This window comes from Solanum lycopersicum, chromosome 4, assembly GCF_036512215.1.
Source record: "Solanum lycopersicum chromosome 4, SLM_r2.1".
Lineage (NCBI taxonomy): Eukaryota > Viridiplantae > Streptophyta > Magnoliopsida > Solanales > Solanaceae > Solanum > Solanum lycopersicum.
The window spans coordinates 66632768-66704856 of record NC_090803.1 but is presented as its reverse complement, the minus strand read 5'-3'; the positions used below and the strand labels follow the sequence as shown (position 1 = coordinate 66704856).

General features: G+C 28.6%; 8 protein-coding genes across 14 annotated transcripts; 6 read left to right on the top strand and 2 right to left on the bottom strand.

Annotated features, from left to right (window-relative positions):
- The first annotated feature begins 3683 nt into the window (after positions 1-3683).
- On the top strand, positions 3684-6469 carry LOC101244866 (alcohol acyltransferase 9). Its single transcript, XM_004238246.5, has 2 exons — positions 3684-4171; positions 5388-6469. The coding sequence occupies exons 1-2, from the start codon at positions 3743-3745 to the stop codon at positions 6336-6338; spliced, it is 1380 nt and encodes a 459-aa protein (XP_004238294.2). The 5' UTR covers positions 3684-3742; the 3' UTR covers positions 6339-6469.
- Positions 6470-19144: 12675 nt separating this feature from the next.
- Positions 19145-25226, top strand: LOC101267521 (transcription factor bHLH110). Its single transcript, XM_004238237.5, has 7 exons — positions 19145-21026; positions 21330-21915; positions 22586-22714; positions 22986-23051; positions 24023-24088; positions 24262-24321; positions 24809-25226. Exons 1-7 carry the CDS (start codon positions 20851-20853, stop codon positions 24950-24952), a joined length of 1227 nt encoding a protein of 408 aa, XP_004238285.2. The 5' UTR covers positions 19145-20850; the 3' UTR covers positions 24953-25226.
- A 3240-nt stretch (positions 25227-28466) lies between these two features.
- On the top strand, positions 28467-32490 carry LOC101263903 (bifunctional nuclease 2). 2 transcript variants are annotated; one of them, XM_010322098.4, is made up of 11 exons: positions 28467-28907; positions 29515-29823; positions 30244-30414; positions 30526-30575; positions 30679-30735; positions 30812-30877; positions 30997-31071; positions 31410-31528; positions 31803-31894; positions 32080-32135; positions 32244-32490. In XM_010322098.4, the coding sequence occupies exons 2-10, from the start codon at positions 29532-29534 to the stop codon at positions 32130-32132; spliced, it is 975 nt and encodes a 324-aa protein (XP_010320400.2). In that variant the 5' UTR covers positions 28467-28907; positions 29515-29531; the 3' UTR covers positions 32133-32135; positions 32244-32490. The 2 variants fall into 2 exon arrangements, with proteins under 2 accessions (XP_010320400.2, XP_069153557.1); XM_069297456.1 differs by lacking the exon at positions 28467-28907 and adding an exon at positions 29298-29352.
- Positions 32491-32776: 286 nt separating this feature from the next.
- On the top strand, positions 32777-35839 carry LOC101245161 (phosphatidylinositol/phosphatidylcholine transfer protein SFH3-like). Its single transcript, XM_069296868.1, has 10 exons — positions 32777-33321; positions 33715-33907; positions 34238-34337; positions 34528-34794; positions 34871-34948; positions 35037-35138; positions 35308-35357; positions 35447-35549; positions 35658-35727; positions 35805-35839. Exons 1-10 carry the CDS (start codon positions 33315-33317, stop codon positions 35837-35839), a joined length of 1005 nt encoding a protein of 334 aa, XP_069152969.1. The 5' UTR covers positions 32777-33314.
- Positions 35840-36027: 188 nt separating this feature from the next.
- On the bottom strand, positions 36028-38210 carry LOC101265127 (AAA-ATPase At3g50940-like). 2 transcript variants are annotated; one of them, XM_004238228.5, is made up of 3 exons: positions 37716-38210; positions 36810-37443; positions 36028-36529 (listed from the first exon to the last, which is right to left on the bottom strand). In XM_004238228.5, the coding sequence occupies exons 1-3, from the start codon at positions 38090-38092 to the stop codon at positions 36161-36163; spliced, it is 1380 nt and encodes a 459-aa protein (XP_004238276.3). In that variant the 5' UTR covers positions 38093-38210; the 3' UTR covers positions 36028-36160. The 2 variants fall into 2 exon arrangements, with proteins under 2 accessions (XP_004238276.3, XP_010320399.2); XM_010322097.4 differs by having other exon boundaries at positions 36810-37459; positions 37716-37851.
- LOC101263310 (inositol-pentakisphosphate 2-kinase) lies at positions 36028-48534 on the bottom strand. 5 transcript variants are annotated; one of them, XR_011220924.1, is made up of 11 exons: positions 48381-48534; positions 48185-48295; positions 46926-47129; positions 46325-46472; positions 45833-45873; positions 45581-45691; positions 44765-45367; positions 44423-44592; positions 37716-37870; positions 36810-37443; positions 36028-36529 (listed from the first exon to the last, which is right to left on the bottom strand). XR_011220924.1 is itself a non-coding variant. In XM_026030877.2 (9 exons), the coding sequence occupies exons 2-8, from the start codon at positions 48284-48286 to the stop codon at positions 44464-44466; spliced, it is 1338 nt and encodes a 445-aa protein (XP_025886662.2). In that variant the 5' UTR covers positions 48287-48295; positions 48381-48534; the 3' UTR covers positions 37713-37870; positions 44423-44463. The 5 variants fall into 5 exon arrangements, 2 of the variants coding, with proteins under 2 accessions (XP_025886662.2, XP_004238270.3); XR_011220925.1 differs by lacking the exon at positions 48381-48534 and having other exon boundaries at positions 48185-48364; XR_011220926.1 differs by lacking the exon at positions 36028-36529 and having other exon boundaries at positions 37264-37459.
- A 12143-nt stretch (positions 48535-60677) lies between these two features.
- LOC101264819 (probable jasmonic acid carboxyl methyltransferase 2) lies at positions 60678-64996 on the top strand. The gene is made up of 4 exons (XM_004238227.5): positions 60678-60807; positions 61755-62162; positions 63552-63830; positions 64418-64996. Exons 1-4 carry the CDS (start codon positions 60733-60735, stop codon positions 64778-64780), a joined length of 1125 nt encoding a protein of 374 aa, XP_004238275.2. The 5' UTR covers positions 60678-60732; the 3' UTR covers positions 64781-64996.
- Positions 64997-66980: 1984 nt separating this feature from the next.
- On the top strand, positions 66981-71748 carry LOC101267805 (abscisic acid 8'-hydroxylase 2). The gene is made up of 10 exons (XM_004238238.5): positions 66981-67278; positions 68208-68529; positions 69300-69449; positions 69558-69723; positions 69827-69906; positions 70333-70419; positions 70812-70890; positions 70970-71076; positions 71247-71365; positions 71461-71748. The coding sequence occupies exons 1-10, from the start codon at positions 67073-67075 to the stop codon at positions 71588-71590; spliced, it is 1446 nt and encodes a 481-aa protein (XP_004238286.2). The 5' UTR covers positions 66981-67072; the 3' UTR covers positions 71591-71748.
- The last annotated feature ends 341 nt before the right edge of the window (positions 71749-72089 follow it).

Genomic DNA, 72089 nt, shown 5'->3' with positions numbered 1-72089 from the left:
TGAGTTCTAGTTGAGCCCTCACCCAAAGCCCAATTATATGGGCCTTAAACCTTGGATTAATGGGTTATATAGCTTGGACTTTGGTACCAGATAGCACTTAGCACTAGGACTAGGAATTAGCATAAAATATTTTGTATATTGTTGATATATCATAAAGGGATATTAATTGATTTGGTGCTATATACTTTTTTAAGCTATAGTATGAATTTTAATATAGTTGAAGAGACATAATGATCCTCTCTTTATAGTTCAGAATATTTTGGAGAAAGATGAGTGAACCAATTCAGAATATATCAAATTCTTAATGGAAGTTTAGTCAAAATCATATCTTATTCCAATATTCCCAAGCTTTGAACTTAGAAAAAAGAGGTTATTCTTTTTGTTATTATTATTATTTTTTACCTCTAAAGTAAAAATTAAAATAAAAAGGGTTATTTTCTTTTCAAAAAAGTAGTAGCAAGTTGGAAAATTGGACCATTTCTTTTGAGCTCATATACTGGCATATTCAACAGTAGTACCTTATTTTTGTCATCATTTTCTGTTTTTCGTGGGCCTTGTGGCTGCTATTATCTTACGTCCGTTTTCTGTTTCAATTTACGTAACATATTTTTTATTTTAGTTTACTTCAAAAAAAAATATATTATGTTCTTTATATTAAAAAGAATTTGACTTTAGAATTTATCTTTTATTGTTAATGAATCGATTCATTGCCGCACAAATGTCTAAGATTAGTAATTTAGTATGAGTATATATTTCTAAAAGTTGTTTTTGTTTTGAGTTAAATTGTTGCCACATAAATTAAAACAAAAGAAGTCACTAGTGATGTCTTTGTTCAAGCTAGTTACATTGATACTTTGATTGAAGTAGTGAGAAATGAAAAAATAATTCTAATATTTTCGTAAGAAAAAAAATTAGAAAATTTCTCACTATTTCAAGGACAATTTGTTTTTCACTATGCGTTTTCAATTGATTCAATAAAAAATGAGTGAAAAAAACATTTATCATAACATAGAAAAACTTTATATTTAATAGTGAATAACTGTATATTAATTAATTTGGACATTGGTTATAGGGAGCTCTTGATTATATAGTAATTATATACTGAATATACATGGGTAACATATTAGTTAAATTTTGTATAAGAATAAAATAAAAAATAAACGTAGATATTTTCTGTTGTGAGATATATTGAATTGAGTATGACCTGAAAATTTATCTTTTATTAAATATTTTTTAATATATAAGGCTCAAACTTCAAGATCTCTAGCTAAAAAAATTTAATTCTATTCGATGCACCATATTTTTTCGTGATATTAATCATTGTGGTCAAGAACAATATGTTATAACTAAGGAGTATTTCTTTTTTTTTTCTTTCATGAATGCACTACTTTGGTATTATCTAATGTAGTCAAACATATTGAAATTATATAATGTCTTTTCATATAGTTTCTAGTTCCTTCTTGCATCTTATACCACCAAAAAAAAAGGATTTTTTTTTCTGAATAAAACAGAAATTAAATATAAAATCAGGTGAGGTCAATATCATTAAAGATTTGCGCCTATGTTTTCCCTCAAGATTTTCTTCTTTGTTCTTATTTGGAATTAACTTGTCACGTATCTATTTTTCAAAGTGGACATTAATATAACAATGATATCCTAGACACCATGACTAAAAATTGTATGTGTTATTTTAAAAAATTCTAAACTAATAAATTTTAAATTTTAAATATATCTATACGATAATAAATCATAAAAAAATGTAGTGGGAAAACTTTTTGGATAGAGAGAGATTAAATAAATTTGTGTAAGCTTAGCCAACAGATAATATTGACTATTGAACTAGGATAAAATTCCTTTTGCCACTTCATGTAATTAAAAATAAAAAGATAACTTTATTTTAAATTTGACAAAAATAAGGAAGAAAAAAGGACCGAAAGGGGCAGACCTAATAAATAATCAATCGAACACAACATGAACTCATCATGAAAATGTGTTCGTCGTACTAATCAGGCTGAAGTTCAACTAATTTGAATTTTTATCGATTTAGAAATAAAAATAATTTCATATTCAGAATTGAAACTTCAAATCTTTGATTAAAAAGAAAGAAATATTTATTATGCTACAATTTTTTTCGATAGTAATTGTGACTAATAGCATGCTACAATACAATATTTTTTAATTAAAGTATAACATATATGTATAACTTGTGGTTTACACATTAGATTTGCACTCCATCAGCAAAGTCACTAGCTAGCCATCATATATGTAGAAACCTAGATTGCTTACTCATTACATAATTCAATTATGGATAAATATATATGACTCATTAATCATATACATAACAATTAGGACATATATAGCCACAAATTTTTATATATAATTATTATGTGCAATATTCTAAGTTGGTATAATTTGAATTTACAAGTACCTACTTCTTAGTGGATTATGTTGAGTTTAAATATACTCTATATTTGACATGGCTCACTAAGCAAATCTCTATTTTTAGGTCACCATTTAGATGATTTTTTTTTTCAAAAAAAAAAAAAAGTGTAAAGATAGCCCTTGCGATCACCCTTTGTGATAATGTCAAATTTGAATCTAATATTTATTCGTATATTACTCAACTTTACAAATAAAATATAAAAGTAATATCTTTTTGAAGTAATATCTTCTTGTAATGAACGTTTACGAATAACTTATAAACTTTTAAATTATTATCTAACGCCTTCTCATTTAGATCTTCAATTTACTCAAAAAAAATATATATATATTTAAACTAAAATCTAAAAAGGTCTATAAGTTAAAACAGAAATAGGAACTTTACGAAACATATCTCAAAAAAGGGACAAACCATGAAAAATATTGTATATAATTTTATTTTATTTTTAACCTTATGTGATGAAGATAGAAAAGGTGTGGTGGGGGTGGGGGGGATATGGGAAGCACATGTAAATTCCATAAAAGTATGCAAACAATAGTAAAAAATTTCAAAAGGGTTAACCCACATAGCAAGACTAATGAGAGCTTCATTTTTTCTTTTCTTTATGTTGTAGTCTTACTCTTGGGGAATCTCTTATATATACTTCCCTCTCTTTTGCAACAAAAATTTTATTAGTGGCATTTATTTTTAATTGTTGCTAAATATCTATTTTTTGTGATAATTGTCGCTTTTTATATGTCTCTAAAGTCTTTAGCAGTATTTATTTTAATGACACTTAACTAATGTCGGTAAAGACTTTAACACTATTTATTAGTGTCAATATTTAATGCCGCTAAAAGTTATTTTTGTTGTAGTGTCTTTATCATCTAGTGTCACATATAATATCTTTTTTTCCTCGCAAACCACACTGCAACAAAAACAACTTTTAGCGGCAATATATATATATATATATATATATATATATTAAGAAAGAGCAATAAAACTCTTACTAGCATTAATTAAATATTATTGGATTCAGTGTCGCTATAGGCTTTAGAGACATTTATAAAGAACATTAAGAACACTAAAATATATTTTTAGTGAAAATTAAGCTATTACTGTTAATTGATTGCCGCTAAAAATCATTTTTTAGCGTAGTGCCACCCTCTAAACCACCCCAAACCCCAACAACCATATCCAACCATAGATCTTTAACTGTAGTTCCATTTTATAAAGCTCTATATATCCTTTACTTCTTCTCCAAAAACCTTAGTCATTCCAATTAGAACTATCTCTCCATATTACTTAAAAAAAAAAAAAAACATGTTAGGCTCAATAGATCTACCAGATTGTGTTTATTCAAAAGAGCCTACTTTCATAAGTCCAATTAGTCCAACACCAAATCACACCCTTTATTTATCAAATCTTGATGATCAAATGTTCCTTAGATTTTCAATTAAGTATCTTTATATTTTTACTAAGTCCATAAATTTGGAGAAACTTAAATATTCACTATCAAGAGTTTTAGTGGATTATTATCCTTTAGCAGGGAGACTATTAAAATGTCCACAAAATAATCATAAACTTCAAGTGGATTGTAATGGAAAAGGTGCTATTTTTGCTGAAGCATTTTTGGATTTAAGTGCTGATGAACTTCTTGTGGTTTCTAATAAACCTGATAAATCTTGGAGAAAATTATTATATAAAGATGAAGCTCAAAGTTTCTTGGATATTCCTCCTCTAGTTGTGCAGGTAAGTTTCTGAGTTTAAGTTCTGTACGTTGATTATCATATTATCTAACAAAAAAAGTGAAACATAATGTTTATATATTAAAAACATATAGAGTACAAATATTATTAATATCGCTCTTCTTTCTTTCCATACGAACATGAAGTACACTATCAACTTACTTGCGTGATTCTACTCTATATTTTTGCACTTTGTCTATGTTTATAAGTTAGTAGATTTTTTTTTAATTTAATTTTTGAAATATCTTGATACGGTTACATGGTTCGACTTAGCTAGTTAGAGTTTTCACATTTTTAATTAGAACAAGTGAACATTACTTAAAGATGTAACATTAAGAATATGTGCTATTGATTGATATTATGGCTAAAGGTTAAATTTGTATTTCAATATGACTTTCTTGTGTGTGATGTTCCCAAGACAACATGTATGGTTCCCTTTTCACCATCATCTCACATTTTCTTCTAATCTTACCCATTAACACTAATATAAAGGTTTACATGCTTTAATTTGATTTGATAATCAACTTTGGTCAAGTTCTTTGTATATTCAAATAGTATTAACTAGGGAAAATAGTGAAACATATACCCCATTATGCACTTAATTACTAAAATATTTTTATGCTCACTTTATCAAGTGTACCTAAATTAATATTTCGAACAGATAGTATCGAATGACAAACATAACATGTGAAGACACATCAAAAAGTGAAAGTAAGCTTTTAAATTTATATGTTCTGAATTCTAAAAAGATTTAAATAAACTAAATTTTCAACACATATAAAATTTGACTAAAAACTACTATATTTTATCGAATTCATACTAAAACCTTACATATCAAAGATGATTAACTATATATATAACGTTTAACAATTGATTCGTGTTAGGGTTCATATGTGAAGTAACGATATAACTACCTTTGTATTTTGAGTAGCATTGCTAGTAGAAGCAAAGAGGGAACACACGAATCTTTATTATCGAAAAATTATATTGTATTATAAATCTAAACTATGTTTGAAAAATTATATTTTAATGAACAATTCTTTGAATGCACAATGGAAAATGACTTAAAGTCATGACCCTACTCCCTCATTCAATGGCTTTCTCCCTTTTGTTTCTTTTACTTTATTTTATTTGTTCTTTTTAATTTTATTTTAGCTTAATATTTTTATATTAAAATGACAAAAATACCCCTTCGTAACCACATTTGTTTCCCGTTACAGGTAACAAATCTCCGTTGTGGGGGCATGATCCTCTGCACCGCAATCAACCATTGTCTATGTGACGGCATCGGGACCGCTCAATTTTTACATGCATGGGCCCATTATACCGTGGACCCCACAGTCAATTTATCAATCAAACCGTTCCACTCTCGCCACGTGTTAAAACCCCATGATCCGACACAAATAACCTCTATACATCCTGCATTTACGAAAATACCCCTTGATGATCAAAATCCCCAATTTGACCTCAACCTTCACCAATATTTACAATCACAACCTGTTACCCCTACTTCTATTACCTTTTCACAGTCCCAAATTCTACACTTGAAAAGACAATGTTCTCCCTCGGTAAAATCCACGAGCTTCGAAGTCCTAGCATCTCACACGTGGCGGTGTTGGGTAAAATCATTGGATTTACCGTCTTCTGTTAACGTTAAATTATTATTTTCCGTTAACATTAGGAAGACGGTAAAACCAGAATTACCACAAGGGTATTATGGGAATGGATTTGTGCTAGGGTGCGCCGAGGCACCAGTTAAGCAAGTGGTGAATGGTAACTTACAAGACACGGTAAAATTAGTGCAACATGCTAAGTCTGAATTAACGAGCGATACGGTAAAATCAATCGTCGATTTATTAGAGGATAAAACCGTAAAAACGGATTTATCGACTAGTTTGGTAATTTCACAATGGTCAAGATTGAGCTTAGAAGAGGTAAATTTTGGAGAAGGTAAACCAATTCAAATGGGTCCATTAACAAGTGATATTTACTGCTTGTTTTTACCGTCATTGGGTGAAATTGATGGAATTAGAGTATTGGTTTCTGTGCCAGAAAATGTTGTGAAGAAATTTGAATATTATATGAAGGAACTTTGGGAGGTAAATGATGTTAATGGAGATATTATCAAAGGACATCTTCAATATGAAAATCAAAAAATGATTTCTGCTTGAATTTAATTATTTAGGAAAAGAAGTATATTTTAGTTTCTAATTTTGATTTTCCTTTTTCTTTTTTTTTTATGTGTTTTCATGTAATGTGTATTACAAGAAATTGTGAATGCAATAATATTTGAAATTTTTTTATGGTAATTATAAATTACAGACCTTTACAAACTTGTAAATGCTATAACCTATAACTATAAACTAAACTAAAATAAATAGTCTAAAAAGACTAAAACTAAAACTAAAACTATAATCAAATAACTACATTGTGAACCCCTTACTTTAATATTCAGATTTTGCGTATACAGTAAAAACTAGTAAAACGGCCTAGTGTGAAGTTGGTAGAGTACTAATAATTTGATATAGTTATAGTGTCTATTATACATTAAGTTATTAATATTTAATAATTATGAAGGGTAAAATAATAAATTATTACTGTCTTATTGAGTTATCGATTTACCCAATAATAAAAATCGATATCGAACCAATCACCCAATAATTTTTTTTATAAATCCATTAAAAGTTCCAATTACTCAATAACATTTTTCTCGTTCAATTTATTGGTCAATTTGATTTTTGCTCACCCTATTATCATCCCCTTCTCATCCACCCCTAATAATATTTTGCTAAATTAATTATACATTTTTTTGGATAGTATTTTTTTTAATTTACTTACTCTTACCAAAAACTTAGCGTGAAATATGTGAGGCATAGATGAGGGTCATTTGTGACCTATTAAACTTTCGATGATGCTATTTCTTTTCTTGGTTATTTTATATATAGTACTAACATATATTTCCTTGTGGAATGGAACAAGGTATATAAGATCGTTTAGGAAACAAGGTATATTTTGTGACTTTATAAATAAGTTATCCAAGAAAATGCTACTTGAAAAGATCGAAATATATCTAAATTATTAATTACATAAATAAATTATAAGTTTGGTTATACGAATTTTCTATTTGAACTAGAAAAGTGATCAACTGACAATTAAAATGTGTTTTAATAAATATTTTATAATACTTCACGTAGAAAATCATACACCTGATAAATCAATAATAAAGTTTTAAAAATCGAGATATTTTAGATATATTTTTTATGGAAAAAGACTCAAATATGTTATCGAACTTTCAAAAAAGGCTCATTTATGCTATCAGTTAAAAGTTTGACTCTTTTATGCCATTACCATTAAAGAAAAAGCTCATTCATGCATTATTTTTTAACAGTGATTTTATATAGCCATTTTGACACGTGGCCAATTATAATTCGGCCAACTCAACAATTTTTTCAATAAAAAAAATTCATAATTCTAAAAAAAAATTGAATTGATTTTTTTATTTAGAAAATGGGAAAATGCACAAGTACCCCTCAAGCTATGTCCGAAATCTCAGAGATATACTTATACTTTACTAAAGTCCTATTACCCCCTGAACTTATTTTATAAGTAATTTTTTATCCCTTTTGGGCCTACGTGGCACTAACTTGAAAAAATAAGTCAACCAACGTTGACCCACAAGATGGTGCCATGTAGGCCGAAAAGGGGTAGAAAATTATTAATAAAATAAGTTCAGGGGGGTAATAAGACCTTAATATAAAATAAGTGTGTCTCTGAAATTTCGGATATAGATTGAGAGGGTACTTATGCATTATCCCTTAAAAAATTAATGACGTGGTCAATTATAGTTCGGCCATGTCATAATTTTTGAAATAAAAAAATCAGAATCATGAATAAAAATTGAATTAGTTTTTTTTTAGAACGATAGTTTTTTTATTAAAAAGATTGATAATTGACTGAATTATAATTGATCACGTGTCAAAAATAGTTTTGCAAACTGTTAAAAAATAATGATATGAATTAGTATTTTCTTTAACAATAAGAATATAAATGAATCAAACTTTTAGCTGATAGCATAAATAAAGTCTTAAAATTCAATGACATATTTGAGCATCTTCGTATTTTTATCTAAAGGGGAAACCTTAGAGACACAAAGAGAGAGAAGATCCGCCAGACATGGCGTATATTTTTCCAGTTAGTGTGTAACAAGATTCTTGTTTTACGCATAAAAGGTGAAAACAATTTGTCCTACTTAGTCAATTATTTTGGAAATGATATTTTTTTTCCCCTACTTTTTGCTCTATTATTTTAGTACTACTACAATTTAATGTAAATTTTTTGCTCTATTATTTTAGTACTACAATTTTATGTACATTTTGCTCCATTATTTTATTACTATTTTTTGCATAAAAGTGGTTCTTATATGGACATGGCCTATCAATTTACAAACACGAAACAAAAGATGTGTCCTTATTGATAAAACATTTGAAGTAATGTGTGCAGTGTTTGGACAATATTATTAAAATTTTAAAAGTAAAATAATTATATATTTTAATTTAATGTCAGAGCAAAAAAGAAGTTCTGAATTTGAATGTTACCTTCACTCGTATTCATAAAATATGATTAACTTAAATTCACGTAAAGAATAGAAAGAGCATATTGAAAATATAATTAAATAAATAAGAATACATTTTTTAACAACTTGAATTTTTATAAAGAATGTGTTAAGAATATAATTATTAAGAGTACTTTTGATTATTTTTTTTTTCGATTTAAATTCTTAATTTATTATAGAACATTTAGTACTATGACTTATCACTAACGTGTGAATACTCGAAGATATATTAATATAATAGTCCTATTCATTATCATTATCATTAATTTTAAAGTAGCTCGTAAATATAATGCATCTCTGCCATTTTAAAAAAATTGGAGGGAATTAATTGGAAAATAATTAAGATGCACCACTTATACAAGTTGCCTTTCTTTTATTATAATTAATGTTTCAAATTTATCTTTTCAAATCTTAACTATGTCAATGGCATGAATGGAAAGAATTGAGTGGCAAGCTGAATCATTATATTTGGTCAATGATCAATTGTTCATAAAAAGATTATTGAGTTTTAATTAATTATATATAGTTCCAATTATACTCTTATATAACAATAATTAAATAAAGCATGATTATTTTGTTGCTGAGTGCTATTATATCATATTCAACAATTACATAAATGATAAGTATAAATATTATGAATAAAAAAATTAAGCTTCCAAAATTGACAACTATGCACCTTGAAAGATATAAATTCCTATATTTCTTTTAATTTTAAAATTTTAACAATAATTTAATTATGTAATATTAAGTATACCTAATCTCCATATAAATGAAGTATATACTAAAAGAAAAAGGATACAATAACTTCCCAACAAAATTATCGATCATCAACACCAAATTTAATGTAATTTCATGAGTGAAGTCTGAAAAACATTGTTCATACCATGAAATAAAATAAAAATATTATATTTTAAAGATCCTCGACTCAAAAAAAAAAATGCAGGACTCAATGAATAATGAAAAAAAAAATTGCAGCAGCAAGCACATATGATCATACATAATTTTATTGTATACATTTATTATATATTTGATTGTACAACCAACTACATAACTATATTTACAAACTATAGTGGATTCTTTTTTAGTCAATTGATTAGAAATATCATGATCCCTTGACCCTTACTAATGAATGATTTGGAAAATTAGACACTTGTAATGTCATTGATTGGTTAAAAGAAAATTAGCCAAAATCTTAACCCATTGAATATGCCAATCAACTTAATCATAGTTTTAATCCTCAAAAAATTTCAAGATGTTTGACCTAAATTATGCAAAACGAACAAATTATCTTGTCCAAAAAGATGTGCTTTTATGTTCAAGATGTCAAAAGAATCAATGCTCTTTTATAATTGGCTAATCAAAGATAAAATTCCTTCTAATCTTTTTGCTTAGTTTAATTAAGGGGAAACCAATTAGATTTGAGTTAAAAGTCAATGGCATGATGAGAAAAAGTAGAAAACAATGATGCATGGGAGTCTAGTGTTTCAATAGTGGGTGGGAAATTATTTTAAAAGGAATATTTTGCTAGTACAATTGTGATATATATAAGAAAAATGTCACAATGAATTATACTATATAGTTTTATAATGAGCATGATGTATATTATACTATATAATATAATAGAATATAATATCATATCTACTAGGCCACGAGTCCACAACTAGACTTACTTTTTAGATCCACATGAAAGATACTCATAAATTATAAATTTGTCAAAATCTTAGGATTCCAAAACGTATGGCTTATTGTGCTGACATTCACGCATGCTCTCATTTTTTTTTAGTGTGATTTGACATTCCTTACATTTCAATTTTATCGGCAGAAGATAGCAGATACTCGATAAAATAATTAGAATATACTATATAAATTTCTCAAATTACGTGAGTAAATTTATCGCTGAGTTTATAATTTATATTATAGTAATCATTTTTACCTTTTACTTGAGATTGGGAAAACTAAACTCTTGATTCTAACCTTTCTATCTTTGGTACTCATACATATTTGATTGGTAGATAAAGTATCGCTATAAAATTCAAACTTCCAAGCACATGAATGAGAATTGTTTTCTTCGATATCGTTGTTTCAATTATCTTATATGTATTTCGATGAAATTATAATTTTAACATTCAATGAGTGAACGTGAAAGGGTTATATTAAAAAAAAAGGTTATATTAAAGAAAAGAGAAAATGTAGAAGTTGCTTGAGAACCTAATTAAGATCTAAGAAGAATTAATTCAGATTTTTTTTATTTTTTTTTTGGCAAATCTTGTAAAACAAATGAATACTCTATCATTTTGTCTTTGAAGTAACCCTAAAGAGGGCTTGATTGGGCCTTGAGATTTGTTACTAGGCCCGTTTTCTGTGGACTTCGTAGGAGTCTAAAGAAAGACCATTTGTGGGCTGTTGTATTCCTCGGCCCATGGGATTTTAGATCATAGCATAAAATGGGCTTTATAAAACAAAGCCCATAATAGTTCAGTTCGCAGATATTACCAAGGAAAAATTACATAAGTTGGTACATTTTAATTAATGATTACTGATTTTAATAATATTTTTTTATTTATTATCATTTATAGCAATATTATGTTAAATCTGCAATGTGAATTATGTATGCAATATATATGAATTACAATTATTTTTTAAAAATATATTATGTTTGTTTGGTAAAAATTTGACACACTGTATTATAAATGTATTAAAATGTGTGATAAATGTATCCTATATCATTAAAACTTATATTATATGTGAATAATAAATTGTTCTTTGTAATATGTATTAAACTTGTATTATAAATGAATTAATACTGATTAAGTGAAAAAAAAACATTGTTACTATAAATGGAAAATATTTTGTTATGTAAGTTTCCTATTAACATTACCTTTATTTTTAGGTTTATTCAAGTCCATTCGTCATTGGACCCGAAAAGGAGGACGACGAATATATGGCTAAATTTTAAATATATTTTTACAAGTGGTTAAATTCTAAATAGGATCTTATGACTGTGATGTCCACTGTATGCTAAATCCAACAATTTCTATTATTTTTTTTTGCATTATTATCCGGGTTATAATCAATTTAAAGTAAATTTAACTATTCCAAATTAGCCAACTTAAAAATTTTAACCAGGTGGAAGAACAAATTTAGCATATTAATCCATTGTAATTTTTGCTTTTTATGTACCAATGTTTTGCAAGGTCATTTAAAAAAAAATCAAATTGTAAAGGATTATATCGAATCTTCCCTTGTTAAAATTAAGAAAGGAAAAATTACATGATTTAATACGTTTTTGAAAATAATTACGGATTTTAGCGATACTTTTTTATGTATTATCATTTATAGCAATATTATGATAAATCTTTAATATGTATTTAAAAGTGAATTATGTATGAAACATATTTGAATTATAATTGTTTTTGAAATATATTATGTTTTGTTTGGTAAAAAACTGTCACATTGTATTATAAGTATATTAAAATGTGCAATAAATATATTATTCATCATTAAAATTTGTATTATATTTGAATAATAAATTTATGTTTGTAATACGTATTAAACTTGTATTATAAATAAATTAAAAAGGGTCAAGTGAAAAAAAAATTATTACTATAAATGATAAATATTTTTTTATTATAATATATTTATGTAAATTTCTATTAATATATTAAGAAAGGCCCATTTCATAAATCATAGCCAACAGAGAAACTTTTCATTGTTCAATCATGCATAACCAAACATGGAAATAGTCGAGTATACCAACGGGGTTGTGGTGAAGTGAATAATAATGCATAAATATTCTCTCATTTTTAACCAGAAGTTCCTCTAAGTATAGAATCGTCTTTGTTAAAAATCAACACTTTCCTTCAATATAAAATTTCTCGATACATATTCAAATTTTATCAGATTTTAACCACTTATTCAACATCTACGAGTGCAACTTCATGACATTCCGATACAATGACTTCAGTTATAAAGTTTTTTATATTTGATAAATCTGTTCATCAAAATATAATTTTTCGAACATGGTAGTACCTTAGTGCGTGCAATATGTTAATGTGTAGCTACAACAGGAAAATAATCCACAGTATATTTCCGCAGGATTTCAGGCTTTTGAGACCACTATACAATTTACTCGACATGTTTTTTCCTTCTTAATTTGCAACAATCTCATCTTCAAAAATATGTCAAATCTCTTTTATATATTTAACTCTTCTTATATACTATAGTTTTGAAATCATTTTGCGTGAATTTCTCGTTATATATTTAATCGAACTTAAATTAACTTATAAAATATTATTAAAATTTTGTACGCGATCATATTGCTTTCTTTATTTATAGTTAGTTAGTGGTGGAAAAATTATTATATGAAAATGACCAACCCAAATTTGGGTGAGGTTACTAATCCTACATTTTGAACCGTTCAAATTATTAATCATATATAAAAGTTAGGTTAACTTGGTCTAAATATGTAGTGCAAATGAATAACCTTGTCAAAATATTAGAAAATAACTATATATATTATTTTTTTTAAAAAATTATTTTGTTTGGAAATAAGCAAATATAGAAAAATAAACAAAGATTTTAGAACTTCGTAAGAATTGGAGGGATTGGGTTGTTGCACAATGATGTTACTATTATCTGCCCCATTTTGACGTAATTTATTTCAGTTTAGGTATTATCCGTTTAAATTTGATCTGTTCATTTATTAATTCATTCAATTTTAATTAGCTTAAATTCATTTGTGTTTGTACTAGAAGATTTATCTGAAATTATATTCCTAGACTAAAAGACTAATGACTATCAATAATATGCACTAATGACTATATACAAATTAAAAGTTTTATTTGAATAAGATTTCCTCTTTAACTCAAGCCCTAAAAATTTCCTAAACACTACACATGCATTTCATTAGTAGAAAATTATGTTTGTCAAGGACATCGACATGACATTTGGGTCTAATCTTGACTGAATTATTGCTATATCATATATTTGCCTTTGTTATATATAGAGCCTTGTGAAACCAAAAATTTGTAATCCTTGATTTAATTAATTAACGAAACAAAATTACTTTTTTAGTCCTCCAGATACATAATCATTTTTGTTAGCGAGTATTTTACATTTCAATGTGAGACTTTCTAATGCTAATTCAAATTTAAATATCGAATAGAAAATTCTAAAAAAAAGTATAGATTTGATCTGAATCAATCATGATAAAAATGATATAATGTGACCATTGGGTTGTGGTGCTCCACCCTTAACTAGTGATCTCGGGTTCGAGCCCTGGATACGTAAAAATTCTGTTGGGAGCGCCACCCCTGAATTGAACTTCGGATTTAGCCGGAGCTCCTATGTGGACTGTAGATTCCGGGTGAGAAATAAAAAAAAGAAGACAATGATATAATGTGAACTTAATAAATAAGACCGAAAACGATTATTGTTAATTCCTATCGTGATACGATCATATATTTGTTGTTTTTTTTTTTTTTTTTGACAAGGTCATACTTCAACTATTGCATTTTATTGAAATTAAGATAATATCATAATAGAGAAATATCGTGCAGTAAATATAATATAGGTCTTAAATTTTTTTAAAGAAATAAATAAAATTTTGATATTTAATATTTGATATTTGATACAGAAAGCAAGAAGAGACAAGACCCTACTGTTGGATTTCATTAAAAAATTTGTGAAAGGCAAATATTCTCCAGACTTGAATGCTTTGTCTTCTTGTCAAGACACTCCCTTTAAATCCTACAACTTTAGACCTCCTTTTAAGGGCTCTTTTTCCAAATCTGTGTAACTTTGAGTTCCATAATTTAATCCTTTCATAAAAGTTGTCTTCATATATTATACACATTTGTAATGTAAATATATATATTTATGTCACCTAACCCTAAAGTAATATGTTGGTCTTTGGGTCAAAGTCTTAATTTTTTTTCACCTAGATACACCACACCAATATATATAATCTTTTCTTTCCAACAATCCAAAAAAGTGAAAAAAGAAAGTATGTGATTTTATTTGTTATTTTGTATTTTATGGATCATTAGTAAGCTAGAAAAAATTATTTGAAGATATCATATAGGCAAACCTTGAAGGTTAAGGTGGGTAAGAGTAGGTCTCAGAGGAGATAATCAGCGTGAAATGTCGTTTATAAAATTTTATTTTTTCCGTACTCTAACGGAAAAATCATTTTCTTTGTTGTTTATAAGAAAAAGTATTTTCATTTCAGAAACGTTAGACCAACTAAAAATGAAAAAAAAATGAAAACCAAACATGTCCCTATAGTACCTACCATGAAGTTAGGAGTAAGAAGTAAATATAATTTAATCTTTTGTGACCATATTGTAAATCTTGGAATCTATTCATAGCAGCATATCAAAATTAGGAGTAAGTATTGTTTATGTAGATCATCAATTAGCAAATTAAAGATAACATTATGATATGATAATGATAGTGCTAATTAATTAGTAGTACTATATGTAGTACCAAAAAAATGTTTTGACCTCGAAAGTTGACTGATTATTATTACTTGCAAATAATTAAAGAAGATAGTTTTGATTATGTGATGGTGATATGGAACCCTAAAGTCATCAATGATGACAAATTGCTTTTAATAAGATAATATTATGTATATACTCACATATTCTCAAGAAGTTTTAATATATTTTCGAAAACAAAAGCACAATTAATAAAAAATAATAATTAATTATTGATTACTTAACTAAAAATAGGGTATATTTGTGTTTTGAGTGTGTGACATTGAATATACAGTACTCAGAGAGGAATATTCGATTTCTTTATCTTATTTAATTTCTATTATTCAAACATTTTAAATGATTTATCTTATATTAAATTGGGGATCAATGTCATATAACTTTTTAATCAATCAAACAATTAAATATTGTTTTAGAAAAATGCACTTACTTTGAATGAAAGGCCATACATTTTATTTATTTTTTTTAAAAAAAAAAACTCAATAATTAGGCACTCGTGGGGACCAAAGAGTATGTGTGGAGTTGAATTTTCTAATGTTTACTTTTTCATGTCTAAAGGAATATAAGTACAAAAACTAATCTTCTTTGGGATGTATATTGTACTCTTTTTTGAAAGTTAGTTGTTTCAACTTTTCAAATTATAGAGTTAAACTTTTTTAATACAAAAATAAGGTGTTTAATTAATAAACATATTTTTGGTAGAGTACATATCTTAATATTAAGTTATAAAGGTTGTGATGGACGGAATGATATATACCCATTCATTTTTAATCAGAGTCACTTTTGTTAGAAAATATTTCTTTTTAATACGACCCCAAACTTAATTGAACTCTAATATGAATATCTGACACTGAATAAGAAACAGAAAAAATAGAATTCTAAGTTAAAAGTTTTGTAATTATACTTCTTTGACTAATTTATTTTCATCTAGGAAGTGAGGTATATATAAGACCAAGTTTGATACGATAAAGTTGGTTATACATATTTTACTTTGTTTCATTGAAGGTATAATTTATAACACCATGAATAACATTTTGAATTCTGAATATTAATTCCGTCTTATTTTATGAATCAAATGACCCTTAAAACAAGGTAAACATTTAAAATAATGATAATTTCGATTAATTAGTATTCGATTGTAAAAACTAAGAATATATCTGAGCTAAACTATTAACGATTCGAAGGAATGGAAAGTGACAAGGCAAAGAGTGGATCTTAAAATTATCATTGAAAAGCTAAGGTTTTAATCAAACGTTTGGTAGTAAAACATAAAATAGTGGAGATGAAATCTGAAGCAGAGAAAACAGCTTTTTTTTTTTAATTTATTGAATCAATCTTTATTTTGGAAGATAGTGATTAGTGAGATTAAAGATTATAAAAAGGTGACAATTGCCAGTAAAAAAAAAAAAGTAAAAGAAAAAGTAATAATTAAATTAAGCAGAAATCTACTTATAACTATACCATCAAAATGTTCTTTTGTTATCTCTTTTTTTCAAATAGTAATACCAAAATGTTATCTATTTTAATGATCTGATACATTTGAATGAAAATCACGACGACTAACGTAAAATAAATAGTAGCACATGTTACAAAAGATAATAGCCAGTTTAGTCCAACATAATTATTAATATATAATATTCACGTTGTATTTTGGTCTAGTCTATAAAATACTATTATATTATTTCATGTTGATTGAAGAATTACGATATTACTCTTTTTTATATTCTTACATTATCTTTATACTACATGAGCTAAATTTTAAAACTGCATATTTGCGATATATCGATAATATTTTTTAATTCAAGACCAAGAAAGTTTGATTATTTTGGTAGAAGATAAGAGTTGTCTTTCCATAATATTAAGGACATAATAATAAGAATAATAATAATAATAATAATAATAAATTGAATTTTATATATATATATATATATATATATATATATATATATATATATATATGGGGAATACTGTTGAAAGGGTAAAAGCAAAAAGGGGAATTGGGATAAAAGCAAATATGAGTTTGCCCATACTCTGATGATCTCACATTCTCCCATCTTAAACTTTTTCCTCCAATTTAAACTTTTGTGGGACCTTTTCTTCTTAGTTATTATTTTTCGTTTTAATTTGTTTATTTAGTTTTTATTTAATAATTTTTTTTAATTTTAAATTTAAAGATACATAAAATATATCATATAATTTTAGCTATACTGTGTTAAAAATGTTATGTAAAAATTAAGATAAATAAATTGAAACAGAAAAATTAATTTGTTGCGATTTAATTCTTTGATAGAATATTGACAGCTTAAGCATACTTTATTTAATTATGTGTGTAACTAATAATTTATAAATTATGCCTACTTTATATCATCTTACTCGAGAAAAAACATATCTCAGTTTGATCAGTAGACACAATGAGACAAAATCCTTAGTTTAAGAGAATAAAAAGATGTACCTCCTCCCCAATTTCCTATGGAGTAATTAATTAATTAGTATTACTTATAACACTATAGTATATTTCTACATGGATCCTTCTTGAAGTTTCAGAGAAGAAACATAAAATAAGGAATATATGCTGGAAAGTGGATCTTAATATATACGATAGGCTCTAATATGACATATTGTAACCCTTAGAATTGTTTTTTGCCGTTCAAAAATTAAAATATACATATCCTTTATATTAACAGACATACATATATCACAATTTTACCTATCGATTCGATGTCGGATCGATGAATAAAATTATGCCACACATTCTTATTTAGTCTTCCGTTAGAGTGAAGTGCATATATGTTCTAGTTTTTGAATGACAGGGGCACCAATATATCAAAAGTATGACGAAGATCATCTGCATACTATTTACGATACTTATCAGTGAATATGTTTTTCCTTTTTCCCTTGATTATATATCTCTATAGAAAATAATTTTAGATCATATAACAAAAATAAATATTAGAATGTTGATGTCATGGAAAGGTCAAATTGACATCATTATAAATTGGTAGTTACATTGCGTGGTATGTCCCATAGGGGGCTACTTAACCTGAGAAAAAAAAGTAGTACATTTTTTAGCAAATGGAAGTATGCAAAGTATATGATGACATTTCTCCAATATTTTAAAAATATATATTGGTCCCCTCCATTTGCTCATTATATTTTGTTTCATTAGTCTTCTCTATATAATTTTGTTCATTCTTCTTGGGTTTATACAAATGTATTCATTCTTCTTCATCAATCTACTTTTATTACGTACACGTTGTTTTCATACACTTGAGACCTAGATGTGGTTCTCATTTAGTTCTACTCTGGAACGTAATCAAAAACGTTTTAGCATTTTGTCCTTGTACTATTTTGAAACTATGCATCTTTTCATCCAATAAGGATCTTGTTATAATCGCGTGTGAATGTGAAATATATTAAATAAGTGGATGAGATCTCTCTGTTCTTAACTATATCTATGGTTCGAGAAAAATTACAATTTACTTTTTTATATTTTGATTATTCGTACTAATAATTTTGATTCTCTTTAAATGGATCCTATGTGGTGTGTGAATTTGGATTAATCGGGCGAGTAATTCAATCAAATGAATAAAATAAACCAAGAAAAGAAAAGTATATACGCAATCAAAAGGTTAGTGTCACGATCCAAAGTCATGACACATACGTAATGTTATCTCATTACTAGAAACCTGATTTCTTTAACAATATTGATCGCCATAAAAAGTGGAATTTCTTATAGTGGCTTAGACCTAATAGCTGTCACGGATTAGTAATATACAGGGTAAGGGTCTATGCCAACCCTCCCCCTACCCCCACCACCACTTAGGGAGCTCGTATATATCCTTGGTGGTTGGAGTCGGAAAAAAAAGATGTCACGGATGTTCTTTTAGTTATGTCATTATTATCAACTTCAAAAGCTTGCATATCATGTGAACTTATACATGCATGACACATAATATTAGTTTTAGCTTAACAAATGTCATGGATTTGTCCCTCCGGCTATGCCATATTAACCCCAAAAGCACACATGGCATGTGGACTTGTGCAATACCTTGTAAAACTTTATGATTTTCCACTTTCGTTCATATATAAGACTCGCCTAAAATATCATGTGCAAGTCTTCTCCAAAACCTAGCCAACCTAGAAGCTATTCTGTTAATCCTTCTCTTAACTCGCCCTTATCTATTCACCATCTTGAGAGTGCGGATTGTGTCTCAGTCCTAGTGTGACTAATCATTCGAAAAGATCAGCTAAGCATCATTGGCTTGTCTTTGGCCGGGTCACAACAGGATAGCTCATTACATGCCTACATTGTACCTATTTCCAATAGATCATCAACAATTATATGTATATCAAGACATTGGACCATTAAACTCGAACTTAAAAGAGTTACTCAATAGCCTATATTGCATGTTCTTCCTTAGCTTTTTATCACAATACAACTTTTAATTACAAGGAAAACTAACAAATGTATATAGCTAGTATCATGGACCACATGAATAATGGAAAGATAAGCATATCCAAATTGGCCTTTATGTTTTAATTTTAATATATACCAACAAGAAGAGGAGTATATATAGTACAATTACAAAGACTTGTCAAGAAAACATGTGGGTATCAAAGAAAGAGAAATAACAATCAAAAGAATTATATGGCCCTTTTGTTATCATTTCTCTTCACAAAATACACTTTTTTTTTTCATTCAAAGCCTTGGGATTGAAGGCAGCAGCGCCAGACATTTTTAATCATAACCTTAGGGAATTATAATCATCTCCCTGTAATTGCAGTCACCCCCCTAAATACCCACCCTACCCCTCCACCAAAAATACAATTAAAAGTATTATATTATATAGTATGATGCCCTTGGAGACAAGAGTGGGAGACATGAAATTCGTTTTTTTATATTGTGAATGTGCAAAAAAATAAAGTTTGGCAGAAAAAGGAAAAAAAAATAGAATACATTATAATATACCTTATATACTCATTTTTGTTTTATTTTAATGCACCGCCATTTCCTTTTTAGTCTGTTACGAGAAGAACGTAACGTTATTTTCTTATGTTTCTATTAAGACATGTTTAAAATAACAAGATTTAAAAATACTTTTTTTTAAAAAAAATTTATGTCTAGATAAATACTGTCATATAAAATGAAACGGAGAGTATATATATACTTATTATATTATGAGAGCTATAGCTAGGGGTTTTATCTCTTCTTGTTTGCTTGCTTGTTTTCTTTCTTTTCAAGGTTGCTTTTAAACCCCTTTGAGACATTGAATGAGTAAGAACAAGACTTATATGATGAAAAAGTTTGCTAAAAAAGTGAAGATGTCAAATTTATGTAGGTTTAATTTCTTTTGAGTTTATATAGTATAGTATATAGTAGTAGAGTGGAGCTAGCTATAGCTTAAGTTTTTTTTTTTTTTTTTTTTTTTGAAGAGAGAAGAAGATAAGAAGGAGGAGGAGGAGAAGAAGCATGAGTAGTATATAGTACTTTTGCTTTTTAATTATTCTTCATCTTGGGATTTTCAAGTGCCTTAAAAAAAAATCTCATATTATTATTATTATTATTTTTGTTTAATTATGGAGCCTGCAAATCTCCATCAACAATATCAATTTCATCAACTCCAATTCCAAGATCAATTTCCTCTTATTGGTATTTCTCCAAATTCTTCTTCATCTTCTAATAATTCTTGCTATGGAGGAGTTTCAACAACAAACACTTGGACCCCATGTACTACTACTAATACTACTATCTTGTAAGTGATCCACTTTATTATTTAGTCATATAGTGTTTTCATATGAATGATTATATTTTGGCTACTTCCATTATATTATCATGATAAGTTTTTGGAATATTAGAATCTCTCTTCTCTTTCTCCTAATATTTTTTTTTTCTCATTAGACATTCTTTTCTTGATTTGATGTGTAACAAATAGAAATTCAAATAAAGTAATTCCCTTTGATTCATTTTCCTTAGACCAATATTTACAATCTTGAAACTTTGATTAATTATTAGATTTAATTATCTAATATCTTTTTCTTTTTTTTTGATTATTTAGGAACAGTCATGGAAGTGGTCTTATTAATTCATATTCTAGTGGAGACATCATCAATACTACAAAATATTCATCATCAAGTGATCATCCATTAAACCTAGTTAATTCTATGAGTAGTACTACTCATCAAGATATGGGATTTCATCAATGGGCTAATAATAACATTAAGCAAGAAAATTCATTGGATAATTCATATCAAAGATTTACTCAAATGTTGAAAAGTCCAGAAGAAGGAGGAGAATTGAGTGATATGAATGCTAAGCTTTTGCTTGGTACACTTTCTAATACTGGCCTTCAACTTTATCATGGAGATAATAATAATAATAATAATCTTCTGTATTCTTCAAATTCTAGTAGTATTAGTACTATTAATAGAGGGAGATTTAGTCAAATATATCCCACAATAAATGTATCCAATTTGAATATAAATCATCAAGCAAATTCTTGTAGCTCTTTGGATATGAATTTACAGCCATTGGATCTCATCAATTCTACAAGATATGGAGGGAGTTTTAGCCAAACTTATGGCTTAACAACAAATCATTTTCAGCATTCATCAAGTGAAAGTCCAGTAAATAGCTCCACAAGTGTAAGTATTTCTATATATATATATATATATATACATTTTTTGTGTATTTTCTAGACCAGTGAAATTAAGTGATACTTCACTTAATTACAAATTAAAACTTCAACGTTTTTCAAGTGAAATTTATATCAGGCCTCTAAATTAAAACTTTATTTTTTTTCAAGCTTCAAACCAAATATTGTCAAATGTCTCTTCTTCTTCTCATATATTAATGTTTTTTTTCTTCTAAATACTTAATTTTGCATGCATTTAATTTGTGCATTTGTTCATACTATGTTACTAGCAAGTAGGGATAAGCAATTTTAACCTAAGTTTAATAATATGGTTACTAATTATATATACTTGCATGTTTCTATTTAGGGAATTAATTACAAGATATTAATCCAACGAATATAATGTCCATTTTCCTTTAAATATTGTTTGTGATTCTCTTAATTACAAGAGAATTGGGAAAGTTTTTTTTTTTTTTTTAACTTTTATAATTATATGCAAGAAAAGAGAAAGGCATTCTTTTTTCATATTAAAGTTTACTTCAGCTTTATACGTTTATATATGGCTCTTTATCTCTTTTTATTTTTTCACTTTCTTCAGAAATGAGTCCTTCTTTTTGATTGATATGATTAAATGTGTAAAATTAACTTTATTATTATTATTATTATTTTGAATTTTGAAGATATCAGCCTTTAGTAATGGAATGCCTGAAGCTAAAAGGACCAGCAATACTTTGGAGACTAATAAAGGTCCTCAAAATGCACCAAAAAAATCAAGAGTTGATTCACGCGCATCATGTCCACCCTTTAAGGTAATTTATTATGTTATGTATATCGATCGTGCAAAAATAATATTTATGATACGATACACATATGTACAGGTTATCTGTTATAACAAGTTAATGTATGTATGTATGTTATCATATCACATTTGATATAGAGAGTTATTTTATGTTATTGAAGGTAAGGTGAAAAAAATTATTTATACAGTCGATGCATAAAAACAATAAACTAACATATATAGGATTATTAAAGGAAGTAAACTAAGCTTTTGATTGATATTTAAAGTGGAATATAATGCAGGTGAGAAAGGAGAAATTAGGAGATAGAATAGCAGCTCTTCAACAATTGGTAGCACCTTTTGGCAAGGTATATATACCGTCTTTTTTTTTTTTTTAGTCCGTTTATAATATCATGTTATTAATAACGAAATTAAATTTGGGTCATTTGATTATAATTGCCTTAAAGAGATTACTCAGATAGTGACCTTTCACTATCTTAATGTTAGGACCTAGATAATATAATTAAAATTGAGTGATGGGTAAATTATTTATTTGAGAACGAAACTTGAACCGACAACAATGACATTGTTGAAAGGAATAATAGTAGTAAGCAAATAAATTAAAAGTGTCACGTTAAATTTTTTACGTAAGACCTATGATCATATAAAATAAAAATTTTGAGTCTGAATCTTATCGTTACATGAGATGACTGTACATTTTCAACCAAACACAAAAGATATTAGCAAAATGATTTAGAGTAACTTATACACTAATATTAGTATAGTAATAAGAAACTTTCCTCACTTTTTTTTAATATATAGAAATTATAATGAAATTCTCAGAATAAAAAGCTAGGTTGAATTAGATGGTCGTTTTGGCGTAAAAATATTCAAACATATACAGCACGAATTTCATGGAATTGTACAGTGAACAAAGTGCATGCTTAGGGTATTTATAACCCCAAGAAAAACATTGTTCACAAATCACTATATTTCTAAAAAAAAAAAAATTCATCCGATATTTAATATCCGCACATCCATAATCACTATATTTCTAAAAAAAATAAAATTCATCCGATATTTAATATCCGCACATCCATAATCAAAATATTTCATGCTGAATTGGGTGAAAACTTCAATTATATATGTACCACGTACTTAGAATCCGATTAAATTCAGACTCATGCGTTGTAGAATTCATTTCAGAAGACGATACTTAACATGATTTTTAATATTTCATAAGTTTAAATTCGAAATCTCTTATTAAAATAAATAGATCTCAATAATTATATACGCGTGACAAGTAAACTAAAATGTTTTGCATGTGAAAATATTGCAGACGGACACAGCATCTGTACTAATGGAAGCTATTGGTTATATCAAATTTCTTCAAAACCAAGTTGAGGTACTTACCTATACCGTTATTATCACCTTCCATGATATATAGCTTGAACTTGCTTCGTATTTTGTTGTCATATTATTGTTATATTGCTTCAAGATATATAATTTTCTTTTACCAGCTAGGGTTTGAGAGATTTCTTTTTTTGTTATTGATCATGTTTCACATACTTTTTGTAGACACTAAGTGTGCCATACATGAAATCATCACGAAGCAAAGCCAGCAGATCATTGCATGGAGTAAGATATATAACTTCATTCTTCTACACACCGTCTCAATTTATATCAAACTCATTCTTTTCTAGTCCGTTTAAAAAGAAAAATATTTTTCTATATAATAATTTAACTTTACCTTTTCAACTTTATCCTTAATGACAAAAAATGATTTCTCATGTATCACTCAACTAATAGTTATTACTTATCACAGTAAAATCACCTTCCTTGTTAAATCCAATTTTCTTCGTCAAAGATATTGATTTTAGTAGAGAAAATAATTATTAGTTGAGTAAGCAAACTAAAATATTTATCTACTTTTGTTTTAGACCTCAAAATTCGACTTCTAAAAATATTTCTTTTTTTCTTACAAATTTTGTGCTCAGTCAAATAGTTTGACTATGTTAGGTCCCATCTTTGTTATACCATGGTTTCATCGTTCCAAAAGATATTAAAGATCGACAATCTTTCTCAATATATATACACTGTATTGATATCATTACGATGGGTGCAGGGTGGTGGAGAGATGAATAATGAAGAAATGAAAAGAGATCTTAGAAGCAGAGGTTTGTGTTTAGTGCCCTTAACATGTTTAACTTATGTTACTGAAGGTGGAGGAGGTGTTTGGCCGCCCCCTAATTTTACTGGAGGCACTTAAATTTAGGAGTTTAATTTGGCCAACTCATTTTCTTTATGTAATTTTTATCATTTTTGCTTTATTAATGGAGCAAACTTGGTCATTCTGAAAAAAAAAAAAAAAAAAAAAAAACAAACATAACTGTTATGTTATTGTAGAATAGACCAAGTTTGATCCATTAATGGTTTGTTAGTTCTTAACATTACCTTTTTCATATTGTTAATTATTATGACTTTGTGCAAGTTATTTGAATTCAAAGTAACTAATGCTCCCATTTTAGCATAGTACTTGCAAACTTTTCTTTGTATATATTACTTACTTTCGTTTTAAATAAAATTAAAAAAAATAAAAAGAATTTTTTTAATATTATAGTCGTACTGTGTATAGTCTTTTAAATCGTGTGATTTTAATCTTTCATGGTATATTTGTTCAAACTTTTGGTACCTTCGAGGCGATTCCGGTCCCTAACTTTAGACCCGAAGGTATCATGAGATTTCCGTTTTGAAAGTTTTTCCTTTAAACTTCAGAGAGTCTAGAGTTAAATTTGACATAATATATAAACAAGATTTTTAACTTTACATCAACTGTTAAATATACCTTTTAACTTTGAGTGTGCATAATAGACACTTAAACTTGTATAAAACTGAACAACTGGACACGTTCGTCCTACATGACATCCTACGTGTATTATGCTATGTAAGACACATGTATTTACTTATTCAATTTTATACAAGTTTAAGTGTCGACTTGTACACGCTCAAAATTAAAGGTCATATGATATCAAATTAATGATCATGTTTATGTATTATGCCGTTTAGATTTTGCGATTGATCCGAACATTAGGAGTCTTAAACTCAAAAATAATTAAGGAAGAGAGGCGAGTTGAATATTGACTAAACTTTAAATGTAATTTTTACGAACTGACTAAAACTTAAAGAGTGTACCTAAAAACAGCTACATGAAACCGGCCCAATAATGGGCTTGAAGTACAGGCCACATGGGCTGGGTTTATGCAGTGATTCCGCAATTGAAATGAAAGGGCCGAAATATAATATATGTATATTGTATATATATAGTATATATTATAACCTATAAACATATTATAAACTAGTTGATCATGTGTTTAGGATCGTAATTATCTCTTAAAAGTATTGATTCATCACTTAAGTTCTAGAGACAATTTTCCTAGTTATTGGATACTTACTAGTTAGAGGCGGGGCCATAATTTCATTAAAGGGTATCTCAAAAACCATAAGTATGTCGCTAGCCAGGATCAAATACACGGCTTTGAGAAAGTTTTGTCATACCTTAACCATTGAGCTTAACTTTTATCTTGTTTCAAGAGGTGTTAAGACTGATATATATACTTATAAATATAAAATTAAAATTTAACTTATATAAACAATATAATTTTTTATTAAAGACGTGTCATGCTAGGATAACTCCATGCTATTATATTCCTATTATTGTTATACCTATTCAAATCCTCAAAATTCTAATGAAAACACTAATTATACACTAAACAAATACATTTATACTTTAAATGATTCTATATTCATTTCTTGCTAGATCGATATAATATTCAATTGATTCTCTTGTTAGTTGTTACCTTTGCTTACAACATACTCTTTCTTGGTTTATTTTAATTTTAAAGTATGGGTAAAGAATTTTTGGAATGTATACAACTTCGTCGATATTCAATTAAATAAAAAATCCAAGTAAAATTCAAAGGCATATATCAAAGTTATAATAAAATTATAAAGGATAAATAAAAGAAAAAAATCCAACACATTGCTTGGCTAATAATTAAAGCCGCCATAGTTGAACTAGTCTATTATTGGCTCATTGCCAAAATCATTAAATGAATATTAATTTTTTATTATTATGTCCTTTGCCAGCTATTTTGCTTCTTCCATTTATTACAATTTACACCTACCAAGAATATAACTTATGAAAATTATAGTTTCTATCAAAAAAATAAAAATAAAAAAGTTGTACCAAAATAAAATGTTATATCTTGCATAATTATAGTGGAAGTTATGACTTCCCCAAATATTATATTTGTACAATTACAAAAAATAATTAAACAAAGTTATATCTTAGATTATTCTACTACAAATTATGAATTCTATCATTCTAAACTCTTGTTATTATTATCTTTTCTTAAGATAAAATTGAATAAAATGTTAATTTTTTTAATCTTTTAGGTGTATCATTTTTTCAGAATCGTGTGTTTAAAAAGAAATGGATGAAATAATAGTTGACTTTCAAATAATAAGATAAGATAAATAAAGTACAAGAAAGATATTTTCTTTTTCATATTAAAGAAATTATTAGGCAAGGGTTCGAACAATAATATCTAAGGAAATATAAATAAATAAAAGGAAAAAAATACTAAAATATGGTAATTGCCATTTTTGAGGAAAAATTCATTCATATCATTTGTCAAAAATTTAATTTGCCTATATTATTTTAATTTGAGAAAAGACATATATATATATATATTATTATTTATTAATTAAAATGATATAGAAGTGTCAAATTTTTGATGAAACTTTTTATCAAGACATATTTAAGCCTTTTTCTTGTTAAATTTTTTTAATTAATAACATGATTAAATCATAAATAATCACATTAAAAAATAACTTTACAAAATCTAGAATATTTTTAATTTACAATAAAGACATAGACATTTTTTTCAAATAAAAGTAATATAAATAAACCTAACTTTAAATTAATTACGTAAATAAACTTTTTTTCCCCCCAAAATTTATGATATATTTGAACCTTTTAATGTTCTATATGCATAGCGATCCAGATTCTAGTATCTTACGATAGGGTCCCTCAAAATAATTTACAAAAAAGGGCCTGAATTGTGCTAAATTGACAACAGAAGGACCCTTATCCAGTGTAAATACACGTGGCAGTCACATAGCAGTTTTAATTTCGTCGGCCGGCATTGAGGTGAAGTGTCTATCAGTTAGCTTGATAATGACGTCCCCTCTATGCAATGCAAAACAAACCTCTATTCTTATGAATTACCATAATTACCCTTTCCATGCTATGATATTTTGCAACAAATCTAAAATTAAATAGGTTAAAGTTAGGCACAAAATTTTACATAGACACCTAATCTGAACATGTTCATTTGAAATGCCTTACGTAGGATTTCATTGTTTTATTTTGACACTTTTTACTGGCATGTCAAAATGAATGTGATATACTCAATAATAGAGCGTAAAAAATTTATTTAGCTATTTTTATTTTATTTTCCTCCTTTGTTTCTTCATTTTCCAATTCAACCCACCTTGCACCATTTTCTAAATCTTAAACTCCTTCAATGAAAATTGATTTTTTTATTCGAAGTCATTCTCCTTTTTTATTGGCTTAATAAAATTTACTGTAACTTTAAGAGGCCACCAACCATCAATAACAAAAAAATATATAATACATAAATACCTTAAGAGGCCACCAACCATCAATAACAAAAAAATATATAATACATAAATACCTAACACACTCTCTCTCAAAATAAAATATAAAAAATAAACACAAAATTAGAATATTGACATGAACCCCTACACTTTGAAACATATAATTTTTTTGAAAAAAAGAAATTAGGAATTTATACTATATTTGGTTTTCCTTGGGCATGAGGTAAGAGGACAAAATTGTCCATTAAAGAAAAATGAGAAAGTGTTTTTCCTTGTCCAATGGAATTAAAATATCTACAACTCCCTACTTAACTATTCTTCTCCATTTCTCTTTTCATTCTTTCAATACACTAAAAAAATAAATAAAGTGTTTTATCTCTTTTCTCACACTATTTCTCTTCTCCTTTATCCATACCTCTTTGTCGCCTCTAAATTTCTCTTTCTCCAACTAAAAAAGAATATCTATTTTGCAATTCTCTTATTTCTTCTCTGATAATAATAATTTATCAGTAAAGTTGAAGGGCTTACGATCGGTGATCCAGGTACTATCTAACGCTATTATTGTTGTTCAATTGGATCGATCAGAGGATTAAACTATTAATTAATCAGTGAAAACAGTTGAATTATTATTTTGTTTTAATCGTTGATCACCGTGAAGCTTGATGGTTAAGTTGAAGTTTTAAGCAGAACTAGTGTAAAAATTGAATCTATTTTGGAATATTATGGCGGTTTAGACTCGAGTAGTGATTACGATGGTGTTGTTGACTTTTGATTGGTAAATTGGAGCAAATATGTTGCTTTAGTACTTTGAAATCCTCTGTTTTTTTAATTGGATTTACTTAAATAGTTTATGGAATTATTTGTTATAGTTAATCAATCATGGAATGGATAGGTGAGAACCCCTAACTGTTTTTAAATTCAAATTATTATAGAATTGAAGGAACATAGATAGTGGCGGAGTTGGGATTTTACTCGAAATATAAAGAGGTAAACCAAGGGATTTAACATCTACATATATATATATAGTGTAATTTTTCGACTTGATGTAGAGAATTCATACAAGTGGTATTTATAAGTAATTTGTGATTGAGCTGTAGTTGGAACAGAGGAAGTTGATTTTTGTTTACGATGTAATTGTTGTCTATGTAGATTCCTGAGTAGGCAGAATGAGCTCTCTGCAAGGGCCTGTTATTTGTCCTGTTGTTCGTGGAAAGCAAACAAGTCAGTTTGCTGTTCCTGTCAATTCTTCTGTAGTGAAGGCGAAGATTTTGAAGAGTAGGTTCTGGGGGATTAATGGGATCTCTAGCTTCCGGGTTAATGTGACTCGTCAACCACGATCACGAGTAAGCAAGGTGATACAATGCACTTTTAGTTCATCATCAGATGGAAATGGTAGCACGGCAGAGAATTCCAATGAAAGTAACGCAGATTATGTGAATTCTAGCGTGGTTGAAGCTGGTATGCTAACTTTGTTCTCAAGTGCTATATTCCTAGTTTTCATACTCTTGATTCTTTATTGAGAAAAAACAATTGATAATGCTGGGATTCATTGTGCCAAATAATAGTTTCAATATTGTCGTGCTTGGATTCATTGTGCGAATTATAAATGACTGAAGTATAACGTTCTAATTTAGTATTGAGATGATTCTTCCACCTTGTGATTACATTCTATATATATTCCAACTTTTCTGTGTATTTCACGTCAGTTTTGGAGTCAGGTTGTGGACCTCACTGTTGGCGGTCTTTTGCTTTCTCATAAGTCAAAACACAATCTCATCTTTAAAAGATTGATGTCAACCAACTTGTCCCTAAATAAGTAAAAATAAGAAGGTAGTAACTTACTTATGTGGGGTTAAATTTCCTATTCTTCTTGTGTAGTTGAAGTGCGAAGTGGGCCAGATGGTTTCATGATCAAAATGAGAGATGGAAGGCATTTGAAATGTGTGCATAATAATCCACAAGGAGGTCATCTACCGGATTATGCTCCACATCCAGCGATTGTATTAAGAATGGAAGACGGGACAGGGCTTCTTCTCCCTATTATTGTTTGTATGTAGATATTTCGTTCATTTGTTTACATGAATAAACTGTCTCTTAGGTGCATAATAAATCAAGTAAAGGCCATCTCATTTCTGTGTGTGTGTGTGTTTTATATGACAGTGGAGATGCCAAGTGCATTGCTCATGGCAGCTGTGCGTAATGTCCAAATTGTAAGTTTTCCTATCTAGGTGCTCGTAAAGCCATCCAGCCAAATTTCTTGCAGCATTTTTCTATTTCCGTTACTGAAAAAGACAAATGTTGGCTTTGTTTCAGGCCCGACCAACAATGTATCAAGTTGTGAATGACATGGTTGAGAAGATGGGTTACACGGTAAGCTTGTTATTTGTGCTCATACCAGTATTTGTATTATCTTTTATGCTTGATCTCACAGTTCCCCTGTTTGAAGGTTAAACTTGTTCGAGTTACAAAGAGGGTGCATGAGGCTTATTATGCTCAGTTATATTTAACAAAGGTGTGTAAAATGCTGTTACTGTGCTGACTGACCACGTCCTCACGTTTCAGTACATTTTTAGGATAGGGGTATGCAACATAACCACCTCTAATATTGTTGTAATATGGTTGCCATTACAGTCCGACAATGATGCTGAGAGTATTAGCTTTGATCTTCGTCCGTCTGATGCAATCAATATTGCTGTGAGAAGCAAGGTAAGATATTAGTCTCCTCAGCTTCTGTTTTGTACATAAGCTATAACTGATACCTTATTATTGTGGAGTTAACTACATATGCAATGTATATCTTGCTTTATATCCATCCTAAACCAAGTTATACAAGTTACAAGTACTATGATCCTTCCATGATTGAGCCCATGATCCCTCTATCTGTGGATGGAGCACAATATACAAATTGTGTACAATGCCATCCACTTTTCTGTCAATAGTCCCCATCGCTGTATTCCTATTTCCTCACTTTAATTCAACTTTATGGTGCTCTTGCACCAAACGAGTGCTAACATAATGAACCTTCTAATGTTTTATTATTCCAGGTGCCAATACAAGTCAACAAGTACTTGGCTTATAGTGATGGTATGAGAATTGTTGAATCTCCGAAGTCAATAGTGCACACTACTGGTTCAGACGGTCTCTTGTTCACCGAGCTTGACAGGTGAACCTCCGTTAGGAACTCCTTGTTGAACTTCGTCACATCTTTTTTTTTTTTGTGTCGGGAGAAATAGTTCAATAAATTGCTCAATTTTCTTACACGGTACTCCATATATTTTGATAGAAAAAATAACAATAGCATTGTTTTCTTTTTGGGGGAACAAAAATTGTTAGTAGTTATAAATTATAGCTGAAACATTTCATGTGTCGCAAATGATGTCTGACAATGCCTTAATTGTGTTGTGACTAATAAAAATCCAACTTGTATTGTGGGTCAGGCCTAATGGCAAGCCATGCATTGAAACAAAGGAGTTTATTCTTGTGCGAAATATGCTGATTGCAGCGGTTGAAGAACGATACAGAGATGCAGGTGCACTTGTTAACATGTCCAGATTTTGTGTGGAATGGCGTTTCTGCTATTCATTAACTGTGTCTAAGTAAAAACTAGAAAATCAAATTGAAACGTACAGATCTTTTTCTTCATAATTTTGTCAGTTTACAACCCTGGCTAACTATTTCTATTTTAGTTCTCACTTCTGATATTGGTTATTACAGCTCTGTGGAGGGACAAGCTTACTCAATTGCGATCCAAGAGAAACTGGATATAGAAGGTATACATTTTTCCTCAATGCTACGAACTTTCATCAAACTAATGGTAGTATTATCATATGAGACATGTTTCCAACTCGAATGACTATGCGTGAAAACTGATTTCGTAGGTGTGGTTAGTTGTTTGAGCAAAGAGACTACTTATGTATATAGAAGCCATTCATCGGAGCCAATGTGGTCAACATCCTCAAAGATCGATTGCAGTTCTCCCCTTAATATGTAATGTAAAAAAATAAGTTGTGAATATCTGTATATACGGAACTGTAATTCTAATGTAAGACGGACCGGTAAACTTATGGTTTTCGGACAAGTGTTTTTTCAGTTTCCATGTTAATCTTACATAGAGTGTGCCGTCTATATTGTTTCGTTTGCTTATTAAGTAGTAAGTTGAAGAACTCAACATTGAAAAAGCGGTACGTCGGTGCTATTTCCGAATATACTATTACTGCCCTTCCATTAATTTGTAGACACCTAAGGTTCATTAGAAGAAATTTTTCTATTCTCAAGATTTGAACTGGAGATGCTAAACTACCAGCATTATGGGTCTTATGTTGTATTGACCATGATATTTCCGAATACTGAATAGAATATGCTAAGCATAACAAAGAATCATTGTAATAATAGACAAAATAAAATGTCATCTCAATTGCAGTCTCTTTTTGGGTATATACTACTCCAACTACTACTTGTGTTTTCATCAAGATAAAGTCTAACAGAGGAATTGGACGTTATCAGTTCTAGAAAAACATAGTGATGTTTGATATGAAGAAAAATGTTTCCCTTAGAAATAAAAGGTCAGGAGGCGAAAAAGTACAAAAAAAAACAAAACCAATTAGAACATGAGTGGTCTTAAATCTCAAGTCATGGAATTGGAGTTACTTTGGACACCCATAAAAACGGAGTGCGATAATAATATATTCAGTATAATTTTATAAATAAATTAGATAGAGAAAGGACAATGGCATATTCCCGCCAGTGAAAGAACAAAACCAACCGCTATCAAAAAGCTTAACTGCTTCATGAAACCCCAATCCTTTTCATATCCAAACTCCAAATATGGTTTAGGGTAAAGTAATCAAACACTCAATGTTTTTGTTGCAGGTCAAAAAAAAAAAGATCTCTCATTTTATCTGTCAAGCAGACATTACTATAAACTTCAGTTTTCAATCAGTCATACGAAAATGTCAGGTAATTTTGTATCATTTATGATATTTTTCTCTCTACTATATTCTTCAAATCAAATCAATATATTCACTATTACATGTGAATTGTAACTTAAAAAACAACGATTCCATGTGAAAAATTTAGCATTGATCAATAATTTATGATTGAGGCTTTGAAATCAACAATATAACCAGTGTAATTCTACGAGTGGAGTCTGAGAAGGGTGTGTTTGTACGCAGTTTTACTAGCCGAACTCATCAAGATTTTACTTATGGGTACTCAGATTTTGCCTTTGATGGTCATGAAGTTATGTTTTTGCTTTACAAAGACATCTAAATTTTATCCCAGGATTATTTATTCTTATCCCTCAAACCAAACGAGCTCTGAATACTTGTATGAATTTGCAAATTTCTACAGGTGGTGAAGGATCTTTATTTGAGCATGGAAACTGTGAAGATCAATTAAATTCTAAGATGATCAGGTCACAAGATGATATCGGATTCTCTTTTACCACAAAGGAGGAGTTGGAGTTTGTAAATGATTTTCGACAAATCCTGATCCTGGAGAATCTGCTTCCTCCTATGCATGATGATAATCTCAAACTATTAAGGTGACCTCTGTCTAATTTTTAACCAAAATCATCCTATTAGGTACTTCTAATTTACATCTGCTTGGATGTAGGATGCAGAAAGTTAGATTTCTTAACTGGACGCTTCTTTTGTGTCAATGTACGATTTTAAACAGGTCATTCATCATTTTGTCTCCAATATATAACCTTTACCTTTCATCAACTGTCATGTGATACAAGGCAGTTACGAAAAATTGCTCTTCTAACTCCATAGTTGTTTCCTAAGAACCAGGCGTTCATTTTCTAGACTTTATCTCAACTCATGTGATCACAGAAGACGATGATCTTAAACTTTGAGCTGTACAATTTCAGATTTCTTAAAGCTAGAAAGTCTGATAGAGAGAAGGCTAAGCTCATGTGGACAAATATGCTTCAATGGAGGAGAGAATTTGGAACTGACAGTATTATCAAGGTAGACTTACTTTTTTCGAACACTAGTACTCCTATTTTTTCGGTGTAATACCATATTTCTGAAGGTCGACTAAGGCTTATTAGACATGCTTTATCTTCCTAAGCACATATGGAAGTTCTCTTCTGAATAATCCGGCCACATTTTAGTTTACATTTCACAGTTTCTTGATCATACACAATATTTTGCTCAGGATTTCAATTTCCATGAAAGGGATGATGTTCTACAAAACTACCCTCAGGGTTATCATGGCACAGATAAGGAAGGAAGACCAGTTCATATTGAAAGATTGGGACTAATGAACGTTGACAAACTTTTGGAAGTAACTACTCTGGATCGTTATGTTAAATATCATGTCCAAGAATTCGAGAAGTCTATAGCCTTTCGGTTTCCTGCTTGCTCTGTAGCTGCAAAAAGACATATTAATAGAGGTGTTACCATCCTGGATGTTGAAGGAGTGGTATAGTAGTCTTTTCTGGTGGATTATTAACCTCTTATTGTTCAGTTTTCATAATGCTCGTTTTTCTGTATTATAGAGTTTGAGGAACTTCACGAAACCTGTTCGAGAAGTCATTTTGCAGCTGCAGAAGATTGATAATGACTATTATCCTGAAGTAATTTGATATACCTCCTATTAGCTGAGCTATAACACATGACTTTTACTGATATGTAGCATCTAACATTGGCAAAACAATTTTGCAGACACTTGGTGAAATGTTTGTTATAAACGCTGGACCAGGATTTAGGCTGCTCTGGCATATACTCAAGCCTTTTCTTGACCCTGAAACGACGTCTAAGATTCATGTATGGCATCATGTTTTCTTCCTATGGTCAAGTTTTTCTCATGTTTCTTTTATATTATGTTATGAAGAAAGGGGTTCATTTATATCCCATATGAGGATTGATGAACGTGAGTCCAATCGAACAATTTTTATGTTGCTCATCAAGAGCTATTGATTTTTGAAATTTCTAGGTACTTGGCAACAATTATCAAGGCAAACTGCTTGAAATCATTGATGAATGGTAATGGCCTCTAACTTTTTTTTTTCAATCCTAGATGTTATACAAGTTCTTAACGACTTAACATGTCGTGAAAACTTTGTGATTTTCAGGGAGTTGCCAGATTTTCTAGGTGGTAGGTGTACATGTGAAAATGATGGTGGTTGTTTAAGGTCAGATAAAGGGCCATGGAGAACTCTCAAGGAGATATCAATGGTGAATATGGATTGTTCCTTACGTTTCTAGTAGTACGCTAACAACCATTGCTAGCAGTGGTTGCTCATCTACACCATCTTATAGTATCTCAACTGATTCTGATCTTAGGAAGCAGAGTGTTTAGAGAAGACAATGGCAACACCAAACATTACAAGGCAACTAAAACCAGCTACAGATTGTATGTATATTCCATTTTCTTTTTCTTATAATGAAAACTTACACTCTGTCTATTTTTGAAAATTTTATGTCACATAGCTCATACTTTGAAATCTATCTATGAATTGGCATAGACTATCCTTATCTAGATAGATGTCCCCATGAGCGACTACGTCTGTATATGTTTTGGTAACGACCTTCCCGCTACTCTATATAGTCCTATTATGGATACCACTGTGTTCTTGTAAGAGAATAAAAGATCTTGATGCTTTGGGAACTTTTTGAAACATCATAGGAAGCTTATGAATAATAGATCAGCCAATGATGAAAAGAACTAATGGAATAGAGGTAATTATGTTCTAAAAGCATCAGAAAAAGCTAATAGTATTGTTGTTCATTAACATATGAAAGAATATCAGTGGTAACGACTTATCTGTTTTAGTCAGCAATGTTGCTTAGCTTCTCGTCACACCCTCACATTCCTTCTTTTGAAGGAATTTGACGAGGTTTTCTAGTGCAACGTCGGAGTTGTTGCTCTTCATCAGTTCTCCTGCTACTTCAGCTGGTGTTACCTTAACTCTCTGGAACAGATCTTCCATTTTCTTAAACAGTCTATGCTCCTCTGTCTTTAGGTAATTAGATGCTAGTACTCTGAAACCACTGAAAGTGCAGTGTGACATCTCAATGTGCACATCCATACGTCCAGGTCTCAACAATGCTGGATCAAGTCTGTCCTTGTGATTCGTTGTGAACACTATGATTCGCTCATCTCCACAACTCGACCACAAGCCATCAATAAAGTTCAACAGCCCAGAAAGTGTAATCTGCATTTGTAGAATATTTAGCAAAACACAAGTCAAAAGTATAATCCTAGCAGTTGATATTCATGCAAGTGCTTGAAGATCCATTATATATGTTTCACAAGTCATCAATGTAGTTACATCCTTCAAATCGTCGAACACATAAAAGATAGTTTTTTCTTCTTCTTAGTTTTTTCTTCTTCTTTGTTGAATAACAGGAACGAATCCATCTTTTCTTAGGAGAAGTGTGAAGTTCTTTTATGTTGTACACTGGAAAACGTGTCAACTAAATGCATTACTATACCTTGTCATCTTCAGTTGTGTCATTGCCATTTTCCCTATTCTGCAACCCCACATTGCAATCAATATCTTCTATCACAAGTATAGAGCGGTTTGATGAACCGATCAACAACCTTCTCAAATCCGAATTGCATTGCACCTCTCTTAAGTCCAAGTCATAAACATCAAAGTTGAGGTAATTAGCCATAGCTGCAACTAAGCTCGATTTTCCTGTACCAGGCGGTCCATATAACAAGTAACCCCGTTTCCAAGCTTTTCCAACTCTCCTATAGTAATCTTTCCTACTTACAAAGATGTCAAGATCCTCAATCAGCTCCTTCTTCATTTCTGGTTCCATAGCCATTGTATCAAATGTTGCAGGATGGTTTAACACGACAGAACTCCAATAATCAATCCCATTATAATCCACCGTGTGTAGCCTTACTACCCTTTTCTCCTCCTTAATCTCTTTGGCTCTCTTCAAAATATACGGTAAATAAGATTTTAAGGCCATCTCCTTTTGCTTCTTGTGAAAACTTAGCTCAAAATATCGAAGCTCTGTCTTCGGGTTAGTGCTCTTTTCACTCTGTTTGATTCCCCTAGACTTCATAATCCAGGTGAATTTGACATTTTCATAATTGTCAGTTACTTCTTGGTACCTATTCACATAAACAGCTTCAGCAAATTTAAGATAGCTTTTAGAAATTGGACATACACATTATTTTTTCAAATTGTGAAATTTTTACCTGCAAATAAATGTATATTCTACAAATTTTGTCCATTATACCAAACTTCATAGAGAATTTGAAATTGAAGAGCTAGATTATTGCATTATATCACAACGATGAAAAATCACATTATACCAAAATTCAGAGGCACAAAATTTAATTCATATTTCAAACACAATTTCTCAGCAATCAACTACACTTACCTATCAACAGTGACGGCGAGTTCTTCGTCTTCATCAGGCTTGTTAACTTTGATCCTCCGAGTCCAATCATTAACCTTTGTACCCAAATAAACATTGACGGCGCCGAACATTTGGTTCGAAGTGAGACCTTCAGATTCTTCAATCACCACAGTCAGCTGCGAGGAAAGGCGGTTCGATAATTTTTGAAATCGTGAAGAAAAAAAGAGCTGGAGTTGTTCCGGTACAAGGTCGCTAGCTATTGATCGGAAAAGAATCACTGAAGCGGTGAGAGAAGTCGCCGCCGTTAAAATTGTCTTAGAGGACGGCATCGTTTCGAAAAACTCCATTTTTGTTTGGGAAATTGCACAAGTTTGCATATGATTTTGATCATTGATCATTCTTGGCGGGCAAGAAATCTCTAGAAAAAATGGGTTCGCTCGCACATGTCTACAAAACTCTCAGGCTATGATGTGAAATTTTAGGCCCAAATAATTATACAAAATTACATAAATTTCATTTAAAAAAATTCAAATCAATATATATATATAAATGAGGACCATAGACAAGGTGATGTGGCACCTCTCTATGGCCTCCATTTATTTTTCTCTTTTTTTTTTGCTTTTTTTTAAATAAATTAATTATTATATCATAAAAAGAATTACTAAAATTTATTACAAATAAATTTTTTATTAATGGAGGATCATTTATAACAAAACCTCTTCATCTTTTTTATTTATTTATCTCACTTATAATAAAAGGAGAAATACAATTTATTTATTTTTAACTTTTTAAATTTAAATTAATTATTTTATCATAAAAATATATGACTTTATTTATACAAATACATATTTTATTAATATAGAAACATTTATAATTCTCTATATTTTTCTCTATTTGTTTATCTCCCTTCTAATCATGAAATCATAATAATTTTTTTTTTACATTTTAAGTATTTTTATTTTTTAATTTATTCACTAGGAGTTACTAATCATGACTTGCCCCTCTTTAATTTTTTCTTTTAATAATATTCATAGCTCTCATAAGTTTATGATGTCTTATGGTATTCCTTTAGTTTGCCTATAAATTCATATTAGTTTATAAAGATTCACATTCACAAGTATCCTTTCTCTTTTCATCATATAGGTTTGGTTTGTAACAAAAAAAGAAGTATATGAAGGTAAGAAATATTTCATTGCAAATTTTTATTTTTTATTTTCTCTATTTTTGTCTATATAAAATTAGTATTTGGTTTGTGAATGAAACTAACATGTAACAAAAAAATTACATGATGTTAATAAATATATCATTCTCAAGTCCTTATTTTTTTATTTCCTTTATTTTGTCTACATAAATTCATATTTATTTTCATGAAAATCCACATATAAAGTTATAATTTCTCTTCTTCATCATACTTTTTTGTAAATTAACTAACATGTAACAAAAAAAAGTATATGAAGGTAGGATATATTTCATTCTAAAGTCTTTCTTTTTATTTTATGTACTAAGACATGTTTTCTTAATGTATATTTTTTATGTTTGTATTATAACTTATCAAGTAAGTATAATTAAAAAAATCTCTGTAATTCTTAACAATGTGTTGTCTGTATGCAATTACTCTTTCTAATAGTTAGTTTCCAGATATAATATAGTTTGATATAATATTTGTTAGATTTCTAAAATAATTATTATTTAGTATTGTTAGTACTATTGAAAAGATAATATACAAATACATTAAATATAGTTTTATTTCGTTCTTTCTTTTGACATAATTATTTTTTATTGGTATATGATTCAGTTGGTTGCATATAATAAGAGTTTGACATATGGATCAAAACATGATGTCGGATCTCTTTGCAAAAGAAGATGGTAGAAGGAAAAAAAATGAAGCATAATTAGAGATTTTTTTTTCACTTTGAATTGTATTAGCAATTTAGTTGCTTTTGTTAGAGTTTTTTAAATTTTGATTTATATAAATAATTTAACTAAATTTATTATATTGTCAATGTTAATCATTTGATTCTTTAGTATTCTACTTTCTTTTTGTTATGAAAAAAATTAAAATAATTTTTTCATTTTAACAACAACAAAAAAATTTATGATGATAATTTTCATTTTTATTTTAATTAGAAAAAGTAATTAAAAAATAAAATATTATTTTCATGATGTCATTTTTTGTGTATGTAACAATCTGCCACCGTTCTTTTTGCTTCGAAATGCATTTATAATTTTTAAGTAATCACCAATTATTATATTTTCTCTGTTCATTTTTTGTATTTTCACCTCTTATTTTTATTTATTTATTTTACAAACAAAATCAATATATAATTAGTAATACATTTATTGTCTAATAAAATTATACATTTGAATTATTTATAACTCATGTCTCTTCATCTTGCTTGTAACATTTGATATTAAATATTATTCATAACTTTTATATGTTTTATTTTTTCGTAAGTCTTATAAATATTTAATTAATGTTTAAAAAATTATAATAACCAAATATAATAAAATTATTTAAAAAAATCAATTTTGTTTTGACGAAATCAGAGTTTGAACAGAACATTAGTACTGCTACAAAAGATAGAACATAAGTACTCTTACAAAAGATATAGAAAATTAAAACATATAAAATATTTTCAATCGAATACAATATACTGTTATTTCAACATATTATCTCTTATTCCATTTATTTCACCACGATGAATATTTTGTTCTAATATATATATATATATATATATATATATATATATATATAAAATAAATATATTTTATATGTTTTAAAAAAGTCTATGATATCGCAGACGAGTAGAAATATTAATATTATTTATACATTCGATACTAACCTAAATATTACATATTTCATACTATTATCTTATAAATATTTTTTATAATTGCGCGAAGCGCGAATAATTTCACTAGTATATATATATATGAGGACCATAGATGAGGTGATGTGGCACCTCTATATGGCTTTCATTTGCATTTAGCTTTTTTCATTTTTTTTTTTAAAAAATAATTATTATATATCATAAAAAATTACTTAAATTTATTATAAATAAATATTTTATTAATGGCGGGTCATTTATAACAAAAACTCTTCATATTTTTTATTTATTTATCTCACTTATAATTAAAAGAGAAACATAATTTATTTATTTTTGACTTTTTTTAATTTAAATTAATTATTTTATTGTAAAAATATATTACTTCATTTATACAAATATACAAATAAATACTTGTATGAACATTTATAATAATAAAAAAATTCTATACTTTTTTTTATTTGTTTATCTCACTTCTAATCATGAAATCATATTATTATATTTTTACATTTTAAGTATTTTTATTTTTATTTTTGAATTTATTCACTAGGAGTTACTACCCATGACTTGCCCTTCTTTAATTTTTACTTTTAATAATATTCATGACTCTCATAATTTTTATATTCATAACCTCCAATTTAAATTTATAAGTTTATGTGTCTTATGAAATTCCTTTATTTTGCCTATAAATTTATATTAGTTTAATGAAGATTCACTTTCACAATATTCTTTCTTTTTTCATCATATAAGTTTGATCTGTAAAAAAAAAAAAAGTACATGAAGGTAAGAAATTCCTCTATTTTTGTCTATAAATTTGTATTTGATTTGTGAAGGAAACTAACATGTAACCAAAAAAAAAGTACATGAAGTTAATCAATATATCATTCTCAAGTCCTTATTTTTTTCATTTCCTTTATTTTGTTTACATAGATTCATATTTATTTTCATGAAGATTCACATACAAAGTTATAATTTCTCTTCTCCATAATACTTGTTTGTGAATTAGCTAACATGTAACAAAAAAAAGTATATGAAGGTAAAATATATTTCATTCTTAAGTCTTTCTTTTTATTTTTATGGACTTAGACATGCTTTCTTAATATATATTTTTATGTTTGTATTATAATTTATCAAGTAAGTATGATTAAAAAAATCTCTTTAATTCTTAACAATGTTTTGTCCGTATGCAATTACTTTTTTTAATAGTTAGCTTTTCATATATAATATAGTTTGATTATAATATTTGTTAGATTTCAAGAAATAATTATTATTTAGTATTGTTATTACTATTGAAAAGATAATATATAAATATATTAAATATGGTTTATATTTCGTTCTTTTTTTTTACATAATTATTTTTAATTCGTATATGCTTTTTTTTATTCAGTTGGTTGCATATATGAAGAGTTTGACATATGGATCAAAACATGATGACGGATCTCTTTGCAAAGGAAGATGGTACAAGGAAAAAAAATTAAGCATAATTAGAGATTATTTTTTCACTTTAAAATTTATTAGCTACTTAATTACTTTTACTAGAGTTTTTAAAATTTTAATTTATGTAAATAATTTAGCTAAATGTATTATATTGTCAATACTAATCATTTGATCCTTTAGTATTCTATTTTCTCTTTGTTATGAAAAAAAATATATAATTATTTCATTTTAACAACAACAAAATTTATGATGATTAGTTTCACTTTTATTATAAATTATAAAAAGTAATTGAAAAATATATTATTATTTTCATGATGTCATTTTTTGCGTATGTAACAATCTGTCGTCGTTCTTTTTGCTTTGAAATGTATTTATAATTTTTATGTAGTCACCAATTATTATATTTTCTCTGTTCATTTTTTGTATTTTCACACCTTTTTTTTATTTTTTTATTTTACAAATAAAATCAATAAATAATTAGTAATACATTTAGTGGCTAATAAAATTATACATTTGAATTATTTATAACTCATGTCTCTTCATCTTACTTGTAAAGTTTAATATTAAATATGAATCATGACTTTATATGCTTCATTTTTCGAAAATCTTACAAGTATTTAAATAATGTTTAAAAAATTATAATAAGCAAATGTAATAATAAAATAAAAGAAAATAATTTTATTTTGACGAAATCAGAGTTTAGATAGAACATCACTACTCCTAGAAAAGATAGAGAAAATTAAAACATCTAAAATATTTTCAACCTAATACCAATATAATGTTATTTCAACATATTATCCCTTATTCCATTTACTTCACCACGGTGAATATTTTGTTCTAATATATACATATACAAAACAAATAAATATATTTTATATGTTTTTAAAAAGTCTATAATATCGCAAACGAGGAGAAATATAAATATTATCTATATATTCGATACTAACCTAAATATTATATATTTCATATTATTATCTTATAAATATTTCATATAATCGCGCGAAGCGCGAATAGTTTCACTAGTTATAAAATAATAAGATATCGAATATACTGGAGATGGAATTTTTGTAATTTTTTTAAATGATAAAATTGTAACTTTTTTGAATTTCTAACAATTATCAAGGCTAACTGCTTAAAATCATTAATGATCGATATTTAAGGGTTATGAAATATTGAAAATAAAAGATTGAGGAAGGTAAAGTTTGAAAATTGACATATAGCCAATAGATTTGATCGAGAGGAGGTATTATTTTCTCATTTAATTATATTATTTTACTTCTCAACGTATTTTTTTTATAACAACTCTATTGTCCTTACATACCACTATGAAAGGATGTATTACCATTAAGAACCACCCAAACAAGTTATTAATTAATTAATTAATAATTCATATAAAATCATGAATTCTCTCTTTCTCTTCCAACCATATTTTTATTGTTGTTAATATAAATACGATACATAAGATCTAAGTTATATATATTTATTATCTACGCAATACGCGATCAATTAATAATCATAATTAATCAAATATAAATTACAAATGTTTATTGAACAACTTTAAAATTTAACTCATAAGAAAAATTTGATAATATTATCATATTTAGCATTTTGACAAAATTATAATAGTTTATACTTATGAAAAACAAATCTAGCTTGTAATTATCAATAAAAAGTATATAATCAAATTGAAATTACAATGTCAAAATGACTTTAAAAACTTGATTATAGATTTGAGTAATTTTTGAATCTAGGCTAGATAATAGTAATATGAATGTCTTTGAATGTGCTTACTTATGAATAATGCATATTTGATAGTTCGGGAACGGTTTGAAGCTTCACGAAAAAGAAGGAAAAATATTGAGGATTCGTGACACGAGTTTGACATTCGAGTATGTTAAGACTTTTTAGATTTCGTTGAAGGACGTTTTTCTAATTAAAAATTAAAAATGAAATAAGTAATGGGTAAGGGCAAAAGATAGGGGTGTTGCACCAACAGTGTAACATACATTGATCCGAGTACCAGTGTTATAAAGAGAAATTTATTGCTATAGAGTGATATATTATAATTTGAGAATGCCAAAGAACTAGTATTATCGACTTGATTTCTTTTGTTTGATTGTGTTTTTTTATTGAACTCGTATAGTTGTGCTAGTTGAGGCGATAATATGTTGTAAACTTATAATACTTATTTAAACTATAAGTCTTTATTTAAATAATATTTGAAGGGAAATCAAGCTCAAACTACTCCAGTAAGGAGAATTTCTAATGTGTTAACAAAAAAGTCCCTTTTGAATCTGCCCTTTTTCATTTTTCCACAAAGCAGTATTAATTTGCAGTCTTAAGTTTTATCACTTCGGGTGAAATTTGATTGCATGTTATTATTAGTTCATGACATTTGTATAGTGGGAAATTTATTAATAGGAAAAAAAAGAAGGAATTAATTAATAAAATGATTTTTCAATTGATTACCAGAAAATTATCTCCTATGTCAAGCTCCAACAGCGCTTCCATCATTCAATGTGGCTGAGCTGCTGCATGGATTTTACCATCTGAACATAGCAGCCGACTATCTGCTGGTCTAACTTGTAGTAATACTCCATCCTCTCCAAAGGTTTCAAATCCAGGTCGATGAAATATGCCTATTGATGAGCGGCAAACAAATTAGACAAATCAACTGTGGTGTGTGCACAACAATTTGCAGGTACAACAAGTTTACTGCCTCTATAAGTTCACATTTCTTCTTTTACATAAGATAAAACGTTACTTCAATAACCCAAAAGGAGTTGTGAAAAGAGGAAAAGGGAATAATACCTTATAATCAAAACTTTGGTTGGTTGATTCTAAGGAAACCATGCTATATGGAGATTCCACACTCCCATCTTCGCGAGGTCTAAAACTAATCATCATGCTCAGGTCCTTTGCAGTTGCAGCAATCAAGTAATTCCTCACAATCTTCATGCTTTCATCCTTCGAGATTGAATGCAAAGAACTGTATCTTTCGGACAATTGATCTTCAGCTGATAGTTTACTGCATACCGTGCATGGTTGGGAAATGACATTGTAATATGCATGAATTGCACCTTCAATGTCAGCATTGTCTAACTTCTGGACTTCAAGAACCTTATTTATCAGTCCTGAACTAAAAATGGTCTTGGAAATGAGATCTAGGAAGCATTGGGTCCGCTGTCCATCTACAGCTTGAATTACACACTTCAGTGCATTTTCAAATGTTTCACCAACTTCACAGCTTGTAGCGTCTGCATTACCACCTAAACCCCCTAATATGAGAGAACCATTCAGGAAAACTCGGAAATTGTTCTGTGGGGTCTTGAAAAGGCCCTTTATTGCTTTGTGTACCCTATCACTGGATCCAGAAAACAAATCCAATGGATCATATGCACTTATCTCTGATATCTGATACAGCAGAAGCAACCAAAGAAAATATCAAAAAAAAAGGAGAAAATGATTAAGAAAAAAGAAAAAGGTCCAACATAAGCATAAAGCTAATAACTGTATATAATAAAAAGTAAACACTACTATAACTTGAAAGGAGAAAAGGGGGAAGTTTATCAAGTCCATGCTGCAACTGAATTAAGAAATCCACCAGAAAGATAAACAATTAATCACCTTTCCTTGGTGCAATTTTAAAGCCTGATGCATCTTGAAACGAGTTACACTCCTTTTAATACTGTTCTCTGATGCAATAAATTCTGAAAGCGGAAGAAATCCGCATTTAGGCTGGATTCAGCAAAAGAAATGGAGACACTATTAAGAAAATTGTACTAAACAAACATAAAATTGTAAATTAAAAAAGATTAAAGTGAAACAGCATGAATATGATATAAAGAAGAAGAACCAAATAAAGCTATGAAAAAGTACCTTTATTTCAACAGATATACAGAAGTCTTCTTTAAGTGCACCTGAAAGGTGAAAACAGGAATAATGAAATACGCAATATTGCCAGATCAAAATCCCTATTAAGATTTCGTGCTAGGCCAATCAAAAGTTCAAAACCAAATAAAGTGATTTTCCTTGTTTCTCTCTGTCAACAAATGAATCAAAACTGCAGTCAGCCTTGTTGATAAGTAGCATACTTAGAATAGCTGCAATGTATCTAGACAAGCAGTCATTAAACATTAGACTCTTTTTTCTTTCATACACACGGAGGTTATAGATATATCCGATCTCTTAAAACAGAAGGTATAATGTGGAGGTTAATTCCTCAATTGCCAATTAGAAATACCGGACATGTGACATTTATCATTGTCGTTCACCCTTTAGTTTTACTAAAACTAGTCCAGCAATATAAATATTCACGTTAAAGCTTGGTAAGAAGCAAGGGACAAGAAGGGTTTTTTAGAAAATTATTACCACGCGGGAAAAGCGAATGATCAGATATCAGCAGTACAGAATCACACAGGGGGTTGACCATAGCGGCATCAACACGCCAAGAAGGACGCTGACATAGAACATTGTTATCAACTGTTTCCAGAAATTCTCGGGTCACAGGGATGTAAATCTGTCAAAATGGAAGAAAAAGATGGCAGTGTTTAACAATTTGGTTTCCATGTTGACAGCAAACCATATGCTAGGAATAACACAAATTTGCAATCTTTTATAACTTAAATCTAGAGGCCCATAGATTAGGATAACTTGATCAATTAAGTTTTATCCTAGCAAGCAGCAATGAACAAAAATTATTCCTCTACAGAAGATCAACTGCATAAGAATGCCTAGGATATAGGGGTGAAATGTTAGGTTACATGAATATTGGTAATAAATTAGCACTTCTTGATGATGTGCAGAATGCCTAGTTATTATTTCTAGTCCGCGTAGATTAAAGGTGTCCAGAAAGGGAGAATTAGTAAATTATTTTTTCTCCATTTGCAGAGAAGAAAAGATGATTTCAGGCAAACCCGATCTAATACGAAGTGATAAAAAATAGGTGGTATGTACAAGGCTAGCAACATACCCCTGCATCAACATTCTTCGAACCTAACAGCGAGCACATCACATGCTGCACAAAACAGTATTCAGCCATTTCTTTTGTAGGAGCTGATACCAGCTCTTCGAATTCTTTCCACATGAGGCGTTCCAACTCGGTTAGACCTGGATGACCATTCTCGCGTTGAGATCCATTCTTTGGTACCTTCTGTACCCGCAACACTTTTCCAACCTAAATAAAAGTTAAAACGCAGGAGAAGAGGATGCTACTGAGATATACAAAAAACAAATAGTTTCTTTTGAACTAGCAACAATACTCCTTCCGTTTCAATTTGATTATCTTACTTTCCTTTTTAGTTCGTTTCAAAAAGAATGTCTCTTTCCTTTAATGACATCTCTTTAATTCTAATTTTCCACACAACATGTTCAAGACCACAAGATTAAAGGACATTTTGATACATTCTACATATCTTTAGTTAAAGACCGAAAGATTCAAAATTCTTCTTAAGTTTGTTAAACTCCACGACAGTTTTCCCAAGTCAAACCAAACAACAAATTGAAACCGAGAGAGTAGCATGTTTTCCAGATCAGATCTCTCTTTCTTCTGGTAGAATTTGTAGGCAAGAAAATTCGGACTCATTCCTCATCAGGCGACTCTTACTATGCTATTGCTGAGGTCAATAACTTGTTAAGGAAACAGTGTATTCCAAGGAGGAATACAATGACATTTAGCACTAGTGCACCCTTTTAGTAGGATCTTTTCGTTTAATTATTCAGACAACTCGAGAGCCAAATAGTCTACTACTCTTATTAGACAATCCATTAACTTTTTCGAGCCTGAAAACAACACCTTCATGAGATGATGTAGCCCCAATGAATCAGATCATTATACAGCTTGTGAAAAGCAAAATTCATTTCCAGTAACTTTTTTATTTATATCTTTCAATTTATCAGGAATAAGCTGAAAAACACGATACAACAACAACACACTCAGTATAGTCCACAAGTGGGATCCACCGAGGATACCCTACCTTGTTAAGCAGAGAGACCATTTCCGACAGACTCTCAACCAAAAATAGAGAGAAAACACAATATTTACGGAGACATGAGCAGTGACAAATAGCCTAGATAAGAAGGTGAAATTCCATTTTCTTAACTACTAGAATCTTCTCTGTTCCCTGAAATTGTTCACAATTCAAATAGATCAAAATTAATTTCGATTCGCTTAACAATTCACCATGTACAAATTACAACTATTCGAATATATAAGAAAGATAAAAATCATACAAAATCCGGATGTTCTCCACTATAAGCAAGCACTAGATTGACAGCTCCTTCTCCTCTATAACACCATTCTCGAGCATCATTCTCCTGCAAAACCATCGCCATCTGCTAATCCTGCCAATTAACAGCAACAAATCACACAATTTGTTATTATAATTACGGATTCAGTGAGTTAGTAATCAACAAATCGCCATTAAACCTGAGTTATTCGAAGCTCTCTCAGTTGTCACATCCAGTCGGGTTTCGATACGCTACAGTTTAACCTATATTATATAACATGTGCTCACTTATCTTCGAATCAGAACCTTTGAGGGTCCATCCCATTAAAACAATAAAAAATTAATTTCTACTTACTATAATATTTCAATTATCATATAAAGTGGAATGTAATTTTTTATAATTCAAATCCAAATTTTTCATTTGTTGATGAAAATAGAGTTTTCTTTACTGTATTAATAATGAAAATAAAAGGTGGATAAAAATAATGATATGAATAGAAACTAGGTCTAAATTTGATTGATGATATATAACTTCCCTCGTTTGATGATTTTAATACTAATCATGAAAATTGATATGTGTTTATTGTAGGTGATTTTTGATGTGATAATTGTAATTCGTAAACGAACGAATTTTTATATTTTTAATTTATAAGATTTACTTTTTTAAAATTGAGTGGTAATTCATTAATAGATAGAGTTATTACATTATACTTTAAAAGCGAAAAATTCATTTTTTATACAATAGTTAAAAAAAAGGATAAATCCCCCTTTATCCTACACCCCTAAATCAAAATGGTTTATAGAATCTTAGCTATTACATAGGATAGTACATAAAATTACTTTTTGATTCAAATTCTCTTGAAATTTCAAAAGTCAATTATTGAATATAAAATTTCTTAAAAGTATATGAAAGATGATAAGTAAACAACACTATTTTAAAAGGAATTAGCATTGACTTACAAATAGCAGTAAACGTGTTGTAGAATCATATGCTTAAGACATATATTTCCTTTTATTCTTTTCAAAACTTATGTCATGGACCATCCAATTTGCACTTGCAAATATTTTATTAGAAGAAAGAATAAGGCCATAAAAAATATCATAGTTTTAAACAAGTATTGGGTTCGAATATAGGGCCGGTTAATATTCAGTTTGACTTATATGAATTATCGATCAATTATAATAGACTTGTAAAGCATCAATCCAAATACAATTTCGGGGATCTTTCATAAATATTATTTTTGCAAATATAGTAGCAATATACACTATATCTGTATGTATGTTATATCTAATTCTAATTAATTATATTATATGTATGTGTGTTTGTTTTCAAAGCAAAAGCTGAATGTATAAGTATATACGTGAAGACATTAATTATATGTGTGGTCAATTGTATTTTTAAATTGTATACACAGATCAACTATATAACAATACAGAACTTCGTTGATATATATTATGCATATCATAAATATATTTTGTATATCTATTGTTAAAATAGATAAATATCACTATTGTAATTTTTTTAAAAATACAACTATAAATATAATAAGAGGAACATAACCGCTACGTCAGAGAATTTAAATTTAAAAAAGCTCAAAATAAAAAGAATTGGAATGTTATAAACTTATCATAAGGTCAAACTACTTCTACATGAAAGAAATTAAAAAAATGTGATTTATACCTCTTAATCGAACATGGCCTACTGAAAAGTAATTCTTTTTCGAATGTTGTAAATACAATTTGGATGTGAAAGTTTCTTATAACCTATGGTTCTTAACTCATCTTTTATTTTAGGAATTTTGATGCATAATAAACATGTGTAATATATCATTATATATCTGAATCAAGAAAATAAAAATAAAAAATTTAAATGAGCATACTTATTGATTGAGATATATGAAACTTCAATTTTAATGTGAAACACATTATTTGGAATAGCCTTATTTTTAAACTAATAAGTAACTTGACATGACATACTTATATAACTTTTACTAAAATATCTCGAATCAAACAGTTTTTACTCACACTACTCTATTTCAATATTTCATCTTACATGGAATATTAATTGTCAAAAATTTTGTGTATAGAAAACTCATTTTGAAATTATTCTTTTGATATTTTATTTCTTTATTGAACTTGGAATGTGAAAGTCTTAAACTTTATAATGATATTTGCATCAACGAAAGTTATGCGTACGCAAAAACAATATGAAGTTAATAATTACGTCTCAAGTTTAGATATTACATAATCGTCTCAAACTCAATATAATGTCCTTCATAATATCCATATATACTCCTTTTCTTTTAATTTATATAACACTTTTTCTTTTTTAACAATCAAGTAATTTAAGTTTGATCAAAAATTTATGCATAAATTCTTTAAATGTTTTAGCAATTTAAAAAATAAAAAATAAAATTATAGTCAAGACATGCTTATTTAAATCTCGAAATCTAAAAAATGTCGAACGGCCTAAAAAATCTTACATAATACTTTTATCATATGCTTCCTTTATATCATCAACCCAAAAATCTTACATGATATACTTTTATCATATGTTTCCTCTATGTGAATTATTAATACGCTGAGAAAAATTTTCTTTCTTTAATTTCCACAATTACATGAAATAAATATCTGTAAATGTTTAAATGTGTCGTTAAAGTTTGCACAAAAATAAAACAGGTCGACATAACACATCTTCAATCAAATTTAGGTTGTTAAAATCAAATAATTATTTTTCTCTAACGCAGGTGGTCATGTGATTTGGATTATTATTATAATTTTTTTTCACTTCTCCCTCTTCTTAAAATCAATTTGAGTACACAAACATCTGAAAAATAAAAAAAAAATTACAGAAATAATATGCATATATATATATATATACACACACACTAATTAAAGGGGATAACTTTTCAAAAATAATCATTAAGCTATAATTTTTTCATCCTAAAATTTATTAACTTCATTTTGTTTCACAAATATTACAACATTCAAGATGATACCATAAAACTCGATCAAACCTAGTACAAAAAAATAATTTTTCAAATAGCGAAGAGCAATTTGATATGACATGACATACAAATCTTGACATTTTTTATAAAAAATTTCATGAGAAGATTAATCATTATATTATATATTAAAAATTTATGTATATTTTTAATTCTAAAACGATGAGAATTTGAATAAATCATTTTCCGTCCCTCAGCTTGCCCCTGTTTTGAACTAGTAAATATTTGTATTCCTTTTTTACACTATTAACCTGTTATATATAGTTGACACAAAAATAATTTTAATATAAATATTGCTCTTCTATTTATATTTTATTATATTTATATATGTGCAACTTTCACATATAGCAAACAAAAAATTCATATTTGTATGCTATAGCAAAGTTTGCATAATTGCGCTCCATAGCAAACATAAAACTGTATAAGTCGCTATACATATACAATTGTATAATTTGCTGGCCTAAATTGTATAATTCGCTGGCCTATTTCGCTGCAATTCTATAATTCGCTATCCTATTTCACTGCAATTGTATAATGCATAATTGTATAATTCGCTGCCTATTTCGCTGCAATATTTTTTATAAAATTTGCTTTGCATACAATTGAATCAAATTAAAATGTATGTATATTGCATAATTATAAGTGTATAGCAAGAAGATATATGTTTTTCTCTCGCTTTATACAAAAACATAAACACAATGTATACACTTCTGTTGTATAAAGCTAGAGAAAATTGTATTTCACTGCAATTGTGTAATTCGCAATTGTATAATTCGTTGACCCTTTTCTCTGCAATATTTGTATAAAATTTGCATTTGTCTACAATTGAATTGAAGTAAAATGTTTGTAAATTGTATAATTAAGTGTATAAAACGAAAATATATGTTTCTGCATGTGTATATACAATTTTCTCTCGCTTTATACAAGACAGAAACAGAATTTATACACTTCTGTGCATAAAGCGAGAGAGGCGAGCAGAGGGAGAGCGACGAGCGAGAATGAGAGAGTGGCAAGCGAAATTTTTGGGACAGAGGCGCCTGTCAAACTTTGACTAACGTTTGCTATGGAGCACACTTAAATCAAACCCTAACTACTCTATTTACTTTAGGTTATTAGTTTGCTATTATATATAATTTTTCTTTTATATATTTAGCTTACGTGTCAAAAACGTTTAATTTATTTCTTAAACGCAAGAAGTAAGTCAGTCCCCAAAAGTGTGGACCATGTTACGTATTATTTACTGTCTTCTAATTTTAGAAATTTTCTCTTACGTACCATCAATTAAAATTTAAAATGCATTTCACGTGGATTTTATTATAATTATTTTTTTTTTTGCAACTTCTAGCCAGTAGCATAGTACAATAATGCAGTATATGGCCGATAAAATTCAGGCCACATAAATTTAACAAACACGTAATAAGTACCGATTTCGAAAAAGTCGGAAAATTGGAATTAGCTATGACTTTTATTGTTAAATTATTAATTTTCCAACACATTTCATAAAGTAAATTCCACGGAATATCAGAAAGGAACATACCCTCATATTATTATTGTACTATTCTCTAAGTGTTTGTGAGTATCACCTTTGCTTTGGAAGAACTTCTAACAAGAAAGTGATGAAGGAAAAACCCCTTAAAGATCTTATAACCTATGTCTATCACATTGTGGATGCTAATAGTCACTGGTATTTTTTATATTTAGATTATCAAATTAGAACTAATAAAAGATGGAAAAAAAAACTATTTAAATTCACATAAGTTATTGTATGTGCTTAAGAAATTTAATCTTTTCAAGTACCAATCTACAATCTCGGGTACTTGAGAAGATTAAATGTTTTAACCATTAAAGAAGTAAAGTATCATAAATTTTGATAATTTCCACGAACTCAAAAAGACAACAACGATATCTCAAACAGATATAATCAATCTTGTTTGGTAAGAAAAGTATGCCGAAGAAGGGAATAATTCATGCAAAAAAAATTAGAGATCTCTATTTATAGTCAACAAAGAATAAAGGTGACAACTCTTGGAAAAAAGATAATCTGTCAGAAATATCATAACTTTTTGAAAAAGACACTACTTTTCAAATAATCACAATCCTTTAAAAAATATATAATATACTTTTCATAAAAATCACAACCCCTCTTCAATCAAAACTTATAAACCTATCCATAGTATTCAATTTTCCTGTAGTCTCATAATTTATAATTTCCGCCAAAAACTCTGAATATGCATAACTTAAAAGAGAACTAATTGCCTCATTTATTATTTTACTTAGGAGACAAAAGGTAAATAGTTACTTCTATCGTCCATTTTTATTTGAAATGTTATGTTTCAAAGTTATTTTAATTAATATTTAAAGTTAAATTAGATTACATTGATTCAATAATTTTTTTTAAAAAAATTTAGACATTCAAAAATTATATGAAAAGTACTATAAATTGCAACTTTTTGCATACAATATGATAAAAATATACATCTTAAAATGTTAGTCAAAATTCTTATAATTTCACTCTAAAAATTATAAACTATGACAAATAATAGTAGACGAAGAGAATAATTGCCAAGTATGTGAGTCACATTAAAGCATCTGCAAGAGACGTAAATTAAATATCCCAACACAAATTATTCGTAGAATTAAGAAGAAAAAATAAACAAATTTATAAGGCAATATGAATCTTAAAAAACATAGTACATCGCCGATAAAATTCAGGCCATATAACTTTTTTAACTTTTTGATGTAGATCAATGAAACACGTAACAAGTGCTTCTAAAAAATTGAAATTAGCTATGAATTTAGCTGTTGAATACTAAAATTATTAATTTTCAACACTCCTCATAAAGTGATGAAGGAAAAACCTTAAAAATCTACTAACCTATGTCTATCACATTATGAGCTGCTGATATAGTCACATGTGTTATCTCATTTGTTCAGATTATCAAATCAGAAATAATAAAAGATATAGATTAAAAGAAAAGAAAAAAATTATCTGAGTTTATATAATTTAATTTGTGTTATAAAATCAAGCCCATGGCAATATAAATATAAAGAGATGAAGACAAGAGAAGTAAGATGGAAGATAAGACTTTCTTCTTATTCAAGTGTATATAACTTTCATATGTCTATATTACAATAATGAATGAACAACCCTATTTTATAGAGTGAGAAATCACTCCAAAGGTCATCATATTAAGTATCATAATAAATAGATACATTCTTATCCAAAAAGGTTCATGTAACCTAGTGAATATGAATGGTTGTTCATGTACCAACCTTATAGACTATCCACTCATTCAATGAATTTATAACACTCCCCCTTGGATGTCCATAGATAATGTGCCTCGTTAAAAACCTTACTAGGAAAAACCCTGTGGGAAAAAATTCTAGTGAAGGAAAAAGAGTACGCATATCTTTTGATACGCACCATTTGTTGCCTCATTAAAAACCTTGCCAGGAAAACCCAGTGGGAAAAAACCTCGATCAAGGGAAAAAGAGTGCAACGCGTATTGTACTCCCCCTGATTAAAACATCACTTAATTTCTTGTGATGATGTCTCCAATCTCCGTACATTGTGGTTGGTATATTCTTTTTTTTTTAAGAAAAACCACACATTTCTTGAATATGATGTGTCATTTATCTCAATCAGACGCACTTTTGACTTGCTTCATGGAGGACTTTTATTTCTGCAGAGCAACATTTGCTTCATTGATCCCCAGGATATTATTGTGCCTCCACACGCAAACACATAGCGTGATTGAGATAGAACTTTATGCAGATCAGATAAATATTCTGCATCTGCGTAACCATTCAATTTTGTCTTGGATTCCTCGGAATAGAATAAGCGCATAACTATGGTCCTTCGAGGATATTCAATCATGTGTTCAACACCATTTCAATGTCCTTTTATCGGGGAGAAACTGAATCTTGCCAGTAAATTTACTACAAAATAAATATCTAGTCAAATATTGTTAGTAAGATGCACTAGTGTCCTGATTGCACCAAGATAGAGTTTCATCACCAAGAAACTCATCATCCTTCTTTTGAGATCAAACTGAATCATCATTTATGTCAAGTGATCTCATAATCATTGGGGTACTCATGAATGCGATTTATCCATATAAAATTGCATCAAAACTTTTCAGTGTATGTGCACTGTTAGACAAATATTTCATTTGTCAAATTATCAATCTGTAGGTCAAGACAAAATTTTATCTTACCAAGACCTATTCATAAAAATACAAGGACTATTAGGGTCATTCTTTTGTACCTTTTTTCTTCCTTGATTATTTCAATCCATATAAGGATTCTTGAAGCTTTATTGGAAAAGTTTCTTTCAAACTCTTATATGCCTCAGACACCTCGATTGTTTCAAGGATTTTCATATAACCTTCATTATCTAGCTAGACATTACAATTATTCATTACATGCATTCAAGTTTTCATATTTCGCCATATCAAAACAAACCTCATTGTATCCACCAAAAGAGAAAACATCTCCAATAATGTCAGGATTTTTGTGATAAATCTTTATGCCCCAAGGCACAAACTGTATTTGATATATTACGGTTATACCATCGCATAATTATTTATTTGTACCCCACTGACATTATACCTTGATTTATGGACTACCAGTCCAAAATGTCACTTTTCTAAGTGAAACAAAATATACTTGAATTATGCATTTTACTTGGCCAACCATTTATCTGTCCACACTATATGACAGATTTGAATTCAAGATCCTCGTCATAATTTATATCATTGAGCGCTACCTCATATCAAAGATACCGTCGACGGTTATTTGATATCGATTCCAACAAGACATAACTTATCGAGATCTCTTCATTTTTTATTATTTCAGGTACCTGAACCTTTTTCAAGATTTTATGAAGTGTTATGTCAATGTGCTCTTTTATAGCACTTGCCTCATTATCATGACCATATTGATCATTTGCTCCTTCCTTCTTTAAGGAATTTTATATTTGGAATCAATTGGTCTATTACGCTTTCGGCGTATCATAGACTCTGTCCTTCAAGGACTTCACATTGGAGCATTAGCAGCTGAATTATATCATAGGGTCAGTGCATTCATCTGGCAACTGATTTGCAACATTATGCAACTGAATTATCCCTTGAACTTTAAGTTCACATATTTATTTAACGAGGATCTAGATAATTCATAATTAACCTCACACATAATTTTCGGCTGTCAATCATCTCTCCCCCTAATGTTAGAAAATCTAACATTCATTCCAACCTTATTTGGAAGTTCATCTTTGTGCGTGGTGGAGCAATTAAAATCATGACCGCACATTTAACATTTTAGATGAAAATTATATGGTTCCTGACCCTGAACCAATTTTAATGGGGAAACCTTGTTGGTTTGATGCATACATGTGTTGTTACATGTTAAATAAAATTATCTCATACCAAATCTTATTTGGGAGTTTTGTCTCATAACCATGATTTAGCTATAATTGGAGGCATACAATTTTTGCTAAATCAACCAACATTATCAATATAATTTCATAGTTTGGAACTGTGCTCTTAATTTTAACAATTCGAGCAAACAACCTTACAAAAACCAATTTGTAAGTTGACAACAAAATACATGTGACCATCACATAGATGCATTAATCATATAGTTGCAAATGATCCACATGACAGGTGAACGGGCCCATATTCACCCTTTTATATGTTTCAAAAATTTTAGGGGATTACAGTCCTAACCTTAGCTGGTACAATGATCATTTTATAAAGAGAACAAGCAACACAAGAGAATTCTTGAAGAATCTTTATTTCTTCATCATATAAATCACCAGAATTCTCAATCACGTTTGCATCACATTTAATCGGAATGGTCAATCAGTCATGCCAACTGATCTTTATTTTAGTACACTTATAATTTACTTTTACATGTGATTTCATCAGCATGTACATGTTTGTATGGAACAAACAAGAGGAAAAGTGGGGTAATCTTTTACATAAACATTTATAACCCTCTTCGGTTGTAGTGATTTATAGTCTCAATATTTATTTTCAATTCATCCGAAACTTAAAAAGTTTCTTTTGAGACTTACTACAACCCCAATATTATTCCTCTGATAATAGCACAACTTGTTAGAGCTTGCAATTAATTTTATGTACTATTACATATTGCATGACACCATCCCTATGGTGAGCATCTCCTTCAAGGAGGAAATTATATTATTATTGTCATGGTCAAAATCATTACGAGCAAGACGTCTTTCTTGCTTTACTTTTGTTGTACCATAGGTACACAACCAATGACAAATTTGTATTGCCACACAATAATGACCACAATCCTTATAGGCAAGAACTATTTCTTTCTTTTGCCCTTTCGGTAGTTCATACCATAGTGACGTATAAAACGTACAATACAATTAGCCATTTCTGCCAAATAAAATTTATTTCCTCTCAAATCTCCCGTAGAAATGAGAAGTGACATGTATCATTTTTTCTCAAACCTTCCATAGAGGTGAGCTGTGACATATATCCAACCCATAATAATTTTTATCATATTTGGACCCATTCTCTTATAGAATGGTCGAGCATTCACCATACTCATCACAAGTCACATTCTCTTCAAGGAATGGACTAATTATTTATTTGTATTTCATAAATTTGCATTATAAGCACATTGTCATGGCTTTAAAATTCATCATATTTCCATGACACACCTCAACATCACTTTGAAAGATTAAGTGTACCATCACTTTATCTTCTTTGTATCATGATAGAGGATTTATAAACTTGTCAAATTATTGGGTCGACAACATTCACAAGTCCAATATCCTTTCATACCATTTTGATAATGAAAACTGCCTTCACATTTCGAAGGACTATTTGGAAAACCCATAGTGTTCTTCCTTTTATAATTACCACAATAATGACTATTATAATTCTGTCCCTTCATGCTCTTTTTCATATTGTTAATCATTTGTCATCTTTCAGACTAACTATTTACTGCTACCACATTCATATGATTGAACGGAGCAAGTGAACATGCGATTTTAAAATTATCATATGTTGCTACCACATTCTTTTCAAGGAACGAAGCAAATTCAATAGGACGAATTTCAAGACTTTTCATCAAAGCCTTAGTCATCATTATATCATCACTATAGTGCATTGACTCAAACTCAATGTCTTATCCATATAAGGCGTGTTATGCCATAATTCTATGGGACTTGAACCCAATCACGGTGCATCAAAACTCAAATTGATGTCTTACCCTTTTGGTGCGATAGAACTTGAATCTATCGTCTTATCCTCAAATATTTTTATTATGATGCATCCGGACTTTAACCTGATGTCTTACCCTTTTGGTGCGATGAAACTTGAATCCATCGTCTTACCCTTAACCAACGGTATAATAAACCGAAGTACAACATGAATCATCCTTTGAGTCTTTCAAAACAATCAAAATAACATTCAAATTCATGCTATTAAAATTTTATACCTTCTTCTATTTAAGAAATTTTGTATAACATGTCATATTCAACCAATAGTAGTATATGTCTTCGGTTCCTGATAATTGTTAGTGACTGAATACTATTTTTATTCTAAATCATAAAAATATTCTAGAAAATACATACCTGATTTTATGCATATAATACCTTGATTCTCATAACGAGATCAACCAAAACATTAGTTAAAGAAAAACTAAAAATCAATCTTAATTGACTAGAGACTCGTGCTGATAACGTGTTATAAAATCAAGCCCATGGCAATATAAATATAAAGAGATGAAGACAAGAGAAGTAAGATGGAAGATAAGACTTTCTTCTTATTCAAGTGTATATAACTTTCATATGTCTATATTACAATAGTGAATGAACAACCCTATTTATAGAGTGAGAAATCACTCCAAAGGTCACCATATTAAGTATCATAATAAATAGATACATTCTTATCCAAAAAGGTTCATGTAACCTAATGAATATGAATGGTTGTTCATGTACCAACCTTATGGACTATCCACTCATTCAATGAATTTATAACAGTTTGTCCTTAAAAAAATTATTTATTCACTCAAGTATTTGAGGTTATAGATTAAATTCTCCCAAAATAAGACGGAATAATCTGTACCTCAAGCTTCGATAATATCACGCACACGATCGATCGATTTTGATTCGTAAGAAATGTATGCAGAAAAAGCGAATAACTTGATCAAAAAAAAATAAGAGAAAATCTCTTTATTTTATTATTTATAGCCAACAAAGGGTAAAGGTCACAACTCTTTGAAGAAAAAGATAATCTTTCAGAAAGGTCTCAATCTTTCAAAAAATGTACAACCATTTAAGTGGTCACAATCCTTTAGAAAAGACAAATTAATCTTCTAAAAAATCACAATCCTTTAAAAAAGTCACTTTTATTTCCTATTTACAACCATTAAAACCTAACACCACAGACTTTTCGATAAAAACTTTTATCCTAGCTAGAAACCTTTCCGCAAAATACAGTTTTAGTAAAGTCTCGTAATTTATAATTTCTTCCAAAAACACTGAATATGCATAACTTAAAAGAAAACTAATTACCCCATTTATTATTTTACTTAGGAGATGAAGTAAATAGTTAATTAACAAGTATGTGAGTTACATTAGTTAAAGTCTCTACCAGAGACGTAAATTAAATATTCTAACACAAATTATTCGTAGAATTAAGAAAAAAGGCTTAAATTTATAACATAATACAAATTTTAAATATTTGTGTAATTATAAATTATCTCATCACAAAAATAATTAGATATTCTTTCCAAGATAAACTAAGGAGGAAAATCTACATATAATCAAAACTTAGGAATAAATAAGATAATGTAACACCTATGTACGACAGATTCAGGATTTCTATTAAGGGGGTATGAAAAAAGAAACTAGTGCTTTGAACCCTAAATCACTAAGTCAATCTCTAATCTTACATTCAGGAGGTTCAAAATCAATATAAAAACATAAAAATTCTTTAAAATACCTTAAATATACAACGTATTTTTTTGCTGATGGGTTCGGGTGAACCTCTTTGGGATACTCTAGGTCTACCCCTGTATATACGACAGGTAAAATTTATCAGCACCGCGTTTTTACGTCAATCCAATACATGCGATGTGCTTAAATTTATAGTTCATTTTACTTAACTTTAATTAATTAACATGTCTTTTTACTTCATTAAATCACATAATAATGAATATTGAATTAGTTTGATGTAAACATCCGATGCAGATAAATTTTTTTCCATGTACGACCAACATTTATATTAATATTACTTTTTACAATTTTTTAAAACTTTTTATCAAATTTTTCTTATTAAAAATTAAATACCTACATTCATGGAATAATTTAAAGACACGTGTACGACTAGATGTATATTTTTTTGTGGATGTGATGAAACAAAGTACGATAATTAAACCACAAGGAATATCTAGTCATAGGTTGGTGAAGCCTATAAATAAGTAATCATAATTTCTATTATTTTCATTACTACAAGCTTTTTAAAATAGAGTGGAGAAAGAAATAGTAATAATAATTATAAAGATGGAAGTTATACAAGTACTTCATATGAATAATGGAGAAGGAGAAACTAGCTATGCTAAAAACTCCAATATCCAGGTTAATTACATTTTTTTTATATACATATATATCTTTATTAAATAATTAAAACAATAGTTGAGATAATTATTTATTTTATGTTTCATTATTATTAGCAAATATAATGTTGTTTTTATTCTCTAAATAAATCTCTGCATGCATGAGTTTGGCCAATTGAAAATTACACTAAACGATACTCTTAAAGGGGAAAAAGATTATAATATTCTTCCAAGAGTGGAATTGAATAAGCCTACTTTCTAAGCTAAAATAATATTAGTGTACAATATTCTTTTTTGTATATTAAGTTCTTAAGATTTGACTCGAAAATTTAAAACTTGATTTGATTATCAAAGAAAGTCGATTCAATTAACACTACTAAAAAACGATGCAAAAATTATCTTACAAGATCGGTTAGAAAAATTGAGAACTGATTTAGTTTATCGGTTTTTCGTTTTTAATTTTTTTTCAAAAAAAAAAAAAAGACAAAAATCAATAAACGGCCATCGATTTTTTTTTTCTCTCGTGAAAATTGATAAATAAGTTTTTAGTTTATTAATTCTTTACATAAATTAAGGAACTTCGTTGGTTTTTGAAGTGCAAAATGTATATATATATATAAGTGTAAATAAATGGAAATATTTTATCAAAGAGCGTGTGCAAATAAGTAGAATCGTCGAAAGTCATAAAAGATATTAATTGAGTAACTAAAATTTTTTTCATAGTTGTGAATAAACGATTCGATCAATTTATTTTATAAATTAATCGTCGATATAAATTATCTCTCAATTTTAACCGATCCTATCCATCATTTATCAGACTTGGTGCTTCGAAATTGAGGCACCAAAATCCAAAACTTATCTGTCCGTTGATTTTGACTCTCAATTTTGATCCAGTATTTAATAGAGAGACTCAATTTTTGTACATTATATTATATTCTTAGAAAAAATGTTTGATATTTGATTTTGTAGAGGAAGATAATATCAGCAACGAATTCAACACTTAAGGAAGCAATTTTAAACATTATGTGCAACAATAACAAAAATATGCCGGAGAGTATTGGCATTGCGGATTTAGGTTGTTCTTCTGGACCGAACACATTAATAGTCGTTTCTGAGATTATAGATATCATAGATGAAACATCTCGAAATTCGGGTATATCCTTCCCGGAGTTGAAAATTTCACTTAATGATCTTCCTGGGAATGATTTCAATGATGTATTTAGGTCATTGCCATCATTTTTTGATAAAGTTAAAGAAGAAAAAGGTGCAGAAAATTGTTATATTGTTGGAGTTCCTGGTTCATTTTATGGAAGGCTTTTTCCACAAAAGAGCATGCATTTTGTTCACTCTTCTTCTAGTCTCCATTGGCTCTCTCAGGTTAGTGTAACTAATTTATGTGTGATAGTTACTATTCATATTTTGAATTATTACTTATCGAAGATGACTTAGTATTTAACGTCTTAATTATTTTTTTAGTCTGTTTCAAAAAGAATGATTTTTTTTGTTTTTTGATAATACTTTAACTTTAACTTTCCACATAACATGTTTAAGGCCAGATGATTAAAGAGCGTTTTGGTATGTTTGATATAACTTGAATTTAGAACCATAAAATTAAAAAATTTCTTTCTTTTTTTTAAACTCTGTTTTAAGTTAAATTAAATTATTTTTTTAACAAACGGAGAGAATACTTTCTTTATTTGGTTTTCATTGATATGTACTCAAAATTATATTTTGTAAAGATTTTATATCTGAATTATATTATTAAGAAACGAAAATTTAGTAATTAATAAGCCATGTGCTCTAGCTTTTGCCGTACAAGAATTAGTATGCTATTACCTATGTCCAAATAATTCGGAATTGTTTTGTTAACAATTTGGGTGTGTTTGGTAGGAAGAATATTTTTTTTTTTAAAAAAATGAATTCTTTGAAAACATCTTTTTTAAAAAGAAAAAAAACACACACGAGTTTTTTACTTATTTTTTAGTGTTAGCCAGTAAGCAAGAAAATTTACGAATTTACACATCATCTAGCATAATTTTAAACAAATAGAAAATGTACTCTAACCATTTTGACCAATCAAATGCGAAAAAATCGAAAAATATTTTCCTCTCTACGAAACATACCCAAAGTATCCATTTTTATCCCTTAAAAACAAAAACAAGATATAAGACGACTAAGATAATTGTTAACCACCAATCTGTTATTGATCTGTTCTTGATTGAAAAGTTTATCTCTAATGTATGATTAAAGGAAATGTATTATAATTAATTAGCACTACAAAATTAAAAGGAATTGACTCCACTAGATATATAAACCATATTTAAACTACCACTTTGATGGAACAAGTCACCCAATATATTTCATTTATTTTCTATTTTTACGTTACCAAAAATGTGTAACACGATATTTACAATTTTCTCTTTAATAATAATAATAATAAAATTAACATGATACATCTATTCCTTTTGTTATTTTTGCCTTTCAGCCAATTTAAAAAGACGTTTCCTTTAGGATCATAATACATAAAGCTACATTATACATTTAAGTACGAATAAATATAGGGTAAAAGTAAGGTATTGTATGTATAGAGTTTATGTTCGATACACTATAAAAGTGTAAATAATAAAGAGTAGTATCATAAATAATTCTATTTAATTAACATATATTAATAATCTATACAATAACTAATAAGTATTTTTTATTTTTTTTTTAAATTAACTATCATTATATTGTCAGCCAGCGTATATAATTTAAAGTCAAATGCAGGTTCCACTTGGTTTGGGTACTAATAATGCAATGTCATCTCTAAACAAAGGGAAATTATACATATCACATACTAGTCCAAGTGACGTCATCAATGCATACGTGTCACAGTTCCAGAACGATTTCTCAACATTTCTCCGATCACGTTCACCGGAGATAGTCCCCGGCGGGAGGATGTTGTTGTCACTAATGGGGAGGAGCTCTATTGATCCCACCATTGAAGATGGTTGTTACTACCAATGGGAACTTCTCGCAAATGCGCTTTCTAATTTAGTCTCAAAGGTAAATTATTTTCTAAAACGATATCTAAAAAGGAAATAAATAATTTTTTAGTATATTAGACTAATAAAAGTAAATACGAGGGATTAGTCGAAATTAAATGATTATCGATCTTTTATTAATTTATTTGAGAGTTCAAATCAAAATTAAATTCGATCTGATATATTTAGAGATCTAGTAAATTTTTTCTTGAAATATATATAAGCTCGTAAAATTAAATAAAAAATGATAATTTTTTCAAAAAATCATTATTATATGTGATAATAATAACTGAGATGAGCTTAAGCTTAGAGATATGAACGATGAAAAATCAAAAAGTATACATAATAGAATTGTTGCACATATCTGAGTATTCAACATAACTAGATTTGTATATACATTATATCTTTTTATCTAGAATTGAATGAAGATGAGATAAAGATAAGTTACAATTATGTTAGTATTTGTGCTGACAAGATAACATATAGTTATAAATTTTAAAAAAATTATTAATTATATGTCGTATATTATCTTTTGTACCTGAAAATATTAAATGTTTGCTTAGGGACCAAATTAATGAAATATGTCATACAACTTCTTTTTTAATGTAGGGTCTAGTAGAAAAGGAGAAAATAGACTCATTTAATGCACCATACTATGCACCATGTCCTGAGGAAGTGAAAATTGCTGTAGCAAATGAAGGGTCATTTATAATTGATCATATCGAAACTTTTGAGATTGAGTGGGAAGCTAGCGTTTCTTCAAATCTATCGAATGAAAAAATATTATCATCAACGGGTCAACAAGTCGCTACAACAATTAGGGCTGTGGTTGAATCAATGGTGGAAAATCATTTTGGAAATGAAATTATGAATGATTTGTTTAGTGTATATGGTGATCTTGTGGATGATTACATTTACAAGAAGAGAGCTGTTTATGTTAATTTGGTTGTTTCTCTCAAACGCAAGGAATGATTTTGTGATCAAATTAATTAGTAGACTAAGCAAAATTATCTTTATAAAATCCACATGTCAATAAGGGGTTGGATCAATATCCTTCTACAAATAGCGGGAGCTTTAATGTTTCATATCGTTCTTTTATAAAAAGATTGAAGTTGAATCAATATATGTCAATTACTTATGTAATATTTGTGTTTTGATTAATAAAATCGTGTTTTGGAAATGTTAACACTAGCAATATAATCTTATTTATTTTTATTGGGCTTATTTATTTAATTTCAAGAGACCCAAATACAAAGAATTTGAAAACAATTATCTATAATATGGTTAAAGTAAAGATGGATCGAAAGAAAAATGAAAATTATATCCTTTTATCGAATATATTGGCTAATTAAAAAGTCAAATTATTTTGACATGATGTATTATATTTGGATGTGATATGTCTTTCAATTTGTGGTTCTTAAATTAACTCATCTTTTATTCTAAGACATTTAATAAGCAAAAAAATATTCGATACATAATGTCAGTATCCAAGAATATAGTATCTCGAAAACGAAAACAAGAAATATAAAATGAACGTATGTATTGATGGGAAGTATGAAACTTTAGTCCTACTGTAAAAACATGTTCGTTGGAACTTTGAATAACCTCATTTTTAAGCAAAGGAGTGATTTAATGTGACAATAAGAATATAATTTGAACATAAAATATATAAGTATATTTTTTTTATGGACTTACAATACTCGATTCCGTGCGATGAATGTCAAAAAAACTTAGATCTTTTCACCTAAGAGAATGAGAATATTATTTATATAATGGAAGAGTTAATTATTAGCTCGCAGCTGTTATTCCTAGTTATAGACAACAAACATATTTGCACCAATTAAAGTTACCACAAAGATAATATATGCTTTCTTTATTTTAATTTATTTATCTGATTTTAAGCTAAAATGAAAATATATAAAAAAAATAAAAGATACTTTTAATCTTATGGCTTTAGATTAAAAATATGTTGAGTGAATTAACTTAAATATTCTTTAATCTTATAGTCTTGAATATGTTATACTGAAGTTTGAAAGTTAAAATTTAAAAATTATAAAAAAAGTTATTTTTTAAAAAATGAAATGAAGAAAATAAATATTTGGATGCGATATGCTTCTGACTTGCAGTTCATGAATCACCAAATTGTGTTAAACGTAAAAAAATAAAATAAAATTGACTTCCCTCTATGAATGGTGGAAAAGAAAATTATTTCGTTAATTTACTTTTAGAAATACTTTTTTTTTTTTTGAATATGTTCACATATTGTTAATATTTAAATAAAAATAACAAAAAAAGTATTATATAGTAATTTAAACTCCAATTAATTATATGAGTTTGTTTAAAATTGTAATTAAATTGTCAAAAATAAAAAGAATTGTTTTACTAATTTCTTATCCTCATTATTATCATATTATTCTCTATAAGTATTTCTAAAAATGAATCGATAATGTAAATTCTCTATACGTACTTGTAATATACATTAATATTTACTTATTTAGTGTTCGATAAAAAAGTAAAAAAAAAATGTTATTCCTTGAATATTTATATGTAATTTAACGAAATGTTATAAGATGAATATAGAGATAAAGAAATATTATTATCAAGGGGTCAACAAGTGGCTAAAACACTTATTGGTTGTTTGGTAGTTGGTTACAATTATATTTGTATAGTAACTTAGGAATTAGTTATGAGTGAATTTATATATTATTTCATCTTTTATATTTCGCATAATAATACATAAATTCTCTCATAATTTACGAATGAAGTTTCTGAAATATCAATAAAAAATCATATAAGTTATACAAATATTAATATATACATAATTTATTTCTTATTCAGCTATCAAATGAATCAATTGGACTCTAGTTGCATCAACTGTGGATTATTTATTTAGTGTGTATAGTTATTCTAAATTCAACCAATCAAATGATATATGAGAAAATTTTAAACAATAATTCATAAAATTCAAAATCTGAATCATAATTTTATAATGGAACTTAGGCAATAAGGTAGTGGATGGATTAGTTGGCTAAATAGGGATACTTTGAATAACAAAAAAAAAAAAATCGTCGTATCAAAGAGCACTTAAAAATCCCTTAAGTGGAAACATCCATTTAAAAATTTCATAATTACTTCTCCACTAAATTAAAAAAATTAACGACTCAAATTTATTTTTAAATTCTCTACAAATAGAATTAATTAACTAAGGCATCAATTATTATCTTTTGGTAATTAGGGCTTAAGAATTCTATAGGAGTAAAAAAAATGTTTTCTTGGTTTTGGTACATATTTCCTTGTTTGGGATTGTTATTATTACAAATCATATGGTATAATAATACGGCAAAAACTCCGGCGAAGAAGATTCCGGCAGGCAACCGGGGAATACCGGTCATCGGAGAAACTATTCTGTTCATGGCTGCCATCAATAGCAACAAAGGCTTCTATGATTTTATTAAGATTCGACGATTTAAGTAAGACTAAGATTCTTTTCAAGTTTGAATTTGTTCATTTGGAATTTTATAATTATGTCATATATATGTTGAAAATGGGATAACATAATGTGCATGGGTGTGGTATTATAAATGTTTAATCATTGTATTTTTTTCTAGCAATAATGAATATTTGTTTTTGAGTATATCGATCAATTAAGTATGTCTCAATTTCAAATCAGTTCAGCAAATTGAACCCTCAATTAGTTGGTGTATTTTGTTCTTTTTTTTGTTGGAAAAACTATGTAATAATACATACTTAACTATCATATATATTATAATTACCAATATATTCTTAATATCATGTATTGTATCATTAGTTAAGAATTTTTTTTTCCATATATTGAGGAAGATACACTTAAATAAATGTTTTTTGCTACCAGATACACAAAATAAGAAGAGAAAAGAGTGAGATTCGTTATGTATTCCAGATACATGCAAATCACACTAGCTAGCTGCATGTATCTACATGTATCTGGTATCAATCGTATATATCTAAGATAGTAGATAAATAGGAGAGTGGTGAGCGAGATTGGAGATAGACGAGAGAGTCAAACAAGATTTGTTATGTATCCTAGATACATGCAAATCAAAATTTGATACTATGTATCTAGAATGAATCAGACATAATCTTGATCACATTTATCCCAAAAAAATGTATCTAAACGTACCAAAACCTGATAAGATACTCTATATTGCAAATTAAAATATATCTAAATAATTAGAGCTTCCAAATTAGTGAAATTTATGTAAGTTCCTTTTTTTCCTATACGTATGTGTTGTCTATAGTATTTGTATTATAGGAGCGGAACTAAAAATATAAAAGTATTGTTGTTCTTTATACTTTCATCGTGTCAAAATGTCAAAATTTTAACATTTTGGTGGAATTGGATGGAATGCTTTGTTTATAGGTATGGGAATTGCTTCAAAACGAATATATTTGGGCAAACACATGTATTTATATCGAGCACGGAAGCAACAAAAAAAATACTAAGTAACGAGGGAGGAAATTTTACTAAGAGATATATAAAGTCAATTGCAAAGCTCGTGGGAGACCAAAGTCTTCTTTGTGCTTCACATCAGCATCATAAAAGTATTCGAAGCCAACTTAGTAATTTATTCTCAACAACATCTCTTTCGACAATGGTTAGACAATTTGATGAATTGACAATTAATAATCTTAGAACTTGGCACAAAAAATCCAGCATTATTATTCTCCATGAAGCTTTAAAGGTTGGTATCCCTATTAGTCTATGGTTCCATGTTCATTTTAGCCTCAGTTTTTTTTTACCAATTTTATTTGGACACAAATTGGGCCTAATAAGCCCAAAAAATTGATGGTTCTCCTAACCCCCCCCCCCCCCCTCCCCACCACCACCACCACCACACACACACACAAAAAAAAATGGCTATTGTGTTTTCTATTTGGTCCAACTGTAAAAATATTCGATTCTGAGATCACTATTTACATCATACTCGTAATGAATAGAAGTATATAAATCTATCCATTTTAAAACAATTTTAGATATATCGTGTGTGATGTTTAACATATGACTGAACTTCAGTCATTTTTGCATGGTTTTAGTCATATGTATCTGAGTTTAGTCATTTTTGTCTAAATTTGTTCTAAAATAGAGATAGATATGCATTTTCTTTTAGTTATTTTTAAAGAATGAATACATGTTAATTAGTGATATCCAAATTAGATACGCGTAAAAATTTTACTTTGCAATTCACCAACTATACAAATTAAAATGGCTTGGTCATGACCCGTCTATTAATTTGACCCATTTTTTGACTTGTTTGAGTTAAATCCGACCTATCTATTTGCGAGCTATATATTTACCGTACTTCTATAGCATCAATTGGTATAAAGAAGTACCCTATAAGTGACTATAACATATAGCAATAACAATTACTTCAAATATTTGTATTTGATCGGTTCAACGAATCCACTTGAACGAGTCATATTTTCATGAGCTATTTCTTTTCGTACTTTGTAGATAACCCTCGAAGCAATTTGCAAAATGTTAATGAGTTTGGAAAACAAAGAGGAACTAGAAATGTTGCATAAGGATATTGGGTTGATTTATGAAGCAATGTTGTCATTTCCATTAAGACTACCATGGACTAGATTCTATAAAGGCCTACAGGTAATATTGGCCCATATATCAAAGCCCATTTATGATTTAATTAGGCCGATCTAAAGCCCATTGAGTTTGTAAACAGGCCCATTTAAAGCCCATTAACATTAATTGCAGGCCAGAAAAAGAATTATGAATTTGCTGGACAGGATAATAGAAGCAAGAAGAAAGTCCAATAAAAAGTATGATGATTTTCTTGATTATCTTTTGATTAAGGATAATCAAATCATACAATTAACAAATGAGCAGATTAAAGATAATATATTAACTATGATTATTGCAGGTTTGTTCTTAATTTAATCTAGAATTGAGGTTTTTTCTGTTACTAATTGAAGCCTAAATTTGAGTTAGTTGGATATAATTATATAAATTCCGTTTTATGACAGGTCAAGACACCACAGCTAGTGCAATTACATGGATGGTTAAATATTTGGATGATAATCCAATGGCCCTTAACAACCTTAGGGTAACGAAAAATATTTTGTTCGATTCAATTTACGTGAATTTTCAAATTCCAAGATTTAAATGAGCTTTTCTTTTTTCTATTACCGTAGTACTTTTTTTTTTGTCATTTATTATGACTTATAATACGTTTAACATAGTTTCATAAAATATAAATGTTGTTTCAAATAACTTAAATTTTTTTGAATTTATTGTCAAAATTAAAAGGTTTGACTCTCGAAATCTGGACTATGCCACATAAATTTAAGCAAAGAGAGTGATATTTAAATATGCAATCCAATAGTAGAGTGTAGATGATTATTATATAAAATTCTGACGGTAGTATCTCGGACGGGCTAAATTTTTAAAAAAGATACTATGATTTTTATTTTATTTTTTAAAAAAGTAATTCACAGCCAAAGTTCTAATAATAGAAAGTTGACTGAAATAGGCTGAACAACAAGCCCTCCAACAGAAAGTTTCTTGCAAAGCATACCTCACATTTGAAGATCTGAATTGTATGCCGTATGCATCTAAGGTACATTTTTTTAATTTAGATATTTCACTTTTTTATTTATACTTTTCTTCAATATAGATTTTAGAAACCCTCCCCCCCCCCACCCCCACCCCAAAACACACACAAACGCACCAAAGAAAAAAAAAATATTTGACTCCTTATAAGGCTCGGACAATCTTGTTTCATTTGAGCTAGTCTTTGACGCCCTTAGACTGTTGACGAGGTGTGTGTGAGAGAGAGAATATTTTTTTTTCTTTCGGAAAATGAAACACCGGATAAATGTCAGGCTCTATATCAGATGTGAGTTTGATTCAAGACCTAATATAACACTTTTTCTAGTCGATTTACATAAATTATACGTTGGTTATATACTATTATATTATGTATATTATTCACCCACCTACTATATTTAGGTTGTAAAGGAATCACTTCGAATGGCTTCAATAGTACCCTGGTTTCCAAGAATGGCACTTCAAGATTGTGAGATTGAAGGTTTAATTTGACTTCTTTACAAGTAATATATTGAATACAAAATATAAATATTAATTCTCTAATTTTTATGTGAATTTAGGATTTACGATCAAAAAAGGTTGGATCGTTAATGTGGATGCTAAATCAATACATTTTGATCCAATGCTATTCCATGATCCACATAAATTCATTCCTTCAAGATTTGATGTGAGTTTCTCAACAAACACATGACATAATTATTTACATAATCGATATAGTATTTCCAAAAAAAAAGATTTATCATAAGTAAATTACTATACATGGTATGTCTAAACGTAACATCAGGTACGAGTAAATATTGAAGTTGTGATGAATCTCATGTTGTTAAAAATATTCAGGATGATTCAAAACCATATAGTTTCTTAGCATTTGGAATGGGAGGAAGAACATGCCTTGGATTGCATTTGGCTAGAGCCATGATGCTTGTTTTTGTCTATCGTTTGACCACGTCCTACAGGTTCGTTGAAAGTATTAGATTCAGATGAAAAAATTGAAAAGTGTACGAATAAAACTTGGGTCTAACTTTTCCTTTTTAATGTATTTTTGTATCAGATGGAAAGTATTGGATTCCGATGAAAGCATTCAAAGATGGACACTTTTCTCGAGACTAAAAAGTGGTTGTCCAATACATGTTACGAGTATAGAAGAGGAGAGGGACTCCCCAAATGCATCAAAAACTTGAAGCAAAAAAGTCTCACATTGCAATTATTTAGGTTTAAACTATTTGCCAATATTTCATCATATGGAGAAATGTAGATTTCCATTTTGTTGTTTATTAAATGAATTATATGTAGCTGTTATATTTCTTATAAATTTTTAAGTTACCAACGTCTTTACCAATAGCTTAGTAATTATTCTATCATATGCTTCTATATTTTGATTTTTGTCGTTTATTAGAGGAATAAGTTTTACATTGGCGTAAATTCAAAAATTAATCAGATCTCAATACGAAATTCGAATATTAAAGGAGGGAATGAGCTATGTACTATTGTACTAGTGGGCAAGTTCAGTTGTTTATCATCTGTTTCCCAATTCCAAGTTCCAACTCAAATCTATGACATCAAAGAAAATTACAAGGAAAGCTGCTGGCATCCATGATTTTTTTTGTATTTGGCTTCCTCTAACCTTAACATCATATGGCAATTGGCATCATCATAAAAAATGTAGACTAATACATACAT

Coding starts and splice junctions, on each gene's coding strand:
- LOC101244866 (XM_004238246.5), top strand. CDS start 3,743: ATGTTAGGCTCAATAGATCTACCAGATTGTGTTTATTCAAAAGAGCCT. Junction 4,172..5,387: donor TTCCTCCTCTAGTTGTGCAG/GTAAGTTTCTGA, acceptor TTCCCGTTACAG/GTAACAAATCTCCGTTGTGG.
- LOC101245161 (XM_069296868.1), top strand. Junction 34,338..34,527: donor GAACTGACAGTATTATCAAG/GTAGACTTACTT, acceptor TATTTTGCTCAG/GATTTCAATTTCCATGAAAG. Junction 34,949..35,036: donor ATAATGACTATTATCCTGAA/GTAATTTGATAT, acceptor ACAATTTTGCAG/ACACTTGGTGAAATGTTTGT.
- LOC101264819 (XM_004238227.5), top strand. CDS start 60,733: ATGGAAGTTATACAAGTACTTCATATGAATAATGGAGAAGGAGAAACT. Junction 60,808..61,754: donor CTAAAAACTCCAATATCCAG/GTTAATTACATT, acceptor TTGATTTTGTAG/AGGAAGATAATATCAGCAAC. Junction 62,163..63,551: donor GTCTCCATTGGCTCTCTCAG/GTTAGTGTAACT, acceptor AGTCAAATGCAG/GTTCCACTTGGTTTGGGTAC.
- LOC101263310 (XM_026030877.2), bottom strand. CDS start 48,286: ATGGCGATGGTTTTGCAGGAGAATGATGCTCGAGAATGGTGTTATAGA. Junction 47,130..48,184: donor GTGGAGAACATCCGGATTTT/GTATGATTTTTA, acceptor ACTTTTATTTAG/GTTGGAAAAGTGTTGCGGGT. Junction 46,473..46,925: donor CGAAGAATGTTGATGCAGGG/GTATGTTGCTAG, acceptor CCATTTTGACAG/ATTTACATCCCTGTGACCCG.
- LOC101265127 (XM_004238228.5), bottom strand. CDS start 38,092: ATGATCAATGATCAAAATCATATGCAAACTTGTGCAATTTCCCAAACA. Junction 37,444..37,715: donor CTCGCCGTCACTGTTGATAG/GTAAGTGTAGTT, acceptor TTATGTGAATAG/GTACCAAGAAGTAACTGACA. Junction 36,530..36,809: donor ACACAACTGAAGATGACAAG/GTATAGTAATGC, acceptor CTACAAATGCAG/ATTACACTTTCTGGGCTGTT.
- LOC101267805 (XM_004238238.5), top strand. CDS start 67,073: ATGTTTTCTTGGTTTTGGTACATATTTCCTTGTTTGGGATTGTTATTA. Junction 68,530..69,299: donor TTCTCCATGAAGCTTTAAAG/GTTGGTATCCCT, acceptor CGTACTTTGTAG/ATAACCCTCGAAGCAATTTG. Junction 71,366..71,460: donor CGTTTGACCACGTCCTACAG/GTTCGTTGAAAG, acceptor TTTTTGTATCAG/ATGGAAAGTATTGGATTCCG.
- LOC101263903 (XM_010322098.4), top strand. CDS start 29,532: ATGAGCTCTCTGCAAGGGCCTGTTATTTGTCCTGTTGTTCGTGGAAAG. Junction 29,824..30,243: donor TTCTAGCGTGGTTGAAGCTG/GTATGCTAACTT, acceptor CTTCTTGTGTAG/TTGAAGTGCGAAGTGGGCCA. Junction 30,576..30,678: donor CTGTGCGTAATGTCCAAATT/GTAAGTTTTCCT, acceptor GCTTTGTTTCAG/GCCCGACCAACAATGTATCA.
- LOC101267521 (XM_004238237.5), top strand. CDS start 20,851: ATGGAGCCTGCAAATCTCCATCAACAATATCAATTTCATCAACTCCAA. Junction 23,052..24,022: donor TGGTAGCACCTTTTGGCAAG/GTATATATACCG, acceptor AAAATATTGCAG/ACGGACACAGCATCTGTACT. Junction 24,322..24,808: donor CCAGCAGATCATTGCATGGA/GTAAGATATATA, acceptor CGATGGGTGCAG/GGTGGTGGAGAGATGAATAA.